This window comes from Oryctolagus cuniculus, chromosome 4 (assembly GCF_051225735.1).
Source record: "Oryctolagus cuniculus isolate XC-2025 breed Fujian yellow rabbit chromosome 4, ASM5122573v1, whole genome shotgun sequence".
NCBI classification, from domain to species: Eukaryota; Metazoa; Chordata; class Mammalia; order Lagomorpha; family Leporidae; genus Oryctolagus; species Oryctolagus cuniculus.
In genome coordinates, this window is record NC_142870.1 from 125006461 (window position 1) to 125078549 (window position 72089).

General features: G+C 41.7%; 1 pseudogene; it reads right to left on the bottom strand.

Moving 5' to 3' along the window:
* Positions 1–6346: 6346 nt before the first annotated feature.
* LOC127482812 (vomeronasal type-2 receptor 1-like) lies at positions 6347–40946 on the bottom strand (annotated as a pseudogene).
* Between the last annotated feature and the right edge of the window lie 31143 nt (positions 40947–72089).

A 72089-nucleotide genomic window follows, 5' to 3' on the forward strand; every position in this document is an offset into this window, starting at 1 on the left:
TAGAAGAGGATACCAAGAAATGGAAAAATCTTCCATGCTCATGGATTGGAAGAATCAATATCATCAAAATATCCATTCTCCCAAAAGCAATTTATAGATTCAATGCAATACCAATCAAGATACCGAAGACCTTCTTCTCAGATCTAGAAAAAATGGTGCTGAAATTCATATGGAGGCACAAGAGACCTCGAATAGCTAAAGCAATCTTGTACAACAAAAACAAAGCCGGAGGCATCACAATACCAGATTTCAGGACATACTACAGGGCAGTTGTAATCAAAACAGCATGGTACTGGTACAGAAACAGATGGATAGACCAATGGAACAGAATTGAAACACCAGAAATCAACCCAAACATCTACAGCCAACTTATATTTGATCAAGGATCTAAAACCAATCCCTGGAGCAAAGACAGTCTATTCAATAAATGGTACTGGGAAAACTGGATTTCCACGTGCAGAAGCATGAAGCAAGACCCCTACCTTACACCTTACACAAAAATCCACTCAACGTGGATTAAAGACCTAAATCTACGACCTGACACCATCCAGTTATTAGAGAACATTGGAGAAACCCTTCAAGATATTGGCACAGGCAAAGAATTTCTGGAAAGACCCAGGAGGCACAGGCAGTCAAAGCCAAAATCAACTATGGGGATTGCCTCAAATTGAGAAGTTTCTGTACTGCAAAAGAAACAGTCAGGAGAGTGAAGAGACAACCGACAGAATGGGAAAAAATATTTGCAAACTATGCAACAGATAAAGGGTTAATAACCAGAATCTACAAAGAGATCAAGAAACTCCACAAAAACAAAACAAACAACCCACTTAAGAGATGGGCCAAGGACTTCAATAGACATTTTTCAAAAGAGGACATCCAAATGACCAACAAGCACATGAAAAAATGTTCAAGGTCACTAGCAATCAGGGAAATGCAAATCAAAACCACAATGAGGTTTCACTTCATCCCGGTTAGAATGGCTCACGTGCAGAAATCTACCAACAACAGATGCTGGCGAGGATGTGGGGAAAAAGGGACACTAACCCACTGTTGGTGGGAATGCAAACTGGTCAAGCCACTATGGAAGTCAGTCTGGAGATTCCTCAGAAACCTGAAGATAACCCTACCATTCGACCCAGCCATCCCACTCCTTGGAATTTACCCAAAGGAGTTTAAATTGGCAAACAAAAAAGCTGTCTGCACCCTAATGTTTATCGCAGCACAATTCACAATAGCCAAGAACTGGAACCAACCTAAATTCCCATCAATGGTAGACTGGAAGAAATTATGGGATATGTACACTTTAAAATACTATACCGCAGTAAGAAACAACGAAATCCAGTCATTTACAACAAAATGGAGGAATCTGGAACACACCATGCTGAGTGAAAAAAGCCAGTCCCAAAGGGACAAATACCATATGTTCGCCCTGATTGGTGACAACTGACTGAACACCAAAAAGGAAACCTGTTGAAGTGAAATCGACACTATGAGAAATGGTGACTTGATCAGCATAGCCCTGACTGTTAATGAACAACTTAATACATTATCCCTCTTAGTAGTTTTTTTTTTTTTGTCTGTTCTACTTAATATGACTGGTTTAATTCTGTAATTTATACACAGTTATTCTTAAGTGTTGAAATTTAACTGAAATGTGATCCCTGTTAAACATAAGAGTGGGGATAAGAGAGGGAAGAGATGTACAATTTGGGACATGCTCAAGCTGACTTTCCCCAAATGGTAGAGTTAGAAACATACCAGGGGACTCCAATTTAATCCCATCAAGGTGGCATGTACCAATGCCATCTCACTAGTCCAAGTGATCAATTTCAGTTCACAATTGATCATAATGAAAGGACTAAGAGTCAAAGGGAGCACATAAACAAGTCTAGTACCTGCTAATACCAACCGATAGAATAAATAAAGGGGAGAGTGATCCAACATGGGAAGCGAGATACTCAGCAGACTCATAGAATGGCAGATGTCCTAAACACCACTCTGGCCTCAGAATCAGCCCTAAAGGCATTCCGATCTGGCTGAAAAGCCCATGAGAGTATTTCAGGCATGGAAAGCCAAGACACTCTGGCAAAAAAAAAACTAAATGAAAGATCTCTGTGAGTGAGATCCCAGTGGAAAGAACAGGTCTTCAAAGAAGGAGGTACCTTTCTCTGAAGGGAGGAGAGAACTTCCACTTTGACTATGACCTTGTCTAAACAAGATAAGAGTCGGAGAACTCAAGGGGCTTCCATAGCCTTGGAAACTCATGACTGGTGCATAGGGAGATTACTGATGCCATAAACAGGAGTGTCAATTTGTAAAGTCAACAACAGGAGTCACTGTGCACTTACTCCTCATGTAGGATCTCTGTCCTTAATGTGCTGTACATTGAGGCTTAATGCTATAACGAGTACTCAAACAGTATATTTCACTTTGTGTTTCTATGGGGGTGCAAACTGTTGAAATATTTACTTAATGTTTACTAAACTGATCTTCTGTTAAAAAAAAAAAAGAAGAAATTAGCAATTCCCAACTTGACTCTCTCTGGGATTAAACATGACAATAGGTCTGATCTGATTTCATCATCATTTAAAAAAAATCATCTATTATTTTACACCTTATGTTTCTGTGTGGTAGCAAACTGTTGAAATCTTTACTTAATGTATGCTAAACTGATCTTCTGTATATAAAGAGAATTGAAAATGAATCCTCATGTGAATGGAAGGGGAGAGGGAGTGGGAAAGGGGAGGGTTGCGGGTGGGAGGGACGTTATGGGGGGGAAGCCATTGTAATCCATAAGCCATACTTTGGAAATTTATATTCATTAAATAAAAGTTAAAAAAATAAAAAATAAAAAAATTTTAAAAAGACTACAAAGATAGAGATTAGACTGACATTTGATAAATGATGATGATGACGATGATGATGATGATGATATAGATACCTTAAAAATAAATTATAGTGATAGAGACAGGATATGAAAGCAGAATAAAACAGAAAATGGCCAGTTTCATTGAAAGGGCTCTAAAATATATACTATTTTTTACAAAATGGAAGGAACTTGCTATTTACCATGCTCAAAGCACTAGGCTAGGTACGATACACGTGTTCACCCTTCTTTCATGTGGCTAATTCCTTCTTTTTGTTCAGAAATCTGTTCAAGTGTCACCTCAATAGGTAAAATTTCCTTAACTCCAACATACTCTGTCCCTCTATATGCTACCACAATCACAGCTTTATTGCATCACAGGGTAATTGTTGATTTATTATCTGTCACCCCTAAAGATGACAGGGGCCTGGAGATCAGGATAATGCCTTGTCTTTGTATATCTTCTTTACCTAACTCAGAATCTGATGCATACAAAGATGGATGGATGGATGGACAGGTGGATGGAATGCTGTTAGAACATTGGATGTAAAACAGAACAGTGTGGCCAACATGGAATCAAGAACATAGGAGGTAGGATCCAAAGGTTGTAGAAATTCAGTTGGTTGCATTAAAAGAATGTGGACAAGAAGATGGCAGGTGACAAATGTTGAAAGGGAAGGTAAAAAAATGTGGAAGGATTTGAATGCCAAATTAAGGCAGATAGACCCATGCTATGTAGACTGGAGAGCCACTGGGAGTTGATAAGCTGGGAAGAGATGAAATTACAGCTGTGTTTTAAGATTAATCTAGTGGGTATAGTGTTATGTTACAGTGGCTTAAGCCACAATCAGAGATGCTAACATTCCATGGAACCACTGGTTCAAGTTCTTGCTACTCCACTACTGATCCAGCTCCCTACTATAATGTGCCTAGGAAGGCAGCAGAGGATGGTAGCAGTACTTTGTCTCCTGCCACCTCATGGGAGATCCAAATGGAATTCCAGGAGCCTGGTTTTGGCCTGGCCAAGTCCCAGCAATTGTAGCCATTTGGGGCTGCAATGAGCTGATGGAAAATCTCTCTCTTTCTGTTTCTCCTTCTCTGTCCATAGTTCTGCTTTTCAAATAATAAAATATATATATATATATATTCACCTGAAAGAAGGACCAAATTACATTTTTGAAAATATATTCACTTTACATCAGGAATTTTATTTGCCTTAATGCAAGGAAACACAGTGTGGGTTTGAGCAGTTGTGATACACATTCCATTTACCACAAGATTTCAATCCTGCATGTGTGAAGATCAACCCTGAGTATAGTCTTGTTCTGCATATTTTTTATTTTAAGCAATTAGTCTTTGTTACTCCCCATGCCAGCAGAAACACAATTTTTTTCCAACGCCCCGAAATTAATTCTGAGCTTCTCCCCAGGGCCCAGCGTGTAGTTGCCAACAAGTGCTCATTGTCAGCAGGGAGTGTCACAAGCGACTTGCACAGAGATCCTTTCACACAGCAGCATGTACTGGCAGAGATTTCATTATGTATTTTACTAGAATTCATTTTTAGTTGACACATTCATTCAAAGAGAAAATATCTCTGAAGGTTACGAGAATATTGTAATACTTGATAAATAAATAATTACATAAAAACAACCATATTGCAAATTAACCCATTATTCTTAGACAATCAGGTATTATTCATTTCAGCTTCATAACTAAGTCATCTTCTATAACAGTGCAAGAATATCAAATCAACAAGAGACTACTTCAAAGTATTTTAGATAAAAGCTAATTAAAAGTACAATACTACATAGTAAACATTAATATTAAACATATAAGTTCAATTGATATATTATTTATAATATTTACTTCCTCTAATTTCTCAAATCTATTGCCAATCAGAAAAAAATAACTGCAAAAAGCACAAGTCTGATGAGAATGCATTGCTGAGTCATGTGATATGAAAGGAGATAATAAACAGGGTCTTATACAGTGTCCTGATGAAATTCCAGAACTTTTTAGACACCATAGGTTCAATAATCAACACCTCAGAAGAGAATTGAATTACATTAAATTGTAATATTTAAGTTCAAAGTAAAGCAAATTACTAGACAAGAGCCACAATTCAGCTCATTGTTTTAGATCACAAGGTGACTCATTGAGAACAGTCACGATGATGTGTGTATAACAAGTTAGAAGTTGATTGTCGTTTTCCTGTTACTCTAGACTTCAACAAGCCGTCCTCTCCTTTCCAAAGTACCCCAATCCTGGGGTTGAATGAAGGACCAGGATAGCAGTTCTCCTCCTCTTTGTACTGTGATTCAGGCACTCCTCTACCGATTCTAAAGGCTGTGGGGCAGGCTCTGGGGAAGTGTGGGAAGACTGAAGGGTGATAGATGCCTGCCCTGAAAGTCCTCGAATACCAATGACCCTCCAGACAACATAATCCATTCGAGCTTTGCAGAACCTTGATGCTAACCTCCCGTTTCAATAACAGAAAACCGATTCACTTTGCCGGGCCTGGAATAATCATTCCTTAAAAGTTGACAAAAAAAGTGCCTAACAGGCTTGTCCTCCTGAGTCAGTCATCACAGTTTCTGTTTCCTCAAGCCTGCAAGAATCTTTGCCTGTTTTGAGTAATTGAGGTTCATAAAATTTCTAGATTTTCTTGAAGGGTGAACTCTTTCTCCTCCTTTCAGATTTCTACACTCAAATATATTAATGCAGCCAGCGCCGTGGCTCACTTGGCTAATCCTCCCCTGCGGTGCAGGCACCCCGGGTTCTAGTCCCAGTTGGGGTGCCGAGTACTAGTCCCAGTTGCCCCTCTTCCAGTCCAGCTCTCTGCTGTGGCCCGGGGAAGGCAGTGGAGGATGGCCCAAGTGCATGGGTCCCTGCACCCGCATGGGAGACCGAGAGGAAGCACCCAGTTCCTGGCTTCGGATTGGTGCAGCGCCAGCCGTAGCGGTCATTAGGGGAGTGAACCAACAGAAAAAAGAAGACCTTTATCTCTATCTCTTTCTCACTGTCTATAACTCTACCTGTCAAATAAAAATTAAAAAAATATATACTAATGCACTTCTGATCTATCAGATGGATGACATAATATCTCTTTCGGTCCCCACTATGTGACTTGAGTATAAACTTCTAGAACAGATACTCATAAGCACAAAAACCTACTCGAGTCAAAGTTTTTCTCTAACTTGTGGCTATAGTTTTCGAACTTGTGCCTATCACATCCTCTGTTTCCAAAGTACTTTGAAATGTTTGGATTAAATAGCTTATCCTTCAATAGTAAGCAATATTGTAATTCATACCAAAGTGTATCATACAACATGAGTATTCAAACACCATGCTAAGACTAAACCACCAGAGCACAATCGTCAACACGACCCCAGAGTATCAGGCAACTGCTACAGGGACAATTTGAAAGGGTATGTTGGACATGTCACCATTGCAGCCTTGAAGGCCATATGCCCTTCAACTTTAATCAGCCACGACAGCGGACACCGTGGTGTTGTTAAGCTCACTGCTCACAGAAGCTGAAGTCAGTTGTATACTCTTATCTATGGCGGGGACCCTTCCACCAACAATTTCATCAGTGTTTCTCTTTGGCCTCAGCAAAATAATGAAGCACTTGGGAGCAAATAGACAGCCCAACAAGCCGTAGCTGGATGCCAAGATCGCAAATATTTCCACAGCCACTTTGAACTTCCTTTGGTGCTCAAGTAAGCAGGGACAAAAGAGATCCAGACAATGAAAAACACAAGCATCCCAAAGGTGATGCATTTTCCTTCATAGTAATTATCTGGCAACTGGCGAGCCACAAAGGTCGTAAGGAAGCAGAGCAAGGCCAGGAAGACATCAACCCCAAACATTGAGCACAAGAATTCTACAGAGCCCTCATTGCATTCAAATATGATCTTTATATTTTGAGATTCCATGTTCTTGTATACCCTTGGGGGTTCCAGCACCAAGTAAGCAGTGCATATGCCAACCTCAACTAGAACAGAGATTAGTATGATGATTTTCCGATAAAGGGGACGTATGGATATAAGTCGGGTTTTGGACTTGGAAATTTTGTAGGCTAAAAATAGTGAAATGGTCTTCCCGAGAATACAGGCTAGGCAAAGAGAAAAGCCCAGTGCCAGAGTGACCTGACAGGCCATGCAGGACCAGTTGTATGGCTTGCCAATAAAAAGCAGGGATGACAGCACTGTGATGGTCAGAGAAACCTGAATAAGAAAGCTCAGCTCGCGGCCATTGGCATTCACCAGGGGAGTATGTCTGTAGATCACATATACAACCGTGACGGCCAGGACTACAAGGGCCCCAAAGATGGACAGAATGACCAGCGTGAAGCCCAGGGCCTCATCATAAGCAAGGAATTCCACCTCTTTGAGCACACACTCACTCTTCTCTGCATTGGACCAGTAGTCTTCACCACACTGTTCACATTCCCTTTGGCCTGTTAAACAGAGAACAGAGAACTCACTGTGAGTACATCAATTGTTCCCTTCAGCTGCAAATAGCCCAGAGCACTCAGGGGCCTAGAGAGCAAGGACTCATATTCCTACAGAGGATATATCAGGTCTCTAAAGAGAGAGTGATAAAAAGGACTTAGAGAGTGCAGGTAATGTCACACGTGGAGAATTGTTTTCAAGTTCAGAAATTCAGTCTTTATTGTCAGTTTCATTGTTTCTTGCAGCAGCCTTTTCAAGGAACTTGCATCTTTTAGTCCAACTATGTACTTGAAAAGGAAAGTGTGTACCTGCATAAACCCAAAGCAATCCATGACAGAGGGGGAAAACACAAGGCAATTAGAGCTACTGGTGTGAAACAATCAAGAGGGTTCTGACCCGGATGAGGCTGATTCAAACACCTGTGTTTTCAGCCTTGCTTACAGGCTCAGCCCCATGGAAAAGCATTCTGGCTTAACCTTCCCAGTGTCTCTGCTCCTCACCCTCTGACGCAGATGTGAGGGACAGGCAGAGAAGGACCGAGGATCAGAAGGAAAACAAAAGCAGCCAGCACGTCTCCAGGGACCAGCAGAGGTTTGAGGCAGTTAGCTGTTCTGCAGGGGCTCCAAGGCAGAACACTGGTATAGAAAAACAAGTCATCTAAGGGCTGCTCTTGGGACATTAGGATAGGGTTCCTTTAATGTTCTGTGAAAGACAAAGGTTGTTCTGTCTTTGATGTACATTGTAATACTTTATCCATTTTATTATTTTTTTTGGTTCTAGTACTATTGGTTGAACTCTGTAATTAACACACAATTATTCTTAGGTGTTTAAATTTTAACTGAAAAGTGATCCCTGTTAAATATAAGAGTGGGAATACGAGAGGGAGGAGATGTACAATTTGGGACATGCTCAAGCTGACTTGCCCCAAATGGTGGAGTTAGAAACATGCCAGTGGATTCCAATACAATCCCATCAAGGTGGCATGTACCAATGCCATCTCACTAGAACAAGTGATCAAATACAGTTCACAATTGATCACACTGATAGGTCAAAGAGTCAAAGGGATCACACAAACAAGACTAGTGTCTGCTAATACTAACTGATAGAATCAAAAAAGGCAAAAAAAAAAAAAACTAAATGAAAGATGTCTGCGAGTGAGATCCCAATGGAAAGAACAGGGCCATCAAAGAAGGAGGAACCTTTCTCTGAAGGGAGGAGAGAACTTCCACTTTGACTATGACCTTGTCTAAACAAGATAAGAGTCGGAGAACTCAGAGGGCTTCCATAGCCTTGGAAACTCATGACTGGAGCATAGGGAGATTACTGATGCCATAGACAGGAGTGTCAATTGGTAAAGTCAACAACAGGAGTCACTGTGCACTTACTCCTCATGTAGGAGAAAAGATCAACCATCTCTACCTGCCGTCCGTGACACATGTCCATCAGCACATGGAATGCACTCAAAGCAGCAAGTCGGTTCCCCGTGACGAATCTCCTTCCGGGTCCCAGGAGGACATAGATCAGTACACACTGAATGGGGAATCTAGCAAAGACAAATTCAACAAATGTAAGCAAGCACTACGTGTCTGCCACTCCCAAGGCTGAGAAAGTTCCCCTTCAGATCTCCATGGAAACTTGGTGCATATCTGAGAGGCACAGGACATCTGGGTAAAACAAGAGACAAAGAGAATATACAGTCTAGAGAGGAATTTTTCTAAAGGACCATCTTGTGGTTGATTCTAGAAATGTAAAACCAGCTCTTTCTCTTTTTAAAAATTTGTGTATTTATTTGCAATGCAGTTACAGAGAGAAAGAAACACTCTTCTATTTACTGGTTCACTGACCCCAAGGCTTGCAATGACCATGGCTGCACCAAGCTGAAACCAGGAACCGAAAAGCAATCCAGGCCTTCCACATGGGTGGCAGGGACCCAGATACTTGTGCCATCTTCTGCTGCCTTCCCAGGCGAATTAGCAGGGAGCTGGATCAGAAGCCGAGCAGCCAGGGCTTCAACAAGCAATTCCATATGCTTCTGTTGCAGCCAGCGGCTTAACCTGCTTCAGCACAACACAAGCCCCAAAACTACCTCTTTCAAACCTTGCAGATCCAAACCAGGCTATGTGCCTGTGGGACTCTGCAGCTGGGACGATTTGACAAGTCTGTTCCTGCTTCTGGGGAACCTGTAACCTAGGTTAAACCACTGCTGCAGCATCGGCATCCCCAGTGGGTGTTAGTTCGAGTCCCAGCTGCTCCACTTCTAATCCAGCTCCCTCTTAATGTACCTGGAAAAGCAGCGGAAGATGGCCCAAGTACTTGGTCCCTTGCACCCACATGGCAGACCCAGGTGAACTTCTAGTCTCCTGAATTTCGATATGCCCAGCCCTGACTGTTGCAGCCATTTGGGGAATGAACCAGCAGATGGACGACCTCTCTCTGTGTGCATCTCTCCCTTTCTCTCTGTAGCACTACCTCAGCAGCAAACACAGAACTGCCTTCCCTTATAGTCTAAGTGAATGTGCACCTTCAACCCAGATTAAATGTCTGCTTTGTGAATCTGTTTACATCTTAATCTACTGGAAAAGTTCCGCACTTAAAGGGGAGATAAAGTGTATTTCCAGTAATAAAAACTCCAAGGGGAAGGGAATATTCATATTTATATTGATTTTTGAAAATGAGCATTTTCAGGTCGAGTTTAAAGGGTAAATCTAAATTAAATAGTATACATAATATTAGCAATCTCTGAGCTAGGTTACATATATAGCATTTCAGAAGTATGTATACATATGGTTAGGCCTGAGACATTTTATATATGGTTATAAAAACATATTTTAAATACATTTTGAGGAATAGCTATTACAGGAAGAGGTGACAGTCAACTGTTCTCACATTCTGAAAGGTAATGATATCATCACCACAGAATGAATCAAATGTCCTCTCTCCACCCAGTCTTCTGGAAGGAGTTCTCCATATACTTTTCTCTCAAAATCACTGTGAACAATGGGCTGATGCCTTTCTGTTTCATTTCTCAGTATCCCTGTGCTTTTCAACCTCTCTGCTCTAGCTTCTGACCCACCACCTAAGACTCTTCTTGCCCTATCTAACGGCATTTTGTCTAGCTCCATCCTCCTTCATCTCACTTCAGTATCTGGTGCCCTTGATCAATGCCTCGCTGAAATGTAAGCTTTGGGGCTGGTGCTGTGGTATAAAAGATAAAGTCGCTGCCTGTAGTGCCGGCATCCCATATGGTGCTGGTTCAAGTCCTGGCTGCTCCACTTGTGATCCAGCTCTCTGCTTATGGCCTGGGAAAACAACAGAAGATGGTCCGAGTCCTTGGGCTCCTGCACCCACATGGGAGACCCGGAAGAAACTCCTGGCTCCATGCTTCGGATTAGCCTAACTCTGGGAGTGAACCAGCAAATGGACGATCTTCCTCTCGCTGTCTCTTTCTCTCTCTCTCTCTTACCTCTCCCTCTCTCTCTCTGCCTCTGCCAGCCCTCTAACTCTGACTCCCCTCTCAGAACCTTGTCTCCTAACTGGCCTCTTGCCTCTATTTCCCTGCATGTGCTCCAGTAGGCAATGACTTCTTTTCCAGAGTGTTACAGGGTTCTTGGGTCTACTTAGTGAGCCACCAGGGCACCGCTCTCATAGCATTTGAATCTTATTGAGGCCTTAATCCCGATGGGGGAGAAATTTTATCAGATGACCATTGCACCCATTGTTTTAATTTTGCCTGGGGGTTTCTAGGCATGAATCTAGGCCCAACAACTTCAGATGCTATTGAATATATATGGTTTATCCAGATGATGAAGTCTTGGACTTGAGACATCTCCCAACCTGATTCCTCATGCATGAGGCTGGTTTGACTGACAGCCCAATGATTAGACACTTCCAGTGTTGGCTTTTGGTTTGAGGTGCAAGATTATGGTCTCTGTGTTGGCCCTCAGTTTTTTCCCTTCCAGCTTGCCCCTTCGTGGGCTCTTACGAGAGCTTCCTTATAGGTCATTGCCCTTTATTCTATCACCTATCAGATCCTCTGGATGGGTGTGCATCTGCTCTGATGGATGCCCTCTCCCATTAAACCTGACATAATGGTGAACAATCTCCAGTGGAAAACTAGACTCAGATTCAATCAGAAACTAAAAAGATGCCTTTGTAAATAACAATCTCTTGCATGAGAACGTGGTTCAACTGTAACTGAACATTGGGATTAAAGAAATTTCTCTCTCTTGAATCTAGGAAGATCACTGCCTTCAAAAAAGGATTGCTTTGAGGCCGGCGCCGCGGCTCACTAGGCTAATCCTCCGCCTTGCGGCGCCGGCACACCGGGTTCTAGTCCCGGTCGGGGCGCCGGATTCTGTCCCGGTTGCCCCTCTTCCAGGCCAGCCCTCTGCTGTGGCCAGGGAGTGCAGTGGAGGATGGCCCAAGTGCTTGGGCCCTGCACCCCATGGGAGACCAGGAAAAGCACCTGGCTCCTGGCTCCTGCCATCGCCGGCCGCAGCGCGCCGGCCGCGGCGGCCATTGGAGGGTGAACCAACGGCAAAGGAAGACCTTTCTCTCTGTCTCTCTCTCTCACTGTCCACTCTGCCTGTCAAAAAAAAAAAAAAAAAAAAAAAGGATTGCTTTGTAACTTGCCAAATTTGTTTTGAAACTTCATTTAACAGGTTTCTAAATAGCCATGGGTGATCAGTGCTTTTTATAGCCCCCCTAAGGTGGATTTTGCAATCTCTGGTTTAATATCATTAATTTATAGCTAGAGTTTTATAAAAAGGAGAATTCCACATAATTTAACTTTGACCTTAGTTCACATAGAGATACAATATAATATCACCATTTTCAGTCATCTAGGTATAACTGCTAAGTACAAATTGGGTAAAGCAAATGAGATAAATGTATCTACATGTAAACTTTGGTACTCTTAACACCTTATAGTCTATGGAAAACCTATTTGGGTTTCCTAACGTGTTTTCATAAATTGTTCATATGAAAATAGTTCAACATCACTTGAAATTAACTAACATTGAAATTGATGAAATATCTTATATAGAAAATGTTGCCTTTAGAAATTTTTACATAAAATTAGAATCCGATATCTGTTAAAGCAATGAGGTACATATGTTAGTAAATATTTTTTAAATAGTCTTAAAAATCTGTTTAAAAATTGCAGTGTCGCATTTTAATAGCTTTTGTTTAATCGGTAACTCTGTCAGTTTTCTAATCCACTGCAGGAATCTATTTCTCTTCCCTAGTTCTGACTCTGTTAAAATTGTTCCAAGTTATGGGATGCTTCCATGTGCTGATTCTTATATTTAAGATTTTATTTACAATTTTTGGGGTGACTGAGGAGACACAGATTTTTTGTTTATTGACGTAATCTATTGTGTTCTCTTAATGTCTCTGTTAGGTTCTAATTGTTTCAAAACAGCTGAGGGTTTTTTTTTATTAAGAATTATGGTTTGTTTGAATATATATTTATTCTAAAGCATATGAGTAATCACTTTGTTACAATGATCAAATCTTTATATTATCAGGTCGGCGCTGCAGCTCACTAAGCTAATCCTCCACCGTGTGGTGCTGGCACACTGGGTTCTAGTCCCGGTCGGGGCACTGGATTCTGTCCAGGTTACCCCTCTTCCAGGCCAGCTCTCTGCTGTGGCCAGGGAGTGCAGTGGAGGATGGCCCAAGTGCTTGGGCCCTGTACCCCATGGGAGACCAGGATAAGCACCTGGCTCCTGCCATCAGATCAGCATGGTGTGCCAGCCACAGACGCCGACCGCGGCGGCCATTGGAGGGTGAACCAATGGGAAAGGAAGACCTTTCTCTCTCTCTCTCTCTCTCACTGTCCACTCTGCCTGTCAAAAAAATAAAAAATTAAAATTAAAATAAATAAAAGATTTTAAAAAAATCTTTGTATTATCTACATTATGTCATAATGTTAACGGATCCTGTTTCTACCAGGTATTTTAAGCCTTCTTAGCATTTGTGAGAGGCATTCAAAAAATCGAACTTCAAATTCTTTGGACTTTGATATTTCCAGTTAGGCCCCAGGAAATATAAAAGGATAGGTCTCTCATCTTGTAGAGATCAGCTAATATCAAACATGATGGTTATCTTAATGAGAATGGTGCAGAGGCCTAAAGGGATGTACAATCTAATACTTTATCCATTTTAGTATTTTTTGTTGTTGTTGTTCTAGTACCATAGGTTGAACTCTGTAATTAACACACAATTATTCTTAGGTGTTTAAATTTTAACTGAAAAGTGATCCCTGTCAGGAATTTGGAAAACATTATGCTGAGTGAAATAAGCCAATCCCAAAGGGACAAATACCACTTGTTCTCCTTGATAGGAGACAACTAACTGAGCACCAAAAAGGAAACCTGTTAAAGTGAAATGAACACTATGAGAAACGGTGACTTGATCAGCCCTCACCCTGACTGTTGATGAGCAACTTAATATGTTATCCCTCTTAGTATTTTTTTGTTTGTTCTACTTAATACTTTTGGTTGAATAATGTAATCAATACACAATTCTTCTTAAGTGCTGAAACTTAACTGAAAAGTGATTGCTGTTAAATATAAGCATGAGAATAAGAGAGGGAAGAGATGTGCAATTAGGGACATGCTCAAGCTGACTTACCTCAAACGGTAGAATTAGAAATATACCAGGGGATTCCAATTCAATCCCATCAAGGTGGCATGTATCAATGCCATCTCACTAGTCCCAGTGATCAATTTCTATTCACAACTGATCCTAATGATAGGACTAAGAACCAAAGGGAGCACATAAACAAGACTAGTGTCTGCTAATACTAACTGATAGAATAAAAAAGGGAGAGAATGATCCAACATGGGAAGTGAGATACACAGCAGACCCATAGAATGGCAGATGTCCTAAACAGCACTCTGGCCTCAGAATCAGCCCTTAAGGCATGCAGATCCAGCTGAAATGCCCATGAGAGTATTTCAGGCATGGAAAGCCAAGACACTCTGGGGGGGAAAAAAAAAAAAAACCTAAATGAAAGATCTCCGTGAGTGAGATCCCAGTGGAAAGAACGGATCATCAAAGAAGGAGGTACCTTTCTCTGAAGGGAGGAGAGAACTTCCACTTTGACCATGGCCTTGTCTAAATATGATCAGAGTCGGTGAACTCAGGGGGCTTCCATAGCCTTGGCAGCTCATGACAAGAGCCTAGGGTGATTACTGAGGCCATAAACAAGAGTGTCAATTTGTTAAGTCAACAACAGGAGTCACTGTGCACTTACTCCTCATGTAGGATCTTTGTCCTTAGTGTGCTGTACATTGAGATTTAATGCTATCACTAGTACTCAAACCGTATTTTTCACTTTGTGTTTCTGTGTGGGAGCAAACTGTTGAAATCTTTACTTAATGTATGCTAAACTGATCTTCTGTATATAAAGAGAATCGAAAATGAATCTTGATGTGAATGGAAGGGGAGAGGGAGTGGGAAAGGGGAGGGTTGCGGGTGGGAGGGACGTTATGGGGGGGAAGCCATTGTAATCCATAAGCTGTACTTTGGAAATTTATATTCATTAAATAAAAGTTTAAAAAAAATCATAGAGGTGATTTCAAAAATATGTGCAGTAAACAAGTGCCTATTCTTATTTGTTAATGAGTTTATAACTTTAAACTTGGATATTTAGAGTCTTTTGTTACCCACAATGTTGTGTTCTTCAACAATTAAAAATCAGATGTACTGCTCATGAAGTTAAAACATTGTGGTTCTGTGGTAAAATGTTCCCATTTAGGTTCAAAAGGACTTCTTTTTCCCCTGATTTTATGTATTCAATATTTTGGGACAGTTCTGTAAGAAGATAAAGGCAATAATGTACTACAGGTTCCAACCTAGAAAAAGTAAGATTAATTCAGATTACTAAGAGCAGAAATTCTAATCAACTGATGGTAATTTAAAAAAAAAGATTTTAAAAAACTACTACTGAAAGTTCTATAGTTCTATCTTATAGGTTATATTATATGTGAGTACATATTGTATGTAAATATGGGAAAATTTATTAATAGCTCTGCTTTAATTGGTTTATAGATAAAATATTCCTAATAAATTAAAATTGCTTAGTTAATCAAATACAACTTTTTTGGTTTTTGGGACCTAAATTTCTTTGCCAAATATTTTATTTTTAAAAATATTTATTTATTTGAAAGGCAGAGTTAGAGAGAGAGAGAGAGAGAGAGAGAGAAAGAGGCCTTCCATCTGCGGGTTCACTCCCCAGATAGCAGGAACAGTCGGAACTGAGCTGATCCTTAGCCAACAGACAGGAGCTTCGTCTGGTTCTCCCACGTGGGCACAGGGGACCAAGGACTTGGGCCATCTTCCTCTGCTTTCCCAGGCCATAGCAGAGAGCTGGATTGGAAGAGGAGCAGCCAGGACCTGAACCAGCTCCCATGTGGGATGCCAGTGCTTCAGGCCAGGGCTTTAACGTGCTGCACCACAGCACTGGTCCCACCAGGTGTTTTAAATTTGTTGACGTGTTTGTACTTGGGTTTGCTATTCAAACAAGTTACACTTGCATTACATATTTAAGTGATGTTTCCAAATACATGTACCCTTGAAATTTATAGAAGGCATTGGACATTTTGGTAAATGTCTTTCAACGTTGTCAGTGAACAGTTAAAATTCTTTGTTAAGTTTTCATTTGATATTGTTATTCTCAATAAGCAATTTGGGGAAGACTGAAGTATTCCCTCATTTCTCTTTTCTCTTCAAGATGGGAAATTATTTCTATTCTGAAAGACTCTCCAGGATGTACAGTTGGATCTTTAGACCTTTTAAAAGGGATGCCTAACATTTTTCTGTAATAGTAGCATAGCCCAAATGAGAGCTTAAATTATTATTTCACAGCTAGATTTACTTTGCCATGGGCACAGTAACAGGCAAAACCTCCCTTTCAGACCAAAGGAAGGGAGAGAAAGTTTTATGAATGACTTCAAATTTTATATTTAAAATGGTCATCATGTTTAATGTTAAAGTGAGAACATAACTTTCCTCATGAGCTTTGTCTACCCTATCTCACAGAAAAACCACTATCAGAACATGCCTGTGACTATAGACTTCTACTTTAAGCCACCAAAGTTTAGAAATAGGACTTGAGAATCCATTTGCTTGCATCCTCTTAGAGGTTTCCTCTGGTCTGCTTGGAAAAAAAAAAAAAAAAACAGGAGGAAGAGGAAGCTAGGCAGCAGAAGCTACCAGGCCAAATAGTGGCTGCTCTATACAGTGATCTGCCATCAAGGAGACATAACAGTCCACTGCATTAGCTTTCTTTCTTTTTTTTTTTTTTTTTGAGGTTGATTTATTAACTTGAAAGTCAGAGTTACACAGAGAGGGAAGGAGAGGCAGAGAGAGAGAGAGAGAAGGAGAGACAGCCTCCTATCTGCTGATTCACTCCCCAGTTGGCTGCCACAGCTGGAGTTGTGCCAATCCAAAGCCAGCAGCCAAGATCATCTTCCAGGTCTCCCATGCAGGTGCAGGGGCACAAGAACTTTGGCCATCTCTACTGCTTTCCCAGACCATAGCAGAAAACTGGTCAGAAGTGGAGCAACTGAGGGCAGTGGCTCTAAGCATTATGTCACAGCGCCAGACCTTGCATTGGTTTTCGATGTGGAAAGCCAGGGCTTCAGCAGAAGTCAGCTTAGGAAGAGACCTAGCAGTTATGCCAGCCAAGAGTTGAGTCATTGGAAACAGAACTGCCCAGGAGTTGAAGCACTCCCAGGTTAGAGCCACAGACCTTGTTGACTCTAAGTTCAAAAGCCCTTCTTTCAGCCCAACTTCTGATGCAACCACTGCTGTTGAGGGCATGGCCAAGAAGAGTCAGCAACATTGCAGGGAGAACTGAAAATTAACTAAAACCATTTTCCTTTTGGATATGCTACCTACCTTTTCTTCCAGCCAGCTCTCCTCCCAGGCAAGCAAGGTAATGGAAGTCAACACAGTACATTGCCTAAGGAGGTTCATTCACTCTTCCATTATAAGGTACCCCATGTGAAGAGATACATGTGTCTGAGCCTCATAACTGGCAAGGCCTTAAAGCCAACCTGATTATTAGAAAGCCATTTCTGTCAGTTTCCACTTGACTCTCAATGGGAAAACTTGCTGGTGGTTTAGACAGCACCTTTCTTAGATCCTCTAATAATGACTCTGTCCTTTGCTTTAGACCCTGGGAGTTTAAGCTGCTTTTTAGATTTGTTTCCCCAACACTTGAAACAGTGAAATTCTAGATAGCCCTGCACCTGAAAACTCAGATGGAAACACTTTCTGCAAGCTAGCCCTGCCATCACTCTGGATAAGCCAGCTCCTCCTGAGAAGACACCTCCTGCTGGAACCCTGTCCTGACTCCCATTCCCAACAATGCTCCTTTTCAGCATGAAGCAGCCAGGCGATCATCACCCAATCCCCCTAACAGAAGTTAGGGACCATTCTTCTGGAGGGGGGCAATGTGAGGAGTCAAATGGTTAATAGACAGTCTGGAAATTGAGGATAGAAGATGTTCCATCAAAACTTTTCCTTAGCAAGATCAGTAGTGCCTGCCTGCCCACTCCTTGGGAGCTTCCAATCTTATCATGAGAATTCAAGGGAGTGGTGACTCCACCCTCTGAGCTCCCGATTTACTGTAAAACAAATTAGGTATCCCACTCTTGTGATGGCTCTTTTGTTTACCCAGGAGCAATCCATCAGGATAAAGTGTTGCAAATCATGTCTTTTGATGGAATTTGTCCCTGACATGTAACTGAATGTTAATCTGATTGTCAAGTTATTGTTGTTGTTGTTGTTGTTGTTTTCAAAATTGTGCTTAAAAACCCCAGTACATCAGGCCCCTTCTGGTTTTTCCTCTCTCAGGAGCCCTCCTCTATGCCACTCTGGCTGGAGGTCTCTGACTCTAGTAAGTCTTGATTTTAAATCTAAAAAAAAAAAAAGTAAATATATAAATCTGAAATGTAAGCTTCCTTGGCCTCCACTGGCTCCTTTTCCATTAGTTCTATTTCTTTTACCTTCCTCATTATTGTAGGCATCTTCCTGGGCTTTTGCCTCAATCCTCTGCTATTATCTCTTGAGGTAAAGACAGGTTATTCATTCTCTCATCTTCAACCTGCATCTCTGAAAAATAATTCCCAAATCTCTTGATCTCTAACACCAGCCTTTTCTACTTGACCTGTATCAAAGTCCATATTCTAAACTTCCAACAGTCCCTACTTTGAGATTCTGCCAACATTTCAAATTCAACATGTCTGAAACCACTCCCTGAGCACTGCTCCCCCTTCCAAGTCCCCCATTTCAGTTATCAACACTACTGTTCTCATCTCCAGTCTTATATTCTGTAACCTGCCTGTAGGTATTCTCTCCATCACTCAGGCCCATCTTCTCACCAACCACCAGACTCATGACTTAATTCACTGCTATACTGTCCTCTAAGTGATGCAGGATGCATCCAGACAATGTGGCAGCAAATCCATTGTATCTAGCTCTAAGTTATCTACAGTCAAAATGCTTCTCACCAACTTCCTCTTATCTATCTTATCCCAGCTACCATTATCATTTTTGAATAATCTTTTAGTATTGTAAAAGTTGCTCTGATTCTACTCTGGACCTCTGCCCCCACAGACTTGGTCTATTTGCAACATGGCACAGAATGAATATTTAAACTCAAAGAAAGTCCTCACTTTCCTGTGTATTTCTCTCACTGTATAAATGCTAAAAGCCTTACCATGTCACCTGTTTTATTTGAGCTGATATTCCAAATTCTACTCTGAATAGACAGCAAAGACCCTCAGCAGTAACAGTAAAATTTTTAACAAAGCTAGCCAATTTCAGTCTCTCATCTGCTTGCATACTCTCCCTCTTGCTCTTTCTCCAGTGACATTGATTGATCTCTTTACTTTTCCCCAAAAATGCCAAGCATGCCTGTGTCCCAGAGTGTAGAAGCTGCTGTTCCCTCTGCCTAGAATGTTCTTCTCCTAGATTATGCTTGTGTCGGCTTTCTTTTGAGTATTCGTTCAAAAGCCACCTCAGTGAGGCCTTCCCTGACCACACTGTGTGAAATAGACTACTACACTGCCCCCAAGAACTCCCTATCTCAGTGCCCACTGTTCTTTCTCCCTAACACTAGATCAGCTTTTGGGATACTGTGTAATTTATGAATTTTTCTCATTTGTTCCCTATACCTCCCTCTGAAATGTTAGCTCTGTTAGACAGGAATTTGCCCTGTTTGTACACTGATGTATATCCCCAGTTCCCATGCATATATGATGTTGTGCTCAATACATATTTACGCTGTAATTAAGTAATCGAATTGTAAGCACTTTGAGGGCAGCTGTATTTTGGCAGTGCTTAACCCAGAGTTGGATTCATAATAGATGCTAAATAAATTTGTATGGAATCACATGTGAAGCAAATTTGTGATATAAATATAGCTGCAATTTTAATACAGAGATAAGAAAAATAAATTTCTAATGTGTGGGTGTTTGCTACAACAGTTACGTCATTGCTTGGTTTGAGTACTTGCCACTTCAGATCCAGCTTGCTAATGCACACCCTGGTAGGTGGCAATTGATGGCTCCATTACTCCAGTCCCTGCCACTCACATGAGAGATCCAGATTGGGTTCCAAGTCCTGGCGTTGGCCTGGTACAGTCCAGCTGTTGTGGGCATTTGGAGAATGAGACAGCAAATGGAATTTCACTCTGTCTCTTCTTCCCTTTGCTTTCAAATAAAATAAAAGTAAATAAATAATTTGTCAAATGTTTTATATCTACCATGTAGACATATGAAATACTCCTAAAAAAATCATCTCTTCCTGTATTTGTCCCTGAGTTTTCCACATCTAGGAAATCTTCACTAGTCTGGTCTTTAGATCAAACAATTACAGTAAGACTTTCTATCATACTTTCTTAAAATCAGATTTTATATTTGGACAGTTTATTGACTTTTTTCTTGTAAAGAATCACATATATCTATTGCATATTATTTTTATACTTTTTTAAAGATTTTATTTATTATTTTGATACTTTTTTAAAATATATATATATTTATTTGAGAGGTAGAGTTACAGACAGTGAAAGGTGGAGAGATAGAGAGAAAGGTCTTCTGTCCATTGGCTCACTCCCCAAATGGCTGCAACAGCAAGAGGTGCACCTATCTGAAGCCAGGAGATAGGTGCTTCTTTCCAGACTCCCATGTGAGTACAGGGGACTAAGAACTTGGGCCTTCTTCCAACCCAGGCCACAGCAGAGAGCTGGGTTGGAAGAGGAGCTGCCGAGACTTGAACCGTCACCCATATATGATGCCAGCACCACAGGCAAAGGATTAACTTACTGCGCCATGGTGCTGGGCCCAACAACACCTATCTTGAACTGTGCAATAATACCTGGAGGTGTCAATTTCACAGTAGAAGAGCTAAGCCAAGGCCTGGACCAGGATTAACCTGAATGTAAGGAGTGTAGTTAGAAGGCTATGTGCAGAACTATATGAGCATGGTTACAACCCTTCTGGGGGTTTTCTTTGAACAAGCCCTAATTACTGATTAAGTTCCATGTACCTGTAAGAATCAACATAGAAGGTTGCTACATGTTATTTTACCTGTTATTTTTACTTTTCAGAACAATAAACTGTCACAGTGTAATTTATTTTCAGGTGTAATGCAGTAATTTTTTAAAATTTGGACTTACCGAGTATTTTAGTTTTAGAGCTTTGTGGGAACAGTTAGAAATACACTACAAATATTATTATTTATTTTGTATTCTTCTTATATCAAAAGTTTCTTATAGAGATATGAAACAGAAATAATGAAAATCAGACCACTGTAGGACACCAGAGCACATATGGGTTATTTATAAAATGAAGGAGAGCCATCACCATGAATATTTCATTTCTCTTTAGTTGATCATGTTCTCTCTTACACCTGACACAAAATCCTGGCATAAGTAAACTTTTGAAGATTTTTTTCAACTACAAAATTTTTCTTCAACTTACTATAAAGAGATATTATTAAAATATAAAACTATTACTCCACTTTTTACTATTTTCTATCAATTTTTAGTAGAGCAAATATTCTATGAGTCTCATATATGCAAACAATAATATTTTTCCTTTTTTCATTTAAAATGTTATGTTTTTCATGTAAAATGGTATATTAAGAACTCCTACATGGCACAAATCTCAAGGCCAAATTATTTAATAACTTTTCATCCAGGTTAGAGGACTGGGCCACTGGAGATGGTTTATACTTTAAGCTCAGGGCAGCTCAACCCTTCGTGCAATGCTAGAAGTGTTATATATGTGTGCTGTCAGCATGGTAACCCTTAGTTACATGTGCCCTTTGAACACTTGAAATATAGCTTAAGAACTGAATTGTATATCTTATTGAATTTTCATTAATTTACATTTTTAAAGTTATCTGTGGCTAGGCACTATTGGATTGGACAGAGTAGTTCTAAGTCAAAGAAATAAAATACCCTATCAGTGGTAGGCTGCTATTTTTACATCTAGCTATAAGGCATCCAAGTGTTACTTAAAGATGGGCCAGAAAGTGACAGACTAGGGTGTAAGTGTGCATGTGTAAATGCTTTTGTGAGTGTGTGTACATCTATATATGTCTACTGCTACCCACGGAAAGTAGAGAGCAAGAGTCTGACAGATAAAAAGATTTCATAAGGGAGCCTATGTTGTTACACAGGAGGTTAAGGCCACCTTGCAGCCCATTATCAGTCTTGGTTTTAATCCCAACTACTCCACTTTCAATCCAGCTTCCTGATAACACACCTGGGAAGAATAAGGAAGGCATCATGACACTCCCAAAAGAACATAACACTCGAATACAAGATTATGAAGATGATGAGATAGAAGAAATGCAAGAGATGGAACTCAAAAAATTGATTTTAAAAATACTTAAAAGTAGGGGGCTGGCACCGTGGCTCACTTGGTTACTCCTCTGCCTGAGGCATCGGCATCCCATATGGGAGCCAGATTCCGGTCTCAGTTGCTCCTCTTCCAGTCCAGCTCTCTGCTGTGGCCCGGGAGGGCAGTGGAGGATGACACAGGTGCTTGGGCCCTGCACCCATATGGGAGACCAGGAGGAGGCACCTGGCTCCTGGCTTCAGATCGGCGCAGCACACCAGCCGTAGCAGAAATTTGGGGGGTGACCAACGGAAGGAAGACCTTTTTCTCTGTCTCTCTCTCTCTCACTGTCTAATTCTGCCTGCCAAATAAAAAAAAAAGAATACTTAAAAGTAATCAAAAACAAATGCATGAACTACTGAAATCCATGCAGGACATGAAAGAAAATCTCTCTCTTGAAAATGAAATCTTAAGGAGGAATCAAAATGAAATGAAAGATTCAATAGAACATGATATTGAAATATTGAAGAGAAATGAAAATGAAATGAAGAATTCAATAGAACAAACAAAAAGCACAGTTGAGAGCCTTGAAAAAGAATCAGTTAGGCAGAAGAGAGAATATTGGACTTAGAAGACAGAGCACAGGAAAGTATACAGACAATCCAAAGACAAGAAGAGGAAATTAGAAATCTAAATAATACTGTTGGGAATCCACAGGATACTATTACAAAAACCAACATTAGGGTTCTAGAAGTTCCTGAAGGCATGGAGAGAGAGAAAGGATTAGAAAGACATTTTAGTGAGATACTAGCAGAAAACTCTGGGGGTTTGGAGAAAGAAAGAGACATCCAAGTACAGGATGTACACAGAACTCCCAATAAACAGGACCAGAAAAGATCCTCGCCACAACACATTGTACTAAGTGAAAAAAACTGCCATCCCAGAATATTTTATCATGCAAGGCTCTCATTTGTGAATGAAGGTGAAATAAAGACCTTTCATAGCAAACAGAAATTGAAAGAATTTGTCACCACTAGTCCAGCCCTGCCAAAGACGCTTAAAGATGTGTTACACACAAAAACACGGCCATCAGTGCTAAAGAAGGTAAAGGAAGAAAATGTCTCAGTAAAAGATCACAGGAAGTTCAAAGTATATATTAGAAATATTTTTGGAAAAAAGGCAGGGTAAAATCATTACTTATCAGTAGTCACATTAAATGTAAATGGCCTCAATTCTCCAGTTAAATAACACAGACTGGGCCAGCGCCATGGCTCACTAGGCTAATCCTCTGCCTTGCGGCACTGGCACAACGGGTTCTAGTCCCAGTCAGGGCGCCGGATTCTGTCCCGGTTGCCCCTCTTCCAGGCCAGCTCTCTGCTGTGGCCAGGGAGTGCAGTAGAGGATGGCCCAAGTGCTTGGGCCCTGCACCCCATGGGAGACCAGGATAAGCACCTGGCTCCTGCCTTCGGATCAGCATGGTGCACCGGCCACGGCGGCCATTGGAGGGTGAACCAACAGCAAAGGAAGACCTTTCTCTGTCTCTCTCTCTCACTATCCACTCTGCCTGTCAAAAATAAATACATAAATAACACAGACTGGCTGAATGGATTAAAAAAGAAAACCCATCTCTTTGCTGCTTACAAGAAACACATCTTTCCAACAAAGGTGCATGCAGACTGAAAGTGAAAGGTTGGAAAGGCACCGGCGCTGTGGCACAGTGGGATAACGCCATATGGAGCCCTGTCATGAAGCGCCAGCATCCCATATGGGAGCCAGTTCAAGACCCAGCTGCTCCACTTCCGATCCAGCTCTTTGCTATGGCCTAGGAAAGCAGTAGAGGATGGCCCAAATCCTTGGGCACCTGCGTACATGTGGGAGACCAGAAGAAGTTCCTGGCTTCGGATAAGAAAAGCTTCAGCCATTGCGGCCAATTGGGGAGTGAACCAGTGGATGGAAGACCTCTCTCTCCATTTCTCTCTCTCTCTCTCTCTCTCTCTCTCTCTCTCTCCCCTTCTATGTCTCTCTCTCTCTACCTCGCCTCTCTCTACCTCTCCTCTGTCTGTGCAACTCTGAATTTCAAAACTATATAAATCTTAAAAAAAAAAAGGAAAGAAAAAAAGAAAAGAAATTGGGAAAAGATAGTCCATTCCAACAGAAACTGAAAAAGAACTGGCATGGTCAACTTAATATAGGACAAAATAGACTTTAACAGAAAAGCTGTTAAAAGAGACAAAGAGGGGCCAGCGCCATGGCTCACTAGGCTAATCCTCCGCCTTGCGGCACCAGCACACCAGGTTCTAGTCCCGGTCAGGGCACCGGATTCTGTCCCGGTTGCCCCTCTTCCAGGCCAGCTCTCTGCTGTGGCCAGGGAGTGCAGTGGAGGATGGCCCAAGTGCTTGGGCCCTGCACCGGCATGGGAGACCAGGAGAAGTACCTAGCTCCTGCCTTCAGATCAGCGCGGTGCGCTGGCTGCAGCAGCCATTGGAGGGTGAACCAACAGCAAGGGAAGACCTTTCTCTCTGTCTCTCTCTCTCACTGCCCACTCTGCCTGTCAAAAAAAAAAAAAAAAGAGGGACACTATATGATGATTAAGGGATTAATTCAACAGGAAGATATAACTATTATAAACGTATATGCACCTAATTACAGGGCACCAGGTTATTTAAAAGATATGTTAAGGGACTTAAAGGGAAACTTAGACTTCAATACAATAGTATTAGGGAACTTCAATACTCCACTTTCAGCAATGGACAGATCAAACAGACAGAAAATCAACATGGAAACAGCAGATTTAATCAACACTATAGACCAAATGGATCTAACAGATATCTACAGAATTTTTTTTTATCTTTTATTTAATGAATATAAATTTCCAAAGTACGACTCATATGTTACAACGGCTTCCCCCCCCATACCGTCCCTCCCACCCACAACCCTCCCCTTTCCCACTCCCTCTCCCCTTCCATTCACATCAAGATTCATTTTCGATTATCTTAATATACAGAAGATCAGCTTAGTATACCTTAAGTAAGGATTTCAACAGTTTGCTCCCACACAGAAACATAAAGTGAAAAATAATAGATGATTTTTTTTAAATGATGATGAAATCAGATCAGACCTATTGTCATGTTTAATCCCAGTGAGAGTCAAGTTGGGAATTGATAATTTCTTTCTTTTTTTTTTTTTTTTTTACAGAAGATCAGTTTAGTGTACATTAAGTAAAGATTTCAATCGTTTGCACCCCCATAGAAACACAAAGTGAAATATACTGTTTGAGTACTCGTTATAGCATTAAGCCTCAGTGTACAGCACGTTAAGGACAAAGATCCTACATGAGGAGTAAGTGCACAGTGACTCCTGTTGTTGACTTTACAAATTGACACTCCTGTTTATGGCATCAGTAATCTCCCTATGCACCAGTCATGAGTTTCCAAGGCTATGGAAGCCCCTTGAGTTCTCCGACTCTTATCTTGTTTAGACATGGTCATAGTCAAAGTGGAGGTTCTCTCCTCCCTTCAGAGAAAGGCACCTTATCTACAGAATTTTTTATCCTACACGTAAAGAATACACATTCTTCTCAGCAGTGCATGGAACTTTCTCTAGGATTGACCACATACTAGGCCATAAAGCAAGTCTTAGCAAATTCAAAAGAATCGAAATCATCCATCCATGCATCTTCTCAGACCACAGTGGAATGAAGCTGGAAATTAGCAACTCAGGAATCCAAGAGCATATGCAAACACATGAAGACTAAAAAACATGCTCCTGGGTCATAGAAGAAGTCAAACTATCCCTCTTTGCAGATGATATGATTCTTTACTTAGGGGATCCAAAAAACTCTAAGAGACTATTGGAACTCAGAAGAGTTTGGCTAATTAGCAGGATTTAAACTCAAGGCACAAAAATCAACAGCCTTTGTATACACAGGCAATGCCATGGCTGAGAAAAAAAAAATGCTAAAATCAATCCCATTCACAATAGCTACAAAAACAATCAAATACCTTGGAATAAACTTAACCAAGGACATCAAAGATCTCTACAATAAGAATTACAAAATCTTAAAGAAAGAAATAAAAGAGGATACCAAAAAATCGAAAAATCTTCCATGCTCATGGATTGGAAGAATCAATATCATCAAAATGTCCATTCTCCCAAAAGCAATTTATACATTCAATGAGATACCAATCAAAATACCAAAGATATTCTTCACAGATCTGGAAAAGATGATGCTGAAATTCATATGGAGGTACAGGAGGCCTGCAATAGCTAAAGAAATCTTGTATAACAAAAACAAAGCCGGAGGCATCACAATACCAGATTTCAGGACATACTACAGGGCAGTTATAAACAAAACAGCATGCTACTGGTACAGAAACAGATGCATAGACAAATGGAACAGAATAGAAACACCAGAAATCAATCCAAACATCTACAGCCAACTTATATTTGATCAAGGATCTAAAACAAATTCCTGGACCAAGTACAGTCTATTCAACAAATGGCGCTGGGGAAACTGGATCTCCACATGCAGAACCATGAAGCAAGACCCCTACCTTACACCTTACACAAAAATCCACTCAACATGGATTAAAGATCTAAATCTATGACCCAACACCATCAAATTATTAGAGAACATCAGAGAAACCCTGCTAGATATAGGTACAGGCAAAAACTTCTTAGAAAAGACCCCAGAGGCACAGGCAGTCAAAGCCAGAATCAACTATTGGGATTGCATCGAATTGAGAAGTTTCTGTACTGCAAAAGAAACAGTCAGGAAAGTGAAGAGGCAACATACAGAATGGGAAAAATATTTACAAATTATGCAACCAATAAAGGGTTAATAACCAGAATCTACTAAGAGATCAAGAAACTCCACAACATCAAAACAAACAACCCACTTAAGAGATGGGCCAAGGACCTCAATAGACATTTTTCAAAAGAGGAAATCCAAATGGCCAACAGACACATGAAAAAATGTTCAGGATCACTAGCAATCAGGGAAATGCAAATCAAAACCTCAATGAGGTTTCACCTCACCCTGGTTACAATGGCTCACATACAGAAATCAACTACCAACAGATGCTGGTGAGGATGTGGGGAAAAAGGGACACTAACCCAATGTTGGTGGGAATGCAAACTGGCAAAGCCACTATGGAAGTCAGTTTGGAGATTCCTTAGAAACCTGAATATAGCCCTACCATACAACCCAGCCTTCCCACTCCTTGGAATTTACCCAAAGGAAATTAAATTGGCAAATAAAAGAGATGTCTGCACCTCAATGTTTATTGCAGCTCAATTCACAATAGCTAACACATGGAATCATCCAAAATGCCCATCAACAGAAGACTGGATAAAGAAATTATGGGATATGTACTCTATAGAATACAGCAGTAAAAAACAATGAAATCCGGTCATTTGCAACAAAATGGAGGAATCTTGAAAACATCATGCTGAGTGAAATAAGCCAGACCCAAAGGGACAAATATCATATGCTCTCTGATTGGTGACAACTAACTGAGCACCTAAAAGGAAACCTGTTGAACTGAAATGGACACTATGAGAAACAATTACTTGATCAGCCCTTGTCCTGACTGTCAAGGAACAACTTATTATTTTATTCCTATTAGTATTTTTTTCTTTTTTTGTTCTACTTAATATCTTAGTTAAACTCTTTATATAACACACAATTATTCTTAGGCATTTAAAATTAACAGAAAAGTGATCTCTGTTAAACATAGGAGTGGGAATAAGAGAGGGAGGAGATGTACAATTTGGGACATGCTCAGTCAAACTTACCCCTAACGATAAAGCTAGAAACGTGCCAGGGGATTCCAATTCAGTCCCATCGAGGGGCATGTACCAATGCCATCTTACTTGTTAAAGTGATCAGTTTAAGTTCATAATTGATCAAAAAGATAGGATTAAGTGTCAAAGGGATTACATAAATAAGACCAGCGACTGCAAATAATTTATAGAATTAAAAAGAAGAGAATGATCCTACATGGGAAGCATGCTACACAGCAGACTCATAGAATGTCAAAAGCCCTAAACAGCACTCTGGCCTCATAATAAGCCCATAACGTATTTGAATCTGGGTAAAATGCCCATTAACTAGAGTTTTGCAGGCACGGAAAGCCAAGACACTCTGGCAAAAAAAAAATTACCTAAATGAAAGATCTCTGTGAGTGAGTTCCCAGCGGAAAGAACAGGCCATCAAAGAAGGCAGTACCTTTCTCTGAAGGGAGGAGAGAACTTCCACTTTGAATATGGTCTTCTCTAAATAAAATCAGAGTTGGCGAACTCAAGAAGCTTCCATAGCCTTAGCAGCTCATGACAAAGGCTTTGGGTGATTACTGACATCATAAAAAAGAGTGTCAATTGTTAAATCAACAATGGGAGTAACTGTGCACTTGCTCCCCATGTAGGACCTCTGCCCTTAATGTATTGTACTATGAGAATTAATGGTAAACCTACTACTCAAATAGTACTCTATAATTTGTGTATCTTTGTGGGTGCAAACTATTGAAATCTTTACTTAGTATATACCAACTTGATCTTCTGTATATGAAGATAATTGAAAATGAATCATGATGAAGAATGGGATGGGAGAGGGAGTGGGAAATGGGATGGTTGTGGGTGGGAGGGAGGCATTGGGGGGAGAAACCCCTATAATTCAAAAGTTGTACTTTGGAAATTTATATTTATTAAATAAAAGTTGAAAAGAAAAAAAATAAAATAAAAAAACGTAATCTATAGAACTGAAATTGACACTTTAAGATGTAATGACATTGAACAGCCCTTGTCTCAACTGTTGAAAAACAGTCCTTTTTTTCATATTATTTGTTGAACTCTTTGTTTAGTATAGAGTTAGTCTTATGTGTATAAAGTTAATTGAAAATAGATCTTAGTAAACAATAAGAATGGAAATAGCAGAGGGAGGAAGATAAAGGGTGTACAAAGAATCACTGTGTTCCCAATGTTGTATTTATGAAATGCATGAAGTTTGAATGAAACCTAAACAAGCGGGTGCCGCGGCTCACTAGGCTAATCCTCCGCCTTGCGCCTCAGGCACAACGGGTTCTAGTCCAGGTCGGGGCGCCAGATTCTGTCCCGGTTGCCCCTCTTCCAGGCCAGCTCTCTTCTGTGGCCAGGGAGTGCAGTGGAGGATGGCCCAAGTGCTTGGGCCTTGCACTCCATGGGAGACCAGGAGAAGCACCTGCTCCTGCCATCAGATCAGCACGGTGTGCTGGCCACAGCGTGCGGGCCGCAGCGGCCATTGGAGGGTGAACCAACAGCAAAGGAAGACCTTTCTCTCTGTCTCTCTCTCACTGTCCACTCTGCCTGTCAAAAAAAAAAAAAAAAACTAAACAAAAGGTTTCTGGGTAAAAAAATAAATAAACATAACTATTTTGGAAAAAACAATATATTTGAGAATTTAGTAATGGTCACTTAAAGAAAGCAGGAAAACAACCAAGAAAATAAGAATGAGATCAAGAAAAAGGTAGAAATGGAATTTATATGACATGGAAGACATACAAAGTAGATCAAATCAATGCGACTGGAGTACTTGAAAAAGAAAAACAAAATAATGAAATTAATGTTTAAAGACTAGTGTCTGGGGCCGGTGCCGCGGCTCAATAGGCTAATCCTCCACCTTGCGGCGCTGGCACACCAGGTCGAGGCACCGGATTCTGTCCTGGTTGCCCCTCTTCCAGGCCACCTCTCTGCTATGGCCTGGGAGTGCAGTGGAGGATGGACCTAGTACTTGGGCCCTGCACCTGCATGAGAGACCAGGATAAGTACCTGGCTCCTGCCATCAGACCAGCGCGGTGCGCTGGCCGTGGCAGCCATTGGAGGGTGAACCAATGGCAAAGGAAGACCTTTCTCTCTGTCTCTCTCTCTCACTGTCCACTCTGCCTGTCCAAAAAAAAAAAAAAGACTAGTGTCTGCTAATAGTAACTGACAGAATTAGAAAGGGAGAGAACGATCCAACATGTGAAGCAGGATACACAGCAGATTCATAGAATGGCAGATGTCCTAAATAGCACTCTGGCCTCAGAATCAGCCCTTAAGGCATTTGGATCTGGCTGAAGAACCCATGAGAGTATTTTAGGCATGGAAAGCCAAGACACTCTGGAAAAAAAAAAAAACTAAATGAAAGATCTCTACAAGTGAGATCCCAGTGGAAAGAAAGGGCCATCAAAGAAGGAGGGAAGGAGGTACCTTTCTCTGAAGGGAGAGAACTTCCACTTTGACTATGACCTTGTCTAAATAAGATGGAAGTTGGCAAACTCAGAAGGCTTCCATTGCCTTGGCAACTCATGACAAGAGCCTAGGGAGATTACTGACACCATAAACAAGAGTGTCAATTTGTTAAGTCAACAACAGGAGTCACTATGCACTTACTCCAATGTGAATCAATGCTATAACTAGGACTCAAACTTTATGTTTCTGTGTGGGTGCAAACTGGTGAAATCTTTACTTAATATATACTAAATAGATCTTTTGTATATAAAGATAATTGAAAATAATCTTTTTTTGTTTATTTTTTTTAACTTTTATTTAATGAATATAAATTTCCAAAGTACAGCTTATGGATTACAATGGCTTCCCCCCCATAACGTCCCTCCCACCTGCAACCCTCCCCTTTCCCATTCCCTCTCCCCTTCCATTCACATGAGGATTCATTTTCAATTCTCTTTATATACAGAAGATCAGTTTAGCATACATTAAGTAAAGATTTCAACAGTTTGCTACCACACAGAAACATAAAGTGTAAAATAATAGATGATTTTTTTTAAATGATGATGAAATCAGATCAGACCTATTGTCATGTTTAATCCCAGCGAGAGTCAAGTTGGGAATTGCTAATTTCTTCTTTTTTTTTTTTAACAGAAGATCAGTTTAGTATACATTAAGTAAAGATTTCAACCGTTTGCACCCCCATAGAAACACAAAGTGAAATATACTGTTTGAGTACTCGTTATAGCATTAAGCCTCAATGTACAGCACATTAAGGACAGAGATCCTACATGAGGAGTAAGTGCACAGTGACTCCTGTTGTTGACTTTACAAATTGACACTCCTGTCTATGGCATCAGTAATCTCCCTATGCTCCAGTCATGAGTTTCCAAGGCTATGGAAGCCCCTTGAGTTCTCCGACTCTTACCTTGTTTAGACAAGGTCATAGTCAAAGTGGAGGTTCTCTCTTCCCTTCAGAGAAAGGTACCTCCTTCTTTGAAGACCTGTTCTTTCCACTGGGATCTCACTCACAGAGATCTTTCATTTAGGCTTTGGTTTTGGTTGGTTTTTTTGTTTGTTTGTTTGTTTTTTGTTTGTTTGTTTGTTTTTTGTTTGGTTTTTTTTTTTTTTTTTTTTTTTTTTTTGCCAGAGTGTCTTGGCTTTCCATGCCTGAAATACTCTCATGGGCTTTTCAGCCAGATCGGAATGCCTTTAGGGCTGATTCTGAGGCCAGAGTGCTGTTTAGGACATCCGCCATTCTATGAGTCTGCTGAGTATCTCGCTTCCCATGTTGGATCACTCTCCCCTTTATTTATTCTATCGGTTGGTATTAGCAGGTACTAGACTTGTTTATGTGCTCCCTTTGACTCTTAGTCCTTTCATTATGATCAATTGTGAACTGAAATTGATCACTTGGACTAGTGAGATGGCATTGGTACATGCCACCTTGATGGGATTAAATTGGAATCCCCTGGTATGTAAATAATCTTGATGGAATGGAATGGGAGAGGGAGCAGGAGATGGGAGGGTTGCGCGTGGGAGGGAAGTTATGGGGGGAAAATCCATTGTAATCCATAAGCTGCACTTTGGAAATTAATATTTATTAAATAAAAGTTAAAAAAAGAAATTAATGTTTAAAGTTATAACCAAAAAAAAAGACTCTAAAAATAAGAGCTCTGAAACTATGTATAGAAAAGGTATGTACCATATAAGAGGTCTTCAAAAAAGTGTGGAAATGCACATTATGAAAAATTATGAATGGACTTCAAAATATTTAGCATCAAAATAAACTTTACTTTGGTTCCATCTTTCCAGAATTTTTTTGAAGTACCTGCATTCTTAGGAGAATTGGCTTGGAATGGCACATTTTAGGTGTTTAGATTCCACAAGTCCTAAAACAATATAGAAATGCAATTCTCTCTACATATAAACAAAATAAGACACCAGGGTGACTAACCTTTGAGGATTCGGTATTCCAAAATATTGTTGAATTCTTTCTGATCATGAATTCAAACTTAGACTGTGTGAATATGTATTCTCCAACCTTCACGAAGGCAATATCTCCATTATCATCTAATTGCCAATTTAGAAGATCATAGTATCCAGTCACGTCTCCATTTCTATCAACATGAATTTTCCGTCCATCGTGGGTTGTAAACTTAACTCTCTGTATATAGAACATGAGCTAGAAAGCAAGGGGGTGGGAGAAAAAAAACAATTTGTAAAAATGCAATTCTATAGAAAATAGAATCTTAGAAAGAAAATTATCTAATTCAGGAGATGTGATGTTTTTTCTTCACTTGCTGTATACCTTTGATATCTGGTACAACAACCTCTACCTTGTGGCAACTAAAACTAGAAAGGTGATTAGCCAAATGAAAAAATACTGTAAGCATAAATATACACTACATTATGAAAGCATAGTTCAAAAATGCAAATTATCTTATTAATAAGCTCACAATTTATATTATCACCATTATGATTATATGTTAAAATATTGCCTTGCATATACTAGGTTAAATAAATTGTTAAAATTAATATCATATGTTGGCCGGCGTCGCAAAATAGGGTAATCCTATTGTGTCTATTAAGTACAAAAGCAAATTAATAGTTTTAAGAGCGAGAATTCTGATCATTACCATGGGGTAAAACCAACTACTTACCTGCCAAGGCTCAAAGTTAGCTATATTTGCACACACCAGTCCTGGAAAGAATGGACCCTGTCCCGCTTTACATCTATTCATATGATCCAGGGCATAGCCATCGCGTACACAGCTTGTCTGACACTGTTTGTAATTCGGAGCTGAGACACATCCAGATAGGTATTTTTAAGATCCTCCAACTTCTCCTCTCCGGTACAGAATCTATCAGACATGGCATGTAATTGGTCTTCCTTACCGGTCATGTTCACCCTGTGGTCAGTATTGTACGGGACACTGCTATTGGGCCAGGTGCAGTTAACAGCTGTTTGCCAGAATTCAATGGTCAGGACGTCATTCGGATCCCTACTGGGATGTATGTTGTAAAGAAATTCCTTTAATCCTGGTATATCACTTCTTGGTACTGCAAACCCAATACTCCCACCAAAATATGGGAAATATTCGGGTTTTGCAATGGAGGCTGAGGTAATCCACGCTTCACTTGCTATCCATGTCCTGTCAGTTATGTTATGGTAAACCATTTCCAGCACAAAAGGACTGAGGTCAATGTCAGATGTATAAAGCACAATGACTTTCGCAGTGGAGGTCCTTACAGCGTCAACAACTTTGTGCATTTTCTCCTTGGAATAGACTTTGGGCAGGATCTCGGAGAATGCAATGCAGAGGTTGACACTCTCCAATTTCTCCTTAAAAATCTTCACTCCATATTTTCCATAATCATCATCAGCTGCTATAGTGCCTATCCAGACCCAGCCAAAGTGCTGGATAAGTTTTACCATGGCCTCAGACTGGAACTTATCACTGGCTATGGTGCGAATGTAAGATGGAAACTGGTGTTTGTCACTAAGAACTGTGCAGGTAGAGGCATAGCCCACCTACAATTGAAAATAATCATGTAATTATTAGAGAGCAATAGCAAATCTTAAATTATACAATTTCAGAATATACTGATTGGAGAAGAAAGGAACTCATGTATCTATGCATAGATGAAAAGCCTAAGATTCCTCTTCCTTCTCCCAAGTAAGGACTGTTGGAGAGAACACTCCGCACCTTTCCAGCCATCCTTTTCCCACCCTATCCCAAGAGAAAAGCCAATTATTAAGATGTAACATTCAATGTACTACTTTCCACAGAAGGGATCCTAGCACAGTCTCCTCCCCATTCCTCTGTGCTCATCCGAGTCAGAGTGAGTAAGTCAAGACATCTAAGGTCTTCCTCAGATCCAACATCTTATCATAGAGATGGCAAAGTGAATGGACTCACAGGCCATTTGGCAAGCCCAGTGTCTCCTCTCTCTCTTTGTGCATGTGTGTATTGTGTGCTTGTGGGTGGGTGGGTGTCTGTGCACACGTGTGTGTTGTGTCTTTCTCTCTCAAGCCCCCCTCCTCTTGATGTTCTTTCTCCTACACCTCCTCTTTGTCTTCCTTCTTTTCTTCCTCTCCCTCTTCTTTTTCTTGTTCTGTTCCACTCCCTTTTTTCCATCACCACCATTTTGTCTTACTCTCTTCTTCTCTTTCCTTATATCACTCTGCCAGGATTTCTGTTTTGCAGACCCTAAGACTGAGCTTGAAAAAGGTGATAAAGAACACCACTTCAATCTCAAGTTCAAATCGTGATCTCCAACGAAATTGCCAGAAGCTTTCATTTTATTGACACTCTGTAGATAAACACAAATTTTTTTCTTTTTTGCTTAATGATTCTTGTATGTACTTTCCTTCTGTGAGAACTTAAGAATGTCTCGGGTGACTAGGAATTTCTAGCTATCTTACCTACGTTGTATCTATCTTTCTCTCAATCTAACTGACGCTACAGTGAAAACACACGTCACTCTCTTACTTATCACATCCCATTCTCATCTCCTGGAAAACCTTCTGTGTTCTGATTCCACTTCTCTGTGACTGGCAACTCCCTCAGGAATGAGCCAGAATATTACTATCCTCTGTTTCCTTTACCGCTTGTCCTATTTTTACTCCATTGACCAAGTCTACATTCTCCTGTGGAATCATGCAAGAAGCAACATCTTAGGAAAGAATCTGGTTTCAGAAGCAGAGATCCTGGTTTCTACTCACAGCTACGTAACCGATCAGTGGGAGATCTCAGGCAAACCACTTACCTCCCCTGAACCTCCCTTTCTCTGTGAGGGAAATCAGGGTAATGATAGACACACATTTTTAGGCTGCTCATTTAGTCGATGAGATAATCAACATGAAATCATCTCTCGTATACATGTCTTTTACCTTTTTCTCAGATGCATTGCAAGGACTTGAACAAGAAGATTGATCTAGAGGTTTCTAGATTATGCCTGGACCACAGTGAGTATTTGGTGGGAGACAGAGCTCACGGCTCACAGCAGCAGCAGCTGTCTGAGTTGCAGGACGCCCACACCGAAGCTGGAAGCCATATCTCCCAACCCCTCCTCTCACTTCTGTTTCTCCTAATTTGCATTTGGAGCATTATAAGGAATATTATTTAACACTATATTTTACAAGTATTTCAAATTCTCCCATGCCTTCAGTAACTTCAATAAGCTTAATCATCCTTCACTTTAATAAGTCCTCACTATGAATCCTTCAAGGGCCCATCCTTAGGAATGCTTACAGAGCTCTATTTACATTTTCTTAATAACCTGTTCTTCTTAATATCATCTTTTCTTGTGTTTCAATGTGTTATTGTCTCCCAGTTTAAATAACTGGAAAAGTTAGCATCTCTAGATTCTAGCCATCCTGTGAAAGTCCGAGACCCATTCCACAAATCAGTGCATGAAGAATAACGGTCTTGAATACTAAGTGTTTACATAGACAACAAATTTATTTCCCAATACCATCCATCAATCAGCCACTGTGCTACAGAGAACTGTGCACAGTGAGATGGAAACATACAAATCACTGGGTCACAACCTCAAGCCAAAAATTAAACCAGGATCCCAGCGGATATGGAAGAGTCTCAAGTCACCTCTCAGCAGGCTTCAATATACACTTGCCTGATGCTACATAATTAGAGACAGCAGCATCATTTCTCCCTGCAACTTAATGCAGCCTCACCTGGCATCTTGCTATTTGCTGCAACTTAACACAGACCAAGTGTGTGTTTCTTCTTAAGTTAGCACCCAACACAATACTCCACCATACCTGAGGTAAGTAATACAACCCCAGAATTCTTGAAACAGCAACTGATAAGGACGATCCACCTGATCCAACAATTCCTGCCAAGTACGCCCCAGTACTGTTTAGAAAATTGGGCCTGTTTTCTTCCTGCCCTGTGAGTAGTACCAATGCCGATTCCGTTGCTTTGGAGATGCTGAAACAGGTGTCAAAGATCTGATAACCCAGAGTAGAATTGGGCAAAATGTCCTTTCTTTTATTAATCTCTTTGATTGTGTGTATCATGGTTTTCATCCAGCGGAATCCGCGGAAGTTAAACCTGAAAAGAAATAGCTTTTGTCAGGCATGAGCATGCGGCAGGTCTTTGGGAGGAAAAGCAGCTCTTTGTTGGGATTGGTAAGAGTGGCTTTTCCCCAAACATCAGAGGGCACCTCCCTTGTCTGAGATCATTAATTTTTCCTAATAACCTTAGAAGTTTAAAGACTAAAGCGTACATGATCTTCATTGTTGACTGATTTGGGATGGGAAGAAGCTTTTTGGAAGTCTTCTTGCCCTCTGTATATTTCATTTACTGTGAGCATTTCAAACTGCTGATTATCTCCTTTCACAAAAATATTCCTACATTCCTAATTCTCTCTTCCAAACCAAGCACCCAATAACCCCTGACTTATTTTCCCCATCTATTGTAAGTCCCAGGGGCCATATGAGTCTCATTTCTCTTCTCTTATTTTCTTCTGTACATTAACTATTACTTTAAAACACACGAAGATACCTATGGTAGCAATACACAAAATTCATATATACTAACTCAAATAACATCTTTCTGACATGATTTGAATGTTAATATTGAAGTCATTCACCCCAGAATCCTTCTTTAAGGAATACTGTCAGTTTGCACAATATTTCTTTAATGGAAAAAAAATCAGAAAAAAGGCACCTGTCCGATTAGGAGGGCCTGCACTGACACCCCACCTGTGCCTGATACTTTCCACATGACCTTATACCAGACATCCAACCCCTCAGAGCTGTGGATTCCTCCTCTGACAGGAGGACTTTGCATCTTCAACCAACTCTTCTCAGGATTAAATGAGATATTTTCAGTCCCTAAGATCTAGGTAGCACTGAAGAGAGATTAATTCTCTTCCCAAGAGAAACAAAGGCCAGATCCAAATTTTGAGAATTTTTAAAGTTTTGTTTTTCTTAATTACCAGATCTGCATGCTTAAGCCCCGGTATAAAAGATAAACAAATGCAGGAAATAAATGTCGTTGCTTACTTTCACACATATGTATGAAGATGCTGAAATCAGATAATTGGCTCCTGTGTGAGGCAAGCCCTGGAGCTCAGGCCCCTGGTATCGCAGGGGCCAGCGGATGTTTATTTGAAAGGAAGAGTTACCGGAGAAGCGAGAGAGAGAGAGAGAGAGAGAGAGAGAGTGAGCACAAGCGCACGTGAGAGACAGAGAGAGGTACTTTCCATCTGCTGGTTCACTCCCCAAGTAGTCTCACCCACAGGACTGAGCCAGGCTGAAGCCAGGGGGCTGCAACTCCAGCCGGGTCTCTCCCGTGAGTTCAGAGACCACAGCACTTCCGCCATCTTCTGTTTCTTCCAGGCACATGAGCAGGCAGCCGGACCCAAGTGGAGCAGCCAGGACTTCAACAGCGCTCATGTGGGATGCCAGTCTTTCAGTTTAACCAGCTGCGCCACACCACAGTTTTAAAGGGAAACCTTCTCTCTGCTGTTTCACACTTACCTTCTGAAGAAGATGATAAATCTTGTCAATGTTCCCATCCAATGCTTATCTTTCTCTTCGCCAGTCTTAGCACGCACCAGCCCGTCTGTCATGCCGCATGCCTGGTGCCTCACACCGGCTTCCATTGCTCCTCACCTTCCACTCCTGTGCTTCACTCCCAGCTGCACGCCCTCAGTTCTCTCCAGAATTCCCTCTCCTTCCATTGTCCACCTTCCAAACATTGCTGTTCCCTCATAGCGAGTAGGCCCGAGTGAGAGATCAGTCCTACTTTGGTGTGAATGACTGGTAGCCACCCCACCCCTGCACTTGCAAGTGAGCCATGGAACTGAACTCCCTGCTCACCTTTCTCTTGCCCTCCTCTCCCTTCTGAGAGAACCTGAGCAGACACAGCTAAGAAAGAGGGTGACTCGGCTGCTCCCCACCCTGGGAACCACTGTGTGTCTTACATGTGAATATTGCTTAAGTCTGCTCGGTACCGCTTCACCATTTTTTTTAAAACCACACAGTCCTTTATTAGATGCACATAAATGCCAATGCGTAATGGAAAGCCAAGCAAGTGCACGCAAATCCTCTCTGCATCTCTGGTAAGTGGAGGATGTTTCAGATAGGACGTGGTTACTGCTCACCACTGCTTTCAGTGACTATGGCTAGTTATTCTTATTGAAGCATGGATTTACATGAAAATTTATACATATATAATTTCCTCTTAGAGGCAAATAACCTTCAGAAATTCCAGTGAAGAGTGGAGAGCAAATTAAGCATTCAGTTTATGAAACATTAGTGTTCTATATTATGAAAAACCCTAAACTTCCATTTTATATTATTAAGGATTGAAAATGTCTGTAATAAATTATGAGCTGATTTACAAATATTTAGTTGTAAGCAAAAGTGCTTCTCTTCCCTCTTCCTTTTGCTACACTGCAATCATGAAAACCAGTTAGAAGATGCCAGAGATGGGGCCGGCTCTGTGGCATAGAGAGTAAAAGCTGCCGCCTGCAGTACCGGCAATTCCATATGGGAAGCGCTTCGTGTCCCAGCTGCTCCACTTCTGATCCAGCTCTGCTATGGCCTGGGAAAGCAGTAGCAGATAGCCCAAGACCTTGGGTCCCTGCAGCACGTAAGAAGACCTGGAAGAAGTTCCTGGGTCCTAGCTTCAGATCGGCGCAATTCCAGCCATTGCAGCCAATTAGGGAGTGAAACAACAGATGGAAGACCTCTCTCTCTCTCTCTCTCTCTCTCTGGCTCCTCTTCTCTGTGTGTAACTCTTTTAACTGAATAAATATTTAAAACAAAAAAAAAGAAGATGCCAAAGTTAAATAAGGAGTGATTGAAATCTTTTTGCCAACATTACAGTCTATCCATCTCTCTAACGGTATCTCAAACATGAAGCATGAAATAGGTTCAAAAGATTGGAGCTGTGATGAGTAAAATTTAATGATATAAGAAGGTGCTAGAATATCTACAGCATACAGTTACAATTAAGGGTATAAATAGCAAACAGCATCATGGAAATCCTTACCATACAACACCAATGCCTGATATGAAGCTGTGAATGTGATATGGCCAAATCGACATAAACAACATGGATTCGTGCAACTAAAGGGCTGAGAAAGAATATGGGAAAATAAACAGAGCTACTTTGTCATGGAAGTAGAATCCTAGATAATGGTTTCTTTTTCTTTTAAGTCTGTCATTCTCAAGTGTGGGGTCTGTGTGTGTATGTGTGTGCCAGCGTGCAAGTGTGTCTTTGTGTGTGTGTGTTTGGGTGCATGTGTGTGTGTTTGTGGGGAAGTCCAGAAATCTATCCCACATTTGCCTGTCTTTGCACTGCAAATCTAGCAAACCAGATGATCCAGCCTGGGCTCATTTCCTGACCTGGTAGCTTGGAGGTGAGAGGATTCGGGGAGGAAGCCTTCAGCAACTGAAGGAACCTTGCCATTAATTTTAGTTCAGAAATCAATCATCATTCCCACATGCTGTATTCTCACTTGAGGTGAGCTTAGTTTATAACAACCAACATTAAAACTATAACAGTGCTTTCTCATTTTTTTTTTTGATAGCCAGAGTTAGTGAGAGAGAGAGAGAGAGAGAGAAAGGTCTTCCTTTCTGTTGATTCAAATGCAAATGGCCGCTACAGCCCAGCACACTTTGCCAATCTGAAGCCAGGAGCCAGGTGCTTCTCCTGGTCTCCCATGCGGGTGCAGGGCCATCCTCCACTGCACTCCCGGGCCACAGCAGACAGCTGGAATGGAAGAGGAGCAACCGGGACAGAATCCGGCACCCCAACCGGGACTAGAACCCAGTGTGCTGGTGCCGCAGGCGGAGGATTAGCCTAGTGAGCCACGGCGCTGACCAACAGCAATTCTGCTTCAGTGTTTCTCAGCCCTCACTGCGTGCCTGAATCACCAGGCAGGCTGTCAAAACGCAGATTCTGACACAGCAGATCGGGAGGCAGCCCAGGATTCCACATTCTAGCAGGCTCTCAGGAGATGTTGAACCCTCTCAGAGGAGCAATGTTCGTATTATACAAAATGTGCTCCTTTTTGTCTGAGATGCCTAAGTGGGCAAACACCCACTGGAGAGTAACCTGTTCCAATTTGTAAGCAATCCTAGAATGTTCACCTTGCAGAAACTGAGGCCCAGAAACAAGAACTGTCTATCCAGAGTCAAACAGATAGTCAGGGATCCTGGAGCAGACACTGTCCATCACACCCTCTGCTGCGCCCCGCCCCTGCTATTGCTATAGAGAGAAGACTGCGAGAGGCTTACCCTTCACACTTTGCTGATACTGGCTCCAAAATAGACTCGTTTGCTGGGATGGTCCTGGAGTGAATAGGAAACAGGCCTCCAATGATCACTGAGTGGTTTTGGGCGTCTACATACCCATTCAAGTCAAACTTGCCCAGCAACCTGCAGGTCTGTTCCTCCTCTTCTTGGCCTTCAGTGCCCCATTCAGCCTACAAAAATGCAAGAAATCCTAGGACCAAGCATTTCTTTCTGCTGGCCATTCTAACAAGCTGAGTGCTGGGGAAATGGCCAGTGTTGAAATGATACAAGTTGTGATGAGGCACCGTGATAGAGTGGCACCCGAGGGCTTGTGAGCCTCATCCCAGTGGACTCAGCTTGCCACTACTTGCTACTTAATTGTCATCTCTCAGTCAGCGAGCCTCCTGCTCATGTGCAATTTATGGATCTGGACTAGGAACTGAGAGCCCTTGTGAAGAGAGCCTCATAAAAATCTCTGGTACACTTGGCAACAACGTGTGACATCATCGTGGGTTTGGGGTTTAGAAGAGTCTTCATGTCAGCTAAACTGTCGCTGTCTTGGTTATCGAAGGTCAGCCCCATCCATTCTCCCATCAACCCCACTTGCAGGCGTGTCTCTCACATCAAAGTGAGAAAGGGTATCCTATTTCACCTCTAAGTATAGAAAAGCTTACACCAGGCCAAGCTCTTTCCTTAGGGCTATAAAAAAAGCTGAGCGGAAAATCAAGAGATCTGAACTAGAGACATCACTTTGCACTGTGTTCTGCAACTATTTTACTGTGGTTGTAAGAAAGTCACTTAATTTCTGTGTCTCAGTGTCTTTATCGGTGATGGGAGATGCTATAAAAGGCTACCTTAGAAAAATTTTTTGCAAAGCCTGTAAGGTTTGAGAAACATTTTTCATGTGCATCATTTTCTTTTTTTAAAATATTTATTCATTTATTTTAAAGCCAGAGTTACACAGAGAGAGGAGAGGCAGAGAGGTCTTCCATCCAATGATTCACTCTCCAATTGGCCACATGGCTGAAGCTGAGGCGATCCTTAGCCAGGAGCCAAGAGCCAGGAGCTTCTTCTGGTCTCTCACATGGGTTTCTGGGGCCCAAGGACTTGGGCCTAAATCTACTGCTTTCTCAAGCTATAGCAGAGAGCTGGATCGGAAGTGGAGCAGCTGGGTCTCAACCCGGCACCCATATGGGTTGCAGGGGCTTCTGGCCAGGGTGTTAAATTGCTGTGCCACAGCGCCAGCCCCACATGCATCATTTTCTCGAAGCTGCACCTCGAGGTGACACACTGTCCTCAGCTCAGTCTCACGCCTTTATCCCCAGTCCAGGCTCACATCCCGAGTCTTCCCTGAGGCTCCCTCCCCCGTCCTTTCTTACCTGATCCCTTTCAATCTCTCAATTCAGGTCAGCTCATCCTGAGTCCCTGTCTCCCTGCCTTCCCCTTTGGACCTTCTCAAAATCTCCTCCTGGAGTGTAAATTTGAAGTTGTAAGAGCACAACCCAGGAAAGCAAGCGTATTTCAAAAAGTCTGTGGAAAACTGGAATTAAAGAGTTTATTTTGGTGTGTATTAAATTTGCAATCTATTCATAGTGTCCTCACAATCTACAATTTTATAATACTGTTTCCTGTGAATTTATTGAAGTATGTTGTACATATCAGAACCATGAAAAATGTGCGTACCCTTTGATCATGTGGTTTTACTTCAAATTATTTATCTGATGGAAGCAAAAGAAGACCCACACAAACTGATGTATAAGGATATTCAGTGCAGTGTTTGTTCATCCTAGTAAAAATGAAACAAAGTAAATGCACACAGTAGGGACCTGCTTCATCAAGTATGGTCTGTTCACATGGCAGAGTACAAAGGAACCGCTGAGTCATGTTTTAGTTCAATACAAGTGAAAGCTCACAAGATGTGTCAGTGAAGAGAGCAGAGAAAGCAGTGTATAAAGTTGCCTCTAAGCTTCTAAATTTTACTAATAGTCAGCAGTACTCTTTCACCTGTACATGTCCATGGAAAGAACTAAAAGAGACCACTGCAGACCTGAAGTTGAAAGAAAGGGGGAAAAATCCCCTTTCTCACTGCTTTGACAACTCAGTCAGATCATGATGCTACTGCATTACCAGTCACACGGGCGCCACCTCCCTTTCCCCACCAAGGTCGTTTCCTTCACCTTGTTCCCACAGAAAGATTTCTTCCTGTTCTAAGCGTAATCTCCACTTGATCCTGAAGAAACCCAACAAAGAGTCTCCTACTCCCACTTGACAGGGAACAGGGCAAACCGTGCTCAGTCTTCCCACCGCGGACAGCGCCTCCTCAGAAGCCCGCCGGGGACCAATCACTGCCCCGGACATTCTGACCCCCAGGCTGTCCACTGTCTCCAAGGTCTTCACAGGCTCAAGTGCGGAGCGTAAACAGACTTTTCCCCTCGTGTCTTCAAAATTATACCGACAAGATTAAAGAGCGATTCCCCAGGGAATCTCTGGCCAGCTTGGTTTCAGAGTCCGGGCTTATCTGAACACAGGGTGCCCTGAGGGATGGCTCCTCACCAACAGCCCGAGGACCCCTGTTTTCAGCTGTCAGGCGTAGGCCATGTCCTGTCTCAGAACCATCCGGAACTACTCCGCGCTCCATACTGATCTCGCTGTCTTGCCAGAAGGCGGCTCTTTCTGAGCCCGACCCCTCTTGTTGCTAGGCTGCCCTTGCTGGAAGATATGGAGATTATCATGGCTGCTCCCTTGGTCCTCAGAGGAAACAGCTGTGCTAAGGGCATAAAACACGTCATTAACATAGGTTATTTTCAGTTTCATTAGTAATAACAAAACCTACAGTGTTTACAGCTTTTTACAAACTTTTGACCTACTCTGTTCTTCCTCTAGGTCAGGAACTAGATTCACCTGATCAAACTTAAGATTTCTGCAGCTACATCTTGTATCCAGTGCTTTTGCGATTCCCAGGATAATAGTATATTTTGCCAGGGCCACAGGGATTATATCCTCCAAATGTAGTAGAATTCATCAAAGATGAAGGATAACAACATCTGTGCTCTTTTATTTTTTCTGAGATTTATTTATTTATTTATTTGAAAGGCAGAGTTACAGAGAGAGAAGAGAGAGAGAGAGATCCTGCATCCACTGGTTCACTCCTCAGGTGGCCACAAGGACCGCGGCTAGGCCAGGCCGAAGGCAGGAGCCCAGAGGTTCATTGGGTCTCCCACGTGGTTGCAGGGGCCCAAGCACTTACGCCATCTTCTGAAGCTTTCCCAGAAGCACTAGCAGGGAGTTGGATGGGAAGTGGAGCAGCTGGGACTCGAACTGGTGCCCATTGGGATGCCAGCGCTGCAGGAAGCAGCTTAACTTGCCATGCCACAACACTGGCCCCTTCAGTAATACTTATTACTCAACATTTCCACAGGACTCTGACTTCAAAAAACCTCAACAAGGCAAAAGACACCAGACAAATGTTGGTGCCAACAGTCTTGGGTATTTAATCCTATGTAGCCCCACTCAGACTGCACGACCTGAGGCTGCGAAGTGCCTGCTCCCCCCGCGCTCCCCTTCATGTCTCCCCCTTGCAGTTCGCGAGGGCGCTGGCGCAGCTCAGGCTCCCTTCCAGGAACAGCAGCACACTCTGTCCAGACTTGCCCGTGCCTTCCAGCAAAAGAAAACACCTGAGGCCCTAAAGGTTCTCAGAATCAGCTTATTAACAACGACTTGGTGCATCCTCAGGCTGCTTTAAGGTCTCCAGGAGAAACTCAAACTCCAAATCCACTGCGGAGGGTTCTGAGCCAGAGCCATACAGGTGGATTACGGGCATTGTGTCAGGCACCGCTTGGCAAACGCTGCTTGGCTTTTATATCTTTCTCTCGGCTGTATACCATTTGCAATCCCAGGTAATGCTTGTGCTATACCAGCAGACAAATGGATATGCTAATCTACTTTATTTTTGAATTCCTACCTGGAGCTGTCCTTCCAAACAGTTGAGAAATGAGCACAACACCTACACATGTGTTTGCATTGCTGTTTTCACTTAAAGAAACATGTACTAGTTTTCCTTGATGTATGTCTCCAGTATTTTTAAAAATGTCTGCCTATAATTGGAATTTTGTGATGTTATCAATAACTGATTTGCCTGTATTTTTACCATAAGAAGAAAGGAAAACCAAAAATAAATCACTTATCACAAGCATATCATTATTATGCGATTCAAGTCATTAAGAGGCCTTGAGATGCACGTGCAGTAAGCTTTTACATTCTTGAACACATCAGTGCTAACCACTTGTTACAAAAGAGCCGCCTGTATGTCTAAGTGGGGAAAGCTCTCAATAACAGCCAAGGAGAAGAACACTCAGATGTTGCAGGCATAAAAATGTTTTCAAACAGCTGCCTTGCAGAATTCGGAAAGCCCAGGTGATTACTCCTGTCTCATGGATTTTCAGGGAAACAGTGTGACAGGCTGACTAATTTCCTGCCTCCAAATCAGCAGACTCAACAAGCAGCAAGCTCTTCCCACACAGAACCTACAGCACCCTCTTCCTCCTTGGAAGTATCATATACACACGCTACAGCTGTGGCTGCAACAAAAACTGAGAAGACGGTAAGCAAGTGACCAAAGCTGGGAAATCATTGCAATCACAGCTCTGTAGAGAATAAACTTTGGTTTGAACACGTCGTGTTTAATAGAAGCAGAGCTCACAATAGCCAAAATTCAGACTCAACCGAGGTGTCCTTTGTCAGATGATGGATAAACAAAATATATAATGTTATTCAACTATAAAAACAAAAGAAATTCTACCATTTGCAGCAAAATGGACACACCCATAGGACATCATGTTGAGTGAAATATGCTGGACCCGGAAAGACAAATACTGCATGTTCTCCCTTTTATGGGAGGCTAAATTTTAAAAAATAAACAAAAAAGAAAGAAATGTCTCTGTGAATCAGTATTGCTGCAAATACAGTTTTGTAAAATTTTGTTTTATACCTTTGTGAAGCCAGTGGTTAAGAACGTTATACTACTATAGTTTAAATGATTTGTTATTAATTTAAAATTGACTGTATATGGGTGAAATGGTCATTTTTTCATTCAATTGTTGTTCATAGCTGTTGTCTATATTCCCACTAAACTAGGGCCTTTTGCTTTTTGTTGTTAACCTTCTTATTCAGTGAAGTAGCAAGCCTTTTCACTGTAATGTAAATTTAAAATATGTTATCTCAAAAACTAAAAAAAAATTTACAGAAAGAAAGGGAGAAGCAAGAAGGGTGGGAAGGAGAGAGGGGGAGGGAGGAAGAGAATATCATTACATTCTTAAAATTGTATCTACAAATCACATTGAATCTGTCAAAAACTAATTAAAAATTAAAATGAAAAAACTTTGTTAAAAGGATCCTAACTTTAGTGCTTCACTTTAAAAATATCTTTGTTAAGATATAATTTATATTCCATAAAATTTGCCCATAAAAATGTACAATATAATGGGTTTTTAGTATACTTACGGAGTCACAACCATCACCACAAATTAGAATGTTTCATCACTCCAAAAAGCCACACTCATTAGCAATCATTCCCCATTCTGCATCTGCCTTCACCCCTCGCCTCAGGTAACCATTTTTATTTTTATGTCACTAAAGATTTCCCTGTTCTAGACACTTATATATATGGGATCATAAAATATGTGGTCCTCGGGACTGATTTCTCTCATTTGGCATAATATTTTTAAAGTTTATCCATGTTGGTACTTTCTTCTTCCTTTTCATTCATTCCTTTTTATTGCCAAACAATATTTCATTGCATGGATATGTCATATTTTATTTATATAAATAGCAGTTGATTATTTAGCTACTATACGTTCCTGTACAAGCCTTTGTGTGGACATTTGCTTTGAATTCTCTTGAATAGATACCCAAGGGTATAATTGTTGAGTCATATGGTAACTCTATGTTTAATATTTTGGAAAACTACCAAAGTGTTTTCTGAAGTGGCTGCACCATTTTACATTCCTTCTGGCAATGTAATGAGAGTTCAAATTCCCCGACATCCTTGTTACCTCTAGTTATTACCTGTTTTTAGCCATTCTATAAAGTAATACCTCATTGTGCTTTGATTTGCTTTTCCCTAATGACTAAATGAAGTAACTCCAAGAAAGCTATATGTTTTCTTGTAGATGTTTCCATTTTTAACTCTTACATGTAGGTTTATGATCTATTCTGAGTTGATAGCTTTAATTAATTTTAAATGAATGTAATACTTTTACCTTTTTATGAGGTACAGTATAATATTTCAACACACGTACACTGCATAAGCCAATCATACCAGGCCAGTAGCCTGTCCATTATTTCATCTTTTTGTTGTGTTTGGAGTCTACCAGCTTCTCTCTTCTCACCCTTTATATAGTGTGAAATACTTTAGAGTTAACTACAGTCACCAGACTGTTCCATAGGACACCAGAACCCATCAGCCTCACCCAAATGCATTTCAGTGGCCTTTATCCAATCTTCCCCCAACACACACACACACACACACACACACACACACATTTCCCCACTCTTCCCAGCCTCTAGTAATCTCTATCTTCATTTCAGATCAACTGCATATATGTTTTACTTCCATGTGTGAGAGAGAACATCTGGTATTTGTACTTCTGAGTCTGACTTACTTAACATGATGATCTCCAGTTCCACTTATTTTTCTGCAAATGTCAGGATTTCATTCTTGTTCACAGCTCAGTAATAGTTCCACATTTTATTTATTCATTCTTCCATCAACAAATACCAAGGTTGATTCCATATCTTAGCTATTGTGAATAGTGCTTCAATGAACATGTGAGTGCATGTATTTCTTTCATATTTGAGTTGATTTTTGTATATGACATAAGTAAGATCTACATTTCTTTTGATTTTTTTATTTCAGTTATAGATAACCACTTATTGGGGCCGGCGCTGTAGCGCAGTGGGTTAACACCCTGGCCTGAAGCTCCGGCATCCCACATAGGCACCGGTTCAAGACCCGGCTACTCCACTTCCGATCTAGCTCTCTGCTATGGCCCGGGAAAGCAGTAGAAGATGGCCCAGGTCCTTGGGCCCCTGCACCCACATGGGAGATGTGGAAGAAGCTCTGGGATCCTGGCTTCGAATCGGCGCAGCTCCGGCTGTTGCAGCCAATTGGAGAGTGAACCAGCAGATGGAAGACCTCACTTTCTTTCCGCCTCTCCTTCTCTCTCTCTCTGCCTCTCCTCTCTTTGTGTACCTCTGACTTTCAAATAAATAAATATTTAAGAAAAAAAGTAAATAAATGGATAAGCACTTATTGCTATAATTCACCACTTGCTACTCCAGCACCATCTGTCAGAAAGACTATTCTCTCTCCATTGAATTACTATGGCACCCCTGACAAACATCAATGGGCCATAGATGTAAGGATCCATCACCTTCATTCTATTCCACTGATCTAAACATCTGTTCTTATGTCAGTGTTGTACTGCCTTCATTACTGTAGTTTTGTAGTAAGTTTAAATCAGGAAATGTAAGTCCTCCAATTTTGTTCTTCTTTTCCAAATTATTTTTAAAGATTTATTTATTTATTTGAAAGGCAGCAAAGGAAAATATGCTCTCCAAAATCTGAAAAATTTGTACAGAATGATACAAATGTATAGATATACAAACCACTATAAAACTATCCAAATTTATTTTTTAGAAAAGATTATTTATAAAGTCAGAGTTATAGTGACAGAGAGAGAGAGAGACAAAGAAAGAAAGATCTCCCATCCACTGGTTTGTTCCCCAGATGGCCCCCAAAGGCCAGTGATGGGCCAGGCCAAAGCTAGAAGCCAAAAGCTTCTTCTGGGTCTCCTATGTTGGAGGCAGGGCCCTGAGCACTTGCACTGCTTTCCCAGGCCATTAGCAGGGAGCTGGATCAGAAGTAGAGCATCCGGGAGTCGAACCGGAGCCAATATGGGATGCCGGCATCACAAGTGGAAGCTTTACCTACTCTGTCATGATGCCAGCCCCTTCTCCAAATTTTTTAAAAATGTATTTACTAATTATGTGCAAGAATGAGAAAGAGAGAGATAGACAAACTTTTTACCTGCTGGTTCACTCCCTGAATGCTCACAGTGGTTAGAACTAGGTCCAAAGTTGGGAGCCAGAAATCAATCCAGGTTTTTCATGTGGGTAGCAGGAACTCAACGACTTGAAACATCACTTGCTGCCTTGCAGGGTGCATGTTAGCAGAAAGTAGGAATCAGGAGCAGAGCCAACACTCAAATCCAAGCACTCCGACACAGGACGTGGGGATCTCAACCACTAGGCCAAACGTTCACCTGTCCAATTGTTTCAATGATTTTGTGGCCTTTCTATTTTCATGTGAATTTTAGGAGCAGTTTGTCAATGTCTGGGAAAGAAAGCCACGCGAGGGGCTGGCCCTATGGTGCAGTGGGTTAACGCCCTGGCCTGAAGCGCAGGCATCCCATATGGGCACCGGTTCAAGACCTGGCTACTCCACTTCCTATCCAGCTCTCTGCTATGGCCTGGGAAAGCAGTGGAAGATGGCCCAAGTCCTTGGGACCCTACACCCACTTGGGAGACTTGGAAGAAGCTCCTGGCTCCTGGCTTCAGATTGGCATAGCTCCGGCTGTTGTGGCCAATTGGGGAGTGAACCATCGGATGGAAGACCTCTCTCTCTCTCTCTCTCTCTGCCTCCTCTCTTTGTGTAACTCTGACTTTCAAATAAATAGATAAATCTTAAATTAAAAAAAAAAAAGGAAAGCACATGAGATTTTGATAGGGATTGTGTTGAATCTGCAGGCCAATTCAAGGAGTGTTGGAATCTTAACATCCAGGAGTTCATGAATTAGAAAATCCAGGTTGTTTTCAAGACTCTGTGTCTGCCTAACAACAAATCCATCCACAGTAGGTCTTACAAAGTCCTTCTTGATCCAGCCCCTTGTCAGGTAACCTGTTTCTTCTTTGGTAGTACCCTCCTCCTGTTACTACTTCAAAATCCACCACAAGCCAGCCAACCTGCCTTTAGTTCCCTAAACACACCATACTCTTACCTGCAGGACGTTTCTCACTGGCGCCTTCACCACATTCAGTCTCCCTATGCAACCCCTCCCCCCTTCACTTTTCTTCCTCAGCCCTCAGCCTACAATTCACTTCCCAAGAACTCTCATTGTGTAATACACACACCCCTACCCAGTCTGCCTTACTTGCTTCTCTGTGCTTCCAAAAGACTTTAGATAATTTGAAGGGAGAGAGTTGATCAGGACTTCAAATCAATTGAAATGTCTTGGTTGAAATGGGGACCACTGGTTTTGTTTTGGGCAGTGGTAGAAATGTTGGGGCCCAGGGACCAGCGCTCCGGCGCAGCGGGTTAAAACCCAGGCCTGAAGCGCCCGCATCCCATATGGGCGCCGGTTCCAGTCCCCGCTGCTCTTCTTCTGATCCAGCTCTTTGCTATGGCCTGGGATAGCAGTAGAAGTTGGCCCAAGTCCTTGGGATCCCTGCACCCACACAGGAGACCTAGAGGAAGCTCCTGCCTCCTGACTTTGGATTGGTGCAGCTCCGGCCATTGTGACCATCTGGGGAGTGAACCAGCAGATGGAAGACCTCTCTCTCTGTCTCTATCTCTTTCTGTAACTCTGTCTTTCAAATAAATAAAATAAATCTAAAAAAAAATGAAAGTTTGGTGCCTTGCATTGTGGCATAGCTGGTTAAGCCGCTGCGTGGAAAACACTCCTGGCTCCTGGCTTCGGCCTGACCCAGAATTGACCATTGTGGCCACCTGGGGAATGAAGCAGCAGGTGGAAGATCTCTCTCTCTCTCTCTTTGTCTCTCTCTCTCTCTAACTTTGGCTTTCTAAATAAATAAATCTTTTTAAAAATATATACTTGGGCAGTTTTACAGCTGTTTGTATATCTAAAAATTTGTATCATTCTTTACAAAATTTTCAGAATTTGGAGAGCATATTTTCCTTCTTGTTTTCCAAGTAATTTTCCTAAACTTTTGTACCTGCTCATGCTGTTTATAAAGATTATTGTAGCCCTTCTCTTCTTCCCTGGCCTCTTGCCAGGAGGGCCTTGCTGTAGCCCTGTGCCTCCAGGGCGCGTGGCCTTCGGGCCACCTGCCCTAGGCTTCCTGGCCTAGATGCTCCTCCACATGGCTGGTACCTGGTGCTCTGTATGAACCCAGATTTACCCCCTCTGTCTCTCTTACATAAAGCTCTCACTCTCCTATGCATCTTTTACACTAAATAAAAGCTTAAAATGTAAAAAAAAAAAAAAAACCTGTACAGTGATTTCTCAAGTCTTCCCTGTCTTAATCTCCAGTACTTGGACATGTATGACATTATATAACAAAGCTACTTGGCAGGTGTGAGTGAGTTGAGGATCTTATCAGAGTATGCTGGGCTATCCAGGTGGGTCCAATGGCATGATCACACGTGTCCTTGTAGGACAGAAACAGGGAGTTAGCACTGCAGATCTGGCGGCCTCTGTGGGCTGGGGAGGTCAGAGCCTCCGAAAGGAACCAACCCTGCTGACAGCTTGACATGAGCCCAGTGAGACTGGTTTCGGACTTCTGACCTCCAGAACTGTAAGAGAATAAAGCTGTGTGACTTTAGGGCACTAAATATGTAGTAATCTGTCATAGCAGCAAAGGCAAAACAATATTAACGAGGTCAAAATAATCTAATAATGCTGACAATAATAATCCAACAAAAAGGGCTAACTGGAAGGCACCTGGATATGCAAAAACAGAGGCTACTTGGAAGCAACCTAGCCCACAGGATGGAATTGGTTACAAAGCTTCTGATAAGTTTCAAAGGAATAGGCACACTTTGATCATTTCTAATGCATATTAAAATGGCCAAGAAGGCCATCTACTAAGTTATTAAAGTGGATAGGATAATGGGTAGTCCTTAGTCTATTCTTTTTATTTGTTTTGATTTTCATATCTGGCAGGAGCCTCAGGCTGAATTATTTTTGTAATAATAAGGGAGACAAGGCAATAAAGGAAATTTAAACTGTGAAAGAAACAACAAGAAAATGCAAGGAAAGGATTTGGAATTTTTAAGAGCTTAAGTGGACTGTTTGAATTCTTAATTCCTAATTTATATGCATCCAGCTTTTCCTGTGCTATTAGTTCAGAATCGTTTTTAAGAATTTTTCCATTTTGTAAATTGGATGAGAATGAGTATTTGTGATCTCTAGTTCACATTTTTTATAGCTTTTGTATATATTATATCTGTTGTATTAGAACCTCTACTGCAAGAATGGATGTTTATGTGTCATAAGACACAGTTCTTGATTGGAAATAATCATTTAGATGGTGACAATCAACAAAACTAAATAAAATAATTTTAAAAATGAGGCAATACACAATAAAATGTTGAGTTATATGCTTGGATTTTAAGAGAGTGATACTTGGTGGTTCATAAAACTATACACATAGCTTTGCTATACTCACATTATTTATCCATACCAGGGTCCCCAGCTAAGCATTCAAAGTGCACTAATAAAATAAAATAAAATAAAATAAAGCAATTCATAGTAATATAAGCAATAAATATATGAACTATAAAATTAAAGTGTCCTGTATTCCATAAATCTCATTATTTGCAAACACTTACAATTATTATTCACAGTAATGTTACTTTACTTTTATTTACATTATTTGCATGAAGAACCTAGAACTCTGAAAAGTGATGTTCTCAAGGTCACCTCAATGGCCTGGAGGACCTTCTATTTTCTGACCTGCCCCTGGGACATACAAATTCCCAGCTGCCCATCTGTCTTTACGAACAAAAGCTAGGTGGCATCTCCAAGTCCATTGGGATTTCCAGTAAAAAAAAAAAATCTATGACCCCAGATGGCTGACTGATACCAGCTTAAAGCTCAAAGGAATTTCTGGAGCTCAGGGTATTCTACTGGTCAGCTGTTTTTCTGTTTTGTTTTGTCTTTCTTTTTTAAAATTTTAAATAAAATTTAAACACGGTGTCCTGAGATGGGTCAATTTGCTTTTAAGCAGAAATAGATCACTGCTTCACTTGGTAGAAGGAACTTCCAATACTGTCTCATTGATCAATATGTTACAGCAGAATCGGAATTTATAATGATTTCAATGTGCACTAAATACAACTTGTTTTTTTTATAGGCAGTTATACAGTGAGAGAGAGAGACAGAGAAAAAGGTCTTCCTTTTTCTGTTGGTTCACCCCCTAAGTGGCCGCTACAGCCCGGCACACTGTGCCAATCTGAAGCCAGGAGCCAGGTGCTTCTCCTGGTCTCCCATGCGGGTGCAGGGCCCATGCACTTGGGCCATCCTCCACTGCACTCCCGGGCCACAGCAGACAGCTGGACTGGAAGAGGGGCAACCGGGACAGAATCCGGCACCCCAACCGGGACTAGAACCTGGGGTGCCGGCGCCGCAGGCAGAAGATTAGCCTAGTGAGCCGCGGCACCAGCCAAATAAAACTTTTTTTAAAAAATATTTTTACTTATTTATGTATTTGAAAGAATTATATGTATGTGTATATATATATATAGAGAGAGAGATAGAGAGAGAGAGAGAGAGGAGAAAGAAAGAGATCTATTTGCAGTTTCACTCCCTAAATGGCCAAGGCTGAAGCCAGGAGGAGCCTGGAGCTTCCTCTGGATCTCCCATATGGGTGGCAGTGGCCCAGGGACTTCTGCTGCTTTCCCAGGTGCATTAGCAGGGAGCTGAATTTGAAGAGAAGAAGCCCAGACTCGAACCGGCACCCATATGGGATGCCGGTGCTGCAGACAGCAGCTTTACCTGCTACACCACAGCGCTGATCCTGCAACTGTATTTTCTACAACTATTCTCATCTTTTCCAATATGCTCTGTCTCTAGTTCTGTTAATGGTAGTCAGATAGAGTTGAAATGATGTTGGGAGAAATACTTTATTCCACTAAAGAAAGGGTACTGAACTTTGAATCCTGGCTACAGTAATTTATCTGGTTGTTCAAACACAATTCAGTGAAACAAGTAAGTAAATTTGCATGCCTCATAGTCTCTCTGAATAAAAGTTTGTAGAATAATCGAAAACTATCATACAATTACACTGAGCCAAATGCAAACTTTTAGAAACCATCATTATAGAGATATCTGGAGAATAAGACAAGTTTTATTTAATTTACTGAGATACATACAGTAATTAAAACTGTGCTACAATATTCAATTTGCTCATTGGTTCATTCAAACAGTAGTTGACAAAGATCTTCAAATGAGCTAGATTTGCAACTCTAATGACTCACACCAGAATGCTGAGTTTTTCCTTCATTTTCCCAGAACTTGGCAGTCTAAGTAATAAACATGTTTTATTTAACTAAATGTCTAAATGATATTTCTAAAGTGAGTGCCATACAGCCACTTTTATGAATATAATTCTCCATCAGACATTTGCAGAGTCTTGTTTATTGCATTAATTTTCACTGTCTATGAATAAAAGAGTTTGTAAAGCAAATTTCAGACTTGTGTCTATGGAATTAAGAATGTGTGGGATTCAAATTAATGAGAGTTCATAGTATTTAGAATCAGAAGCAGAGCTGTCAGGCTTCAGAATTAACACTGCCTATTTCTATGGTTTTGCAAGGTCTATATTTTTAGGAGTGTGAACAAGATCCTATTTAAAAACAGAAATTTTCTGAAATATTGGGGGTAACTTTTAAAAATTTACTTGAAAGGTAGAGTTAGAGAGAGAGGAGAGACAGAGAGAGAAATCTTCCATCTGTTCATTCGCTCCCCAAATGGTTGCAATGGCCAGGGTGCACCAGGCGGAAACCAGGAGCCCGGAGCTTCTTCTGGGTCTCTCACATAGGTGCAGGGGCCCAAGGACTTGGGCTATCTTCCTCTGATTTCCTAGGCACATTAGCAGGGAGCTGTATCAGAAGTGGAGCAGCCAAAACTCCAACCAGCGCCCACATAGGATGCTGGCACCGCAGGCGGCGGCTTTACCCGCTACCCACAGCACCAGCCCCTTATTTACTTTCAATTTGCATTTCATTTTCATAATCAGCAGGAATGCTGAGCCTCCTTTCTCCAGTTGTGTTTTGGTGACACATTCCTTTGGTTTGCTCTGGAGAGGAAAGAATGAGCAATGCCCCTCTCTAAACAACGTGAGATCTCCTTTCTACCTTTCTTCCCTTCCTCATCACTTTCCCCAAATTTTTTTGAAAGATTTATATTTTTTTTTGAAAGTCAGAGTTACAGAGAGATCTTTCATCTGCTGGTTTGCTCCCCAGGTTGGTCCAAAAGCCAGGGTTGGGCCCAGGCGGAAGCCAGAAGCCAGGAGTTTCTTCCAGGTCTCCCATGTGCGTAGCAGGGGTCCAGGCACTTGGGCCATTCTGCGCTGCTTTTCCCAGGCCATAGCAGGAAGTCAGATTGGAAGCAGAGCAGCCCGGACATGAACTGGTGCCCATATGGGATGCCAGTGTTGGAGGCGGCAGCTTTAGCTGCACCACAATGCCGGCCCCCTTTACCCAAATTTTTAATTTTCCTTTTCCAAATAAATCTCTATTAATTTTTATTACAGATGCAAACATTATAGCACTCAATATGCATTCCTTGTAGTGACTTGAACAATGGTAAAGAAATGACAAGGAAGGAACAGGAAAAGCAGGTGGAAAAAATCAGATGCTTCGATCTTTTTCTGTGATCAGTTAGTGTAAGCATTGATTCCCTTTCTGCTCACCTCTTCTTAACAGTCCTGCTTCCCATCTCATACCTGACCCCTTCTGCTTGCTGTTACATCACAATTTTGAAGCTTTCTTCCGTTAGGGGAATGACGTGTTTATGCATGTACATGCTTCTGTGTGCATGCATTGACTTTAAACACCCAAGTAGGGGTGAGTGTTTGGGGTACAGGTTAAGTCAATACTTGGGATGCTTGTATCCTATATTGGAATGCCCAGTTCAAGCCCCAGCTACTTCAGTTTCTATCCAGCTTCCTGGTAATACACACCTGGTAGGCAGCAGATGATGTCTCAGATATTTGGGTGCCTGCTACCAATGTGGGAGACCTAGATTGAGTTCCCAGCTACTGGCTGTTGCAGGCATTTGAGAAGTGAACCAGTGAATACAAGATTCCTCCCTCTGTGTGTCTGTCTCTATGCCTTTCAAATAAAATTAAAATAAAAAATTGTACAAACCCAAGCAAACGTTTTCATATCTAAAGAATAAATGAAATTCTTCTTGCTCAGTGGATTGGGTAAGACAGGAAAGTTCATTTGTCTTTAGTGGGTAGTACATCAACTTTGCTCTGAAAGACATGCCCAGTGCATGAAAGGAAGAAATAATCACTAAAAAGAAGTTGGAGGGGCTGGCGCTGGGACGTAAGTGGGTAAAGCCACCGCCTGCATTGCTGGCATCCCACATGGATGCCAGTTCATGTCCCGGCTGCTCCACTTCCAATCCAGCTCCCTGCTATGGCCTGGGAAAGCAGTAGAAGATGGTCCAAGTCCTTGGGCCCCTGCACCCACTTGGGAGACTTGGAAGAAGCTCCTGGCTCCTGGCTTCAGATCGGCACAGCTCCGGCCATTGCGGCCAATTGGGAAGTGAACCAGCGGATGGAAGACCTCTCTCTCTCTCTCTCTCTCTACCTCTCCTTCTCTGTGTAACTCTGACTCTCAAATAAAATAAATAAATCTTCAAAAAAAAAAGAAGTTGGAGTTTTTTAAATATTGTTATCCTGTTTATCATAATAGACACTTTATTCTCTGCCCCATTCCAAATGTTAAAATTGAAAATAAAAGCAAACTTGAAAGTACTCACTGATAATTAAGTAATTAATATATTTTTATACTCTGAATTTTTATGTAATCTTTTTAGGCTGGTCATTTATCACCCAGGACACAAACATTAATATAACACTATGGCAAATAACTAACCAGTTTATTATTTTCTTTTTTTCCTCCCATTTTTCTTTTAACACACAGAACCATAATTATAGGCTTCAGGCAGAAACATCTGAATTTGAACAAGTGTTACTCTGAGCTGGCTGGGAAAAAATATGAAAAACTCTATTAGAGGCTTAAATGGGATTACTGGTTGTCCTGTCCAGTGTGTCTTCTGGGTTATGTCTGCCGTTGGGTCATTATCTTTGAGCTATTTTACAGCTCTGTAAATACAGGTCACTGAAAGCAACGCAAATGCTTGTCCATAGACATCAAATGAGTGTGTTTTTTTTTTTTTTAGGTGGAAGTGCAAATTGATCCCTCTCTAAGACACCAGTTTTGCGTGTTTTAAGCAAATTTATTCATTATTGCCTGTATCTCAATTCTCTTGAACTGATTGTACATCTTACTGGTTCCCCTTATTTAATGAATCAAATCATTAATATTTTTCATTTTATGCTTGCATAAGATTAATGATTTTGGCTTTTTATCAAAGCTATTTTAGAGACTGAAGTGCCTGCACCAGAGAAAGAATTTTTTATTTTCTTTTAAAAAAGGAAATATTAATTATAAAATCATCATTTAGACAGCATCACCAGCAAATCACATGATTCACCACTTCCACCATTTCTTATACCCTTTCCATTTGAAAATATTAATTTAATTTAAAATAGTCTATAAAATTTGTGTAACATGCAAATGTAAAAAGCAAAGAATGAGGGCCAGCACTGTGGTGCAGTGGGTTAAGCTGTGGCCAGTAGTGCTGGCATCCCATATGGTGTCAGTTCAAATCCCGGCTGTTCCACATCCGATCCAGCTCCCTGCTAATGCTCCTGGATAAGCAGCAGAAGATGGCCCAAGTACCTGGGCCCCTGCACCCACGTGGGAGATCAGGAAGAAGTTCTTGACTCCTGGGTTTGGCCTTGCCCAGCCCTGACCATTGTGGCCATTGGAGTTCATTGACACATCATCTCAAGATCTGACTGGAGACTGCAGAACAAGACCAGCATTCAAGTCCCAACTCTGCTGTTGATTAATTTGTTCATTACTTCTCCAAAGGGAAGGGTGATTATAGGTCCCAACCCCCGACTCCTTTAAATGTTCCATGAGTCCCCTGCTCTGGCTGGCATCACATGTGGATTTTTCTTATTTCCAACCCTCCACCTTCCCTCTTTTACACCTTCTTCCCCATCATTAATGGGCTTGAAGCTCACAAGTGCCACCTAGAGGCTTCAGAATAGCACACAATAGAAGCTGATTAAGAGCCTGCAGCTACATACTGGTCTTGTGTATGAGACCAGAAACTTTGAGAGATATAAAATCAGCAGACAACTCAGCTTTAACTAAGACTTCCTGGGGCTGGCACTGTGGTGTAGCAGGTAAAGCCACTGCCTACAGTGCTGGCATCCCATTTGGGCGCCGGTTTGAGTCCTGGCTGCTCCACTTCCAATCTAGCTCTCTGCTATGGCATGGGAAACAGTAGAAGATGGCCCAAGTCCTTGGGCCCCTGCACCCACATGGGAGACCCGGAAGAAGCTCCTGGCTTCGGATTGGCAAAGCTCCGGCCATTGCGGCCAATTGGGGAGTGAACCAGTGGATGGAAGACTCTCTCTCTCTCTCTTTCTCTCTCTCTCTCTCCCTCTCTCCCTCTCTCCCTCTCTGCCTCTCCTTCTCTCTGTGTGTAACTCTTTCATTTAAATAATAAGATAAATCTTTAAAAAGAAAAAAAAGACTTCCTCCGAGGTGGGCATTGGCCTGGCGGTTGACCCCTGGGGTGCCCACATCCCACATCAGAGTGCCTGGGTTTGAGTCCCAGCTCTGCTTCCAAAGTCAGTCTCCTGTTAATGTGCATCCTGGGAAGCAGCAGGTAATAAGCACCTGGTACCTGGGAGGCAGCAAGGACCTGGGCACCTGACACCCACATGGGAGACCCATGTTAGGTTCCAGGCCCCCGGCTCTGGCTTGGCCCAGCCCTGACTGCTGCAAGGGAGTGAACCAGAGGATAGAAGAACTCTCGTTCGCCCATGCACTCTCTTTATCTCTCTTTGCCTTTCAAATAAAGATTAAAAAAAAAAGAACTCCCTCCAAATCGTTGCTCAAAGACTAGGCCCTGAGATTCCAGCTTCAGAAGTTGTTTCCAGAAGCACTTCCCCCACAATAACTGAGGCACTAGCACTGGGAGAAGTCCCAGGCGCTTTGCTTAGGCTGCTCTCCATTCTGGGATGAGTTCAGTCACCACAGGTGTTTCAGTACAGCTAACAGGAGAAGGGAAAGGTCTCAACCCTTGACCCCGGAAGGTTCTATGTCCCTCTGCGGATGTGACCACCACCATCCCCACATCCCAGGAGATACGGGTTAAGTCCTGACTTTTTCCACTGAGTCAGCTGTCCTGAGACCAATGAGGATTTAAAAGAAAGTGCTTCCAAAAGAGGCCCGTGCTAAAGATCAAGCCTGCCTTGACCAAGCACCATCCGATGATACATTCAGCCTCTCCTGCCATGGTTCGTGCCTCAAACCACATAAAGACATTTATACAATTGTGAATAAGGAATATTTTCAACTTTTTAAATATACAATATGGCAAGGAAATTGCTTTTTTTTTCCAGCACATACACACACAACAGAATTGCTTCCAGCAGATTTCTATTTAGATTGTTATTTGCAAACACTGGAAACAACATGTTCTATGAGCTGTCACCAGATGGATCAAACATTTGCACAAATTTCAAATGAACATCATAATGGAACCCTAAAGTCACTGTAATATTTGTGTGGATGTGTGTGTATTTCAGCCTAATTTTTTTAAGATTTATTTATTTTATTTGAAAGGCAGAGTTACAGATGGGCAAAGGCAGAGAGAGAGAGAGAGAGAGAGAGAGAGGTCTTCTTTCCACTGGATCACTCCCCAAATGGCCACAACAGCCAGAACTGAGCCAATCCGAAGCCAGGAGCCAGGAGCTTCCTCTGGGTTTCCCACATGGGTGCAGGGGCCCAAGGACTTGGGCCATCTTCTACTGCTTTCCCAGGCCATTAGCAGGAAACTGGATCAGAAGTAGAGCAGCCGGGACTTGAACAGGCGCCCACATGGAATGCCAGCACTGCAGGCGGCAACCTTACCCTCTACACCACAGTGCTGGTCCCTTTTAGCCTAATTCAAAACTCAAGTATTCACTTTCCCAAAGGGAGAGTTATTGGTTTATATAGAAAACCTCCTGGCGTCAAGTCTAAATATATTTTTAAAGGTTTGTTTGCTTATTTGTTTGTTTGTTTGTTTGTTAAAAAGGCAGAGTGATTGAGAGATCTTTCAGCTGCTGATTCACTCCCCAAATGGTCACAACAGCTAGGCCAAACCCAGAAGCATGGAACTTCTCCCTGGTGTCTCAGTGTGTGGCAGGGCTCCAAGCACTTGGGCCATCTTCTGCTTTCCCAGACACATTAGCAGGAAGCTGGATCAAAAGCTGAGTAAACTTTAAGTAAACTGAGGCACAGCAGTTTCACATTTAGCCAAGATCACCAGCCTAGAAAATGCAAAGTGATGCATTTTATGAGACTCTGAAGTTCACCCACAACACTGTACAATATCCACTCCACTGTCCCACACCTTACCCCAGCATGGTGTGTACTAACCACCTAACAGTTTCTCTTCCTCTCAAGTGAAAATTAATAGTGATAAGGCACATACTTTTTCCTGTTTCCAAGAACCTAAACTCACTATGGGAAATACAGCCATGTAACAAATTGCTGAGAGACTAACAACATAATTTCTAGCATTTATTCATCTCATACAACAATGATCTGGGGGCTGGTGCTGTGGCGCAGTGGGTTAAAGCCCCAGCCTGCAGCACTGGCATCCCACATGGGCGCTGGTTCGAGTCTCAGCTGCTCCTCTTCTGATCCAGCTCTCTGCTGTGGCCTGGGAAAGCAGTAGAAGATGGCCCAAGTCCTTGGGCCCCTGCATGCACCTGTATGGGAGACCTGGATGAAGCTCCTGGCTCCTGGCTTCGGATCAGCTCAGCTCTGGCCATTGCGGTTATTTGGGAAGTGAACCAGTGGCATCTCTCTCTCTCTGGCTCTACCTCTCTCTGTAACTCTGTCTTTCAAATAAATAAAATAATTCTTTTTAAAAAATGATCTGTGCACTCCCCCCCCCCAAAAAAAAACCCCACAAATACAGGATCTCACAACAAAAAGCAGAGGCCAACCTAACAATTAGCTGGTGGGAGTTAGAGACATGTATCATACTGTGTTCAGCAAATACCTGAATGAATGAAAGGGCCAGAACCAAGAAACAAAAACTGTTCTGCAAACATTGTGAAATCTCTTCAGCTACTTCTAAATTAGAAACAATAACATGAGAGCAAAAGAGATGGAAAAACGAGAGAGAGAGAGAGAGAGAGAGAGAGAGAGAGAGAGAGAGAAATGAGAAATAACATCATTTCCATGTTTTTCCCCCACAATCCCAGCACTGAAGGGTGATGGCTCTGGCTGGGGAGGTGAGCACAGATGTTGCTTTGGGCCAAGTTGGAAGAGTTCCCCAGTTGTTCTTGGCTTGAGGGACTGAGGCTGCAGTGTTTTGTTATAATTTGGCTGGATTTTTCTGCTTTCAAGACTGAACTAGTAAGAAGTGTTTGGAAATCCAAGTGGTGAAGGAAAAGGAAAAGTCCAATAAATCCAGCCTGCTGGGAGGCCCTCTGCTGAGACGGCTGGCAAGGCTTCCATCCCCTCCTGTGTGTGTGTTTTCTCTAAATATCACAGTTGCTGTAAAACTCTAATATGGTGAAGGCCAGAAGGAGCCTCCCAGACTCGGCAAATGAAGACAGTATGACTCCTTCACGGCCCAGATTTCAATTGATCATGAATGCAGTTCCTTGGAGGGTATCTCACACACTTAGCCTGATCAGCACACAGCAGATCAGTGTAGAAACAGGCACAAAACGAAGGAACAGAGCAAAAGGGTCTTGTACAATCCAGCTACCATCCACCCCTTCAAATCCAGCAGCACCAGAACACTTTCATTTACAGGAATTCCCCTCTGGCTTGCGAGAAAGGCACTGTTCAGGAAAGGGGTGTGGGTCATCATGCTGCTACGAGCAGAGGACTTTACTGCATGGAGATAAATGAATACACTGAAAACAGCAAGATGGGAAGAACACACAAGCTGCCCTGGGTAACAGGAAACTCCAGCAGCTAGCCCAGTGTTTAGCAGTGGAATTGCTTAAGAACCATGGAATATATTCCATCTTCACTAATTCGTTTTACAAAAAAGCATTAGAAGAGTTATCTGAGGCCAAAATATGAAGGAATAGCAATTTTTTAATTGAAGTCCTTGATAACTTTAGACTAACAGAACTGAATGGATCATAGTCCTCAGTTCACAGTATGCTCTGGGATCGGTGGCTCCTGCAAAGCTGTTGTATTCTATTTTGATTGTTTTATTTTTGCTCTCTCTATTCCTCATTACCAATCCTAATCTCTTCCCAGATACAGACCCTATTCAAGTATATTTAAACCTGGATCTTCAACTCATCTTTAATGTGAATTTGTTTAGATGTATGCACATCTATGTTATGATATACAGATCTTGTTTATATCGAGTTTCTACATGCTGCATAATATTCCATTAAATATATATACTACATTTTACTTGTCTACTCCCCTAGAGATTATTTGTGACTTTTGCTCTTGGTACAAGTAACACTGCCATGAATATTCTCAACGTCTTTTTGAGGACATCTATTTGAAAACCCTGTCCAAGTGGTTCTCCAGATGTTGAAATTTCGCCAGGCATGGAGACCTTGAGGCACAGTGCTCATAGTCACATTGCTTGATTTCACTGTGCAATGCCCAGATAGCTCATTGGAATGGCTGTTCATATTTCCACTATCTATTAAAAATAGCTGTTCCAATCTGTTTCTATGTATTTTTTGTCTATGATAACATTCGTTAAATAACAGCCCTTAACTTTGATTAAAATAAAATGGTAATGTATGAATATGGTATCTATGATTTGGAGTCTTTTTAAAGAAGTCTGTCCTTAAACAGCATCCCAAACGCATTTTTTCTGTACTTTCTTTTATAAACTTTGAAGTTTTATTTTCCATATTAAGGTTTTTAATCCACCTAGGTTCCATGTGGAGAACTGGAGATTTATGCTATCTCCTAAGGGGACAAGAGTAATTTAGTTCCAGTCAACTTTGCTATTCAGGAATATAGGTGAGAATTAACAAATCTTCCCATTTTTTCAAGCAAAGATAGAAATCTGCACTCTTTTCTATACAATATCTCATGATATTTAAAACCTGGTGTTGCCCAAATACAACATAGAGAAGGCCAAGACTCCTCCTGTGAGCTGCCCGCTTGTGAGCTGTGAGTGGCAGGATTTCTGTCCAACATTTTGACCTGACTTTCAAGCTTTGTACTCCAGTTATTGCTTGAACAAGCAAGTTTTGCTTCCAATGTTTTGCTTTTTCTCTACTCACTAATTTAACACAGCTTTCCAATTTACCTTGTTCCTAATCCTGCCCACTTGGCTGTTTTAGCCCCGTCTCTATACAGATGACATAACTGACCATCATTCCCCCAGCATGTTGCCTTCTCTTTACACAAATGCTACCCCATGGCCTCAAGGATAGACATATTTTTCTGCCATATGCCACACAGTGCAGATTCCAGGAATATAAGCTTTCACTAGAGACTTCCTGGGGAGGCATTGTTTGGAAAATGAGGCTGTCTATAGCTTGAGAGCAATCCTTCCATCTCCAGTCTCACTGAATGTACAAGAGCTCCTGGCTATAATAATTATCTGAGGAATTCCTTTGTCCTCTAATCCTCAAGCCAGTGAATGTAAAGCAGCTCAACTTCAAAGCAGGTGCAGAGGTGGCCAATAAAAACTTTGCACAGTATGAATCCCAATGCTGGCAAGTCTTGGATATGAGAATTCTAAATAGCCAATTCATAATAAACTAGGGATGAACTTGGTAGAATTTCTGTGGAAATTATATTAATATTCAAAATACCTGATGCCCCTTTCTGTTTTGTTTTTTTTTTTGTTTTTGTTTTTTTTTTTTTTTTTTTTTTTTTTTTTTTTTTTTTGACAGGCAGAGTGGACAGTGAGAGAGAGAGACAGAGATAAAGGTCTTCCTTTGCCGTTGGTTCACCCTCCAATGGCTGCCGCGGCCAGCGCGCTGCGGCCGGCGCACCGCGCTGATCCGATGGCAGGAGCCAGGAGCCAGGTGCTTTTCCTGGTCTCCCATGGGGTGCAGGGCCCAAGCACCTGGGCCATCCTCCACTGCACTCCCTGGCCACAGCAGAGAGCTGCTGATGCCCCTTTCTGTAAGAAGGTTATACCTCCCCCTTTGCTGCTATCATGCTTGGCATGGGACTTGTACTAATCTCTCCTGTGCCACATTGATCCCATTCTATCTATGCAATGCTGGATGCCTTGTTTAGGCTCAAGAAACATGAGCAGAGGTGCTGTGTGTCTCATCAGAACAAAAGCTTCTCTTTTTCTTTGACTGGCATGTCCCAGGAGCCCATTCCTTCAATCTGAGATGCTGAATAAAGATGACATAGAGCACGGTGCCGGATCTGCTGATGTGAAAAATACACCTTTGTGGTCATTAACAAGTGAGATCTTGGGACTGCTTGTTAACCATAGCAAAACTTAAGTTACACTGACAGGTAAAATTTACTACATGAGATTCATGATGCTTTGCTATTTGGATGCACTTAGTTTTCTTCTAAACTATAATATTCATAGTGCTTTATGCTGACTGGCTAATTGTCTTCAAAGCAGTCAATGGTTTAGTTTGGACATTATCTCTTTTTTTTAATTAATTAATTTATTTATTTATTTTTTAACTTTTATTTAATGAATATAAATTTCCAAAGTACAGAATATGGATTACAATGGCTTCCCCCCATAACGTCCCTCCCACCAGCTACCCTCCCCTCTCCCACTCCCTCTCCCCTTCCATTCACATCAAGATTTATTTTCTATTCTCTTTATATACATAAGATCAGTTTAGCATACATTAAGTAAAGATTTCAACAGTTTGCTCCCACACAGAAACATAAAGTGAAAAATACTGTTTGAGTACTAGTGATAGCATTAAATCTCAATGTACAGCACACTAAGGACAAAGATCCTACATGAGGAGTAAGTGCACAGTGACTCCTGTTGTTGACTTAACAAATTGACACTCTTGTTTATGGCCTCAGTAATCACCCTAGGCTCTTGTCATGAGCTGCCAAGGCTATGGAAGCCCCCTGAGTTCACTGACTCTGATCATATTTAGACAAGGCCATGGTCAAAGTGTCTGCAAATACTAGCTGATAGAATCAAAAAGGGAGAGAATGGTCCAACATGGGAAGTGAGATACACAGCAGACCCATAGAATGGCAGATGTCCTAACAGCACTCTGGCCTCATAATCAGCCCTTAAGGCATGCAGATCCAGCTGAAATGCTCATGAGAGTATTTCAGGCATGGAAAGCCAAGACACTCTGGGGGAAAAAAAAAAAAAAAACTTAAATGAAAGATCTCCACAGGTGAGATCCCAGTGGAAAGAACGGGTCATCAAAGAAGGAGGTACCTTTCTCTGAAGGGAGGAGAGAACTTCCACTTTGACATTATCTCTTTTAATAAATACCATGAACAGTATGTTGCCTCTGTCTCCTAATATCAGGTCCTCTTTGTACCAGATACTATTCACACTACTTTACATCTCTATAAAGTGCTATAATAACTTAGGGGTGAGTTAACATAAAAATTTTAAAAGAGTTTTGTGAAGTGCCAACTTTTGGCTTCTGGTCAGGCCTACAAGGAGCTTGGAAGTCATCACTACATCCTAACAAGTAAAAAGCAGAACAAATGAAAAAAAATCTACAACTCTTCTGAGATCCATCAGAGAAGAAAATTTGCCAGTAGCAAACCAGTGCCTCAAAAACAGGAGAGATCAGTGAAGAGACAGAATCACAATTTACCTACCAGAGCAGAAAGCGCCATAGGAACCAGCACTAAAGTAGGGAAAACAGAACTGAAATTTAACTGATGAATTGCTGAAGGCTCAGTGTAGACAAGTTAGAGGTTAAAAACTCTAGGAAAGCCTCATGCTTTTGTGAGTTTTAGCTCCTAGAGCATTTCCAAGTTCTCACAGTAAATAGTAAAGAAAGATTCCCTAATGCATTGGGCAGAGGAAAGGAAAAAAAAAAAAAAACATCTTTTTTTAAAAAATATATTTATTTTATTTGAAAGGCAGAATTAGGGAGCGAGAGAGGAAGAGACAGAGAGAGAGGTTTTCCATCCTCTGATTCACTCCCCCAAATGGCCACAACTGCCGGGGCTGGGCCAAAGCCAGGAGCTAGCAGCTTCTTCTGGGTCTCCTACATGGGTGCGGGGGCCCAATGACTTGGGCCTTTGTCCCTTTCTTTTGCAGGCCATTAAACAGCAAACTGGATTGGAAGTGAAGCAGCTGGGACTTGAACCAGCGCCTATATGGGATGCTTGTGTCACAGACAGCATCTTTACTGGGGCGACTTCACCCGTGGCACCACAACGCTGGACCCAAAAGTAACCACGTTGAAATACGCCAGAGCATTCTGTTCTTAGCAAGAAATGCCCTTGGGAGAAACTTTCACCAGAGCCTTAGTGACCTGGGTGCTGGTGAAAGAGAAGTCATAACCCCAGCTCCCTGAAGCAATCCTGGCTGACCTCAGATGGGGAGGGGCCATGGAGAAGCACTGGAAGTCCACAGACCAGAGGGGAGAAAAAGCTCCCTGAAAGCTTGAGACCCAATCATAGAACTACAGAAAAGATCCCTTTCCTTTCCCCCACACACCTTACCACCAAATCACTAAAGACCTTTTTAAGATTCTTATTTATTTATTTGAAAAGTATAGTTACAGAGAGAAAGAGAGAGAGAGGTCTTCCATCCACTGGTTCACTCCTCCCTAAAGGACTGCAACAGCTGGAGCTGGGCTGATCCAACACCAGGAGCCAGGAGCTTCTTCTGGGTCTCCCACATGGGTGCAGGGACCCAAGCACTTGGATCATCATCTTCTATTGCTTTCCCAGGCCATAGCAGAGAGCTGGATCAAAGAGGAGCAGCCAGGACTTGAACCGGCACTCATATGGGATGCCAGTGCTGCAGGCAGCAGCTTTATCCACTATACCACAGCACCAGCCCCTAAATATCTATTGACCAGAGTTCCTATAATTCTTTGGTTTTCAATAAAAAATTCCAAGGCATTCCAAAAGACCAAAGAACAACAACTACAAAAACACAGATTAAAAGGATAGAGCAAACATCAGAACCAGACTCAGACACGGCGGATATATTGCAATTCTCAGACTGTGAAATCAAAATACCTGTGATTAATATGCTGAGAGCTCTAGTGCAAAAGTGGGCAACATGGGACAATAGGTGTGTGAAGAACACAGAGATGGAAACTCTAAGAAAGAATTTTAGAAAGGCTAGAGAGTAAAAACACTGTAACAGAAATAAACAATGCCTTTGATGAGCTCATCAGTGGACTGGACCCAGCTGAGGAAAGACCTTCTGAGCTTAGGATCTGACAAGAATTCTATCACTTGGGGCTTTCAAATATAAGAACATAAATATATAGAATAGAAATATCTTCATTTGGAGTCTCTGAGTTTCAAAGTTTTGACTTTCTAGGGCAACTTCCTTTTGAACATCAAAATTATTAGAATCAATCTGAAAATAAAAGCCATAGCCATTTACAGTTCTGAATAATTCAATATCTGTTCCTGACAACAGAGACTTGAGGTTTCCCCCTGTTGCTGCATTTACCACCCTCTACAGTGGAGCAAGAGACATAGTGAAAGTTAAGCACCCAGGGGCAGACATTGTGGTACAGAGGACTAAGCCACCTCTCGGATGCTTGCGTCCTATATGGGAGTGCATAGGATTGAGTCCCACATTTGCTTTGATCCAGCTTCCTGTAAATGCGCACCCTGGGAGGCAGCAGATGATGATTCAAGTACTTGAGTCCCCGCCACTCATGATAGAGACCTGGATGGAGTTTCAGGCTCCTGGTTTCAGCCTGGTCCAACCCCAGCTATTGCCAGCATTTGGAGAGTGAACCAGCAGATGAAAGCTCTCTCTCCCCCAACCCCGACTCCAACTCACTCACTCTTTCTGTTGCTCTGCCTTTCAAATAAGTAAAACCAAATAAACTTTTTTAAAAAGTGAGACATTTAAACACTAGTGAGGTATCTCTCAATTCTACCCCCCGCCAACATCTATTTAGTGTGGAAGGTCTGTGGACAATATTGTCATCAAATAGATTGGCTTCTACTAGCTAGAAAAAAACAGGGCATCCACAAGGGACATCACATACAATGGAAGTAAGTATCTACATGTTTTTCCATTTAATTTGCATCTCTGAAAATTCTCTTTTATCTCTCATGTGGCTTCCTGGGGAGAGGGAGTAACTTGTGGGCATCAATTATTGCAGCAAGTATGCTTTTTATTACAATACTACAGTGCCTCTTCCAGAAAAAAAAAAAAAGAAGGTTCACTTCTTTCTCTTTTTATTAAAAGATTTTATTTATTTATTTGAGAGCTAGAGTTACAGACAGTGAAAGGGAGAGACAGAGAGAAAGGTCTTCCTTCCATTGGTTCACTCCCCAAATGGCCACAACAGCCAGAGCTGCGCCAATCCGAAGCCAGGAGCCAGGAGCTTCTTCCTGGTCTCCCACATGGGTGTAGGGGCCCAAGGACTTGGGCCATCCTCTACTGCCTTCCCAGGCCATAGCAGAGAGCTGGACTGGAAGAGGGGCAGCCAGGACTAGAACCAGTACCCATATGGGATGCCAGCGCCACAGGCAGAGAGTTAACCTACTGTGCCACGGCACCAGCCCCAAGGTTTCACTTTTCTAATCCACTTTATAAGATGAACATGAACTCAATATCTTAAGTCACATTCAATCTGAGAAATACTATAAGTCAATCTCACTCATGAACAAATGGGGAAAAAAAAAAAAACTTAAAATGTTAACACAACAAATCCAATAGAGCATAAAAATGATGATACATTTTGACCAAGTTGGTTTTATACCAGAAATGAAATGGTGGTTTTACTCTAAGAAATCTATAAATAAATGAGGGTCCTTCAAAATAAAATGTAGGGGCCGATGCTGTGGTGCAGTAGGTTAACACACTGGCCTGAAGCGCTGGCATCCCATATGGGTACCAGTTTGAGACCCGGTTGCTCCACTTCCAATCCAGCTCTCTGCTATGGCCTGGGAAAGCAGTAGAAAATGGTCCAAGTCCTAGTCCTTGGGCCCCTGCACCCACATGGGAGACCCGGGAGAAGCTCCTGGCTCCTGGCTTTGGATCGGCGCAGCTCCAGCTGTCGCAGCCAATTGGGGAGTGAACCATCGGATGGAAGACCTCTCTCTCTCTCTCTCTCTCTCTCTTTCTGCCTCTCTCTCTCTCTCTCTGTAACTCTTACTTTTGAATAAGTAAATAAAACCTTTTAAAAATAAATAAATAAAATGTAATACAAAATACGTGGGGTAGGCATTTAGCCTAGTGATTAAGATGCCAGTAAAGATGCTTCCGTTATGTATCAACGTGCCTGTATTAGAGGACCATCTCTAGCTCCTGACTCCAGCCTCCTGCTCATGCAGACCACAGGAGACAGCAGGAGATGGCCTAGGTAATCGGGCTCCTGTTACCCACATGGGAAACCTGGACTGAGTTCCCACCTAGTCCTGGTCATGATAGGCATCTGGAAAGTAAAACAGTGAATGGGAGCTGTCCCCCTCTGTCTCTGTGTCTCTCTGTCTCTCAAACAAATAAATATTTTAAAAAGATAAGTTTATTTTGGTGAAAAATTCTTTATCATCATCTTAACAGATTAAAGGGAAAATCTACAAATATGATTTTTAATAGATGCAGAAAAAGTATTTAGCAAGATTGTATATTCAATAACGATTTGCCAAAAAAAAATTCTTACTCAACTAGGAATAAAAGATAATTTATTTACCTTGATGTGATACTAAAGACCAAATGCAATCCTAAATACTCCCTTTAAAGCCAAGAACAAGATAAAGACAATCTGTTATGGATGAACTGTACCCCCTACCCCCACCAAATTCATATATTGAAGCCCTAAGCCCCAGTGTGATAGCATTTGAAGAAAGGGCCTATAAAGAGGTAATAAACGTGAAGTGAGGTCATAAGGGTGAAGACCTAATCGAATAAAACTGAAGACAGAGGAAGAGACATTAGAGCTCTCCCTCCTTGCTCACAGAAGAGGTCAGCCATCTGCAAGCCAGGAGGAGAGGCCTTCTCAGAAACTGAATTTGCTGGCACCTTGATCAGAGACTTCTGATCTCTCGAACTGTGAAAGAATAAATCTCTGTTATTTAAGCCACCTAGTCTGTCTGTTGAGTGTTGTTTTGGTGTCACAAACAGACTAATACACCCTCAACCACGGCTGGGATTCCACTCAGTGCTGGAGGTCTCAGCCAGATAGATTAACGAGAGAACACTTTACGACCTCCTTGATAAGGGTGTAATCATACCAGAAAAGTGCTATCCATAAAACCAATACTGATCACTTTGAAAGTGAAAGACAGTCTCAGCAACACATATGCATGACAAAGAAGCAATACCAAGAATGTATAGAAGGAACCGGTGCTGTGGCACAGTGGGTTAAGCCTTCGCCTGCAGTGCCGGCATCTCATAAGGGCACCAGTTCAAGACCTGGATGCTCCACTTCCAATCCAGCTTTCTGCTCTGGCCTGGGAAAGCAGTGGAAGATGGCCCATGTCCTTGAGCCCCTGCACCTGTGTGAGAGACATGAAAGAAGCTCCTGGCTCCTGATCAGCCAGCTCTGGCAGTTGCAGCCAACTGGGGAGTGAACCATTGGTTGGAAGACTTCTCTTTCTGCTTCTTCTCTCTCTGTAACTCTGACTTTCAAATAAGTAAATAAATCTTTTAAAAAAAAAAGAATGCACAGAAAATTCCTACAAATTAGTAAGATTCAAAAGAAAAATGTGCAAAAGATATGCTCAAATCAAGGAAAAGGAAGCAAGAATGGGAAATATAGTCTTGGAAAGATATTCAGTCTTCTCAAGGGAATAAAAACTAAAATGATAGGAAGACACCTTCCTAAAAGGCTGGCGCTGTGGTATAGGTTAAGCCTCCACCTCCAGTGCCAATATCCAATATGGGTGCAAATTCGTGTCCCAGCTGCTCCTCTTCTGATCCAGCTGTCTGCTAATGGCCTGGGAAAGCAGTAGAAGATGGCCCAAGTGCTTGGGCCCCTGCACCCATAGCGGAGACCTGGAAGAAGCTCCTGGCTCCAGATTGGCCCAGCTCCGGCCATTGCAGCCATTTGGGGAGTCAACCAGCAGATGGAAGACATCTCTTTTTGTCTTTCCCTCTATCTGTAACTCTGCCTCTCAAGTAAAAATAAAATAAATCTTAAAAAAAAAAAGATACCTGTTACACACACTAGATTGACAGAAGCAAGTGTTGGAAAGGAAATAGATGGATGGAAATCCCTATGCTCCTATACACTTCTATGGAACTGTAAATTAGTACAGAAGATAGAAGATGATTTGACATTATCTTGCATGTCGATTTCACCCCTTGGTGAACACCCAAGAGAAACTCCTACACATGTATACCAGGAGACATGCACAATTATCTTTACATGGGCTTCGTACATGACAGCAAAGACTAGAGACCAGCCAGAGGACCAATTACAAGAAAAATGTATAATTGTGGTTTATTCATGTAATGTAACACTGCACAGCATTGAAAATGGATCACAGATGCATGCCACATGAATAAATAATAGGAAAATAAAGTTGGCTGTAAAAACTACATTTTACATGACTATATACAGTACAAAAACTACTTTGTATGGCACAAAGTAAAAAGAATGTTATTTAATGATATACATATATGTGATAAAACTATTTCTTAAAAGGGTAAGTAAGGTAAGGAGAGGGCTTTGAACACTGCTTAGGATGCCCACAACCCTTATCAGAATACCTAGATTTTATTCCCTGATCTACTCCTAATTCCAGCTCCCTGAAAGTGTGTACCCTGGCTCAAATAGTTAGGCCCTTCCCACCCACTAGAAGACTGGGATTGAGTTCCTAGCTCCCGGCTTCAGCCTGGCCCAGCCCTGGCTATAGTGGGCATTTGGGAAATGAGTCAGCAGATGAGAAATCTCTGTGTATGTGTGTGTAACTGTCTGTCTCTCTGTCTTTCAAAGAAAAAAAAAGAAGGAAGAGAATAATAGATCCAAAATTTAAGATAATGTCTACTTTTGGTGGGAAAGGCAGAGATACAGAACTGGAGAGGACACAGTTGGGTTAAGAGACACTGGCAAATTTCTAGCTACTATAGTGAGCTGGGGATTCATCAGGGTTTATCATGCCATGTATCCTACATGTGGTATATTTTTGTGCAAAATATGTATAT